A 72,089-nucleotide genomic window follows, 5' to 3' on the forward strand; every position below is an offset into this window, starting at 1 on the left:
TAGAAATCAGCTGAACTTAGTGGCACCTGATTTTTCTGGTATTATCACTAAAATATTTAAGGGAGACGAATCATATGAAGTAGGTTGGTATAATATTTTATCAAACCCACCAATGTCTGCTGAGAGAAGTTGAGGGAATATAAAGAAGAGATCAGTCAAGGGGCTGGAGGAAATTGTACAATGGTGGGGTCACTCTGTGGTCTACTTCTCTACCCCTTCAACTTTCATTGTGATTCACAGAGGCATTTGCAGATGTTAGTTTCAGTTCATAATTTTGACTTAGGCTTTTCCACACAATACATCAGAATTAAGGAGTGAGAAGCATCAGGTTCATGCTTAAATTGTGGTCAGGTCCAAGTTAGTACTGTCTACCTGAATGCAAATTCCATCTCTACAAAAAGATGCTTAGTAAAATTCATCTGGCATATAACCCTGACCCATCAAATGGCTACTGTGTAATAACATCAAGAAAAATTGATCTGGCTGTTTTCTGTACCCTTGCATTGTGGGCAACAACCATTTAAATGAGGAAGACAATAGGGAGGGTTTAAATTATGCACACAAGGATACATTGTGTGATCATTAGGGTAAGATACTCAAAGGCATATCAAGTCTACACTCTTAACTGACATGATATCTTGGATTAGGAAGGCCCCAATACATGCGCGCACGCACACGCACGTGCACACACACACACACACACACACACACACACACACACACACACACACCCCTTATTTCTATCCCTGGAATGCTATCCAAAATTCCAAATCAGAGCCTCCTTCCTTCAGAAGAAGGTTTTGATTCTGGTGATGCCTATAGAGGGAAAGCCCACTAAATGGCACTCAGGAGTCCATGATTGCTCTCACACTTCATGTGAATGTGAGAGGCAATAAACAAAAGACCTTACGCTTTAGAAATTGGCAGGTTGCAGCATGGAAGGGACATCATAGTAGAAGGATTCAGAACAGGGATACTGTTAAATTTCATTACATTAACAGCCATGTTGGGTAACCTTACAACAACTTATTTTCCCAGGGCATATACCCAGACCCCCATTATTCTCTCCTCTTACAAAGCTAGGTATGGACCATGTGGTACTTCTTTTGAATTCAAATTGCTTCCCCATTTCACTATCTATCAAGGATTAAACCACAGATCCCCCTCTGGAAGAAGATTGTAGGTAATTCTTCATTCCATTTCATCCCTCCTCCTAGATAGCATTATACTTATCTTTTAAAATCTATAAAGTGGATTTATGGGGGAAATGTAAAGGGTAGGGGATAAGGAGCACAGAATAAAAGGTTTAATAAGTGGTTCGTTGATGGCTCTTTCCAAACTATGGGTTATTTGCCACATTCACAGAGTATAAAATTTAAGAGTTACAAAAACCATCAGAGACCTTCAGACCAACCCACTGCAAAAGAGAATCTTTTCAATAACACACCTAATATCGGGCCATTCAGGCTTTTTGCAATTATCTCCAGTGCCAGGATCCTGCTAGCTCCTGAGCTCATGCTATTTTCTGGATTTCCCCCTTTGCATTAAGCTCTTACCTTCAATGACCAAACATAAAATGTCTAACATATAATCTTTGAACCATGCGACAGGAGGTTTTTTTCACTGATGCACAGATTCAGACAGCAGACTGGTGCAGGAAGGTACATAAAGAATTACCTAAAAACGTTCTGATATTCCTTGTTGAAAAAAGAGACCATATCTGGGAATGGGGACATGGTTCCCTTTAATATTCTAGGCCTTTCTCTGCAAACAGTGATAACATAGGACTTTCTTAGTCGTACCTTTCAGAGGACTTTTTCCTGCAGTCCTCCTCCTCTGCTGTGAGAGAGGAAAGTCTCTCAGAAGCTATCTGAGAGAAAGGGGAAACTGAATGTGGGACTTTAATAGGAGAATAAAGGTTTTAAAATAACCAGTAGAAAATGAAATTAATTGAAAAATCAGAAACAGAACTAAATCGTAACAACGTTTAAGTGGATCTCTAATGGTGGAATTTCAGACCTATTTTCTAGGCTAATGAAGGGGATGTCTAGGAAAGAGGGTAGCTTGACAATTGTCTCCTATACAACATTACAGAGGCATTTATGTACTTGTTATGTAGGTAAAAGAAAGACTAAACTACTTTAGTTACACACCCTTTTCCCTATCCCATGGGCCAGCTATTTCCACTCTCAGGCTGCCAAAAATCACTGGGGACTCACCTTCATTCAAGACTCAGTGGTCCTGCAAGACAGGTGAGATCTGGAGAGCTCAGATGTAGGGAGCACATTTGAGTCCAGATATTATATTGGCCCTTTACTGTTGGAGGTGGAGCTTTAGATAATTATCGGGCAGGGACCTGGACTCTTAGAATCCCATGGGAAAATTCTTGGAGGATTTTCCCTTCTCTGGACACACTAACTGCTTCCACCACTTCCTCTTGAGTCTTGAGAATAGGGTTTTCAATGTGAGGAATGTGACATCGATTATCTAAGGGAATTGTTTGCTGCCCTCTTAATTTCAGTGAAAGATTAATACTTTTCCTAATCTCCCCCAAGTCCAGCTCTACTGAATCTAGCTCCATTGAGCAAATCCTTAACCAACCAACCAAACAAAAAGGTCTTAAAATATATGTGTGTATTTATTCTTACAAGTGTTAATAACTTCTCCCATCCATATCCCCCTCCAAATTGAACTAAGAAAAAGGAAAAACCGTATATCTCATTCTGCAGTTTAAGTCATCACCTCTTGGACAGCAGTTAGTTGATGGGTTTCATTATCAACGGCTACAATTCATGTTTTGATCATTGTTTGCTACAGTTCAGAGTTTTAAAGTTATTTTTCTTCAGTGTTGCTATTATTGTATAAATTGTTTTTCTCATTCTGCTTGCTTCTCCATGCATCAAAAACTATTGATGGCATAAAAATATTGAAGCTACATTTATATACAATAATTTGTCCAGCAATGACTCAGTAGGTGGGCTCACTTAGTTTCTAATTTGGGACTATAGTATAAGGAAAAAAGAAAAAAAAGAGAGAATGAAGGAAAGAAAGAAAAAAAGGAAAGAAAGAAAGTAAAGACCTATAGCAAGCATTTTTGTTTGTTTTTCAGTCATGTCAGGTTATTTGTGACCCCACTTGGGTTTTTTTTTTTGACAAAGATAATGGCATGGTTTGCAATTTCCTCCTCTAACTCATTTTACTAATGAGAAACTGAGGCAAGCAGTGTTAAGTGATTTGCCCAGTATTACACAGCTAGTAAATATCTGAGTCCAGATTTAAACTCAGGAAAATGAGTCTTTCTGGTGCCAGGCCCAGCATTCTATCAAGTGTGTCACCAAGTATTTTTATACGTTTATATTTCTCCCCTTCCTTTTATTTCTTTGGATGTATAATCCCCATAGTAATATACCTAGGTCAAAAGGTATGCACAGTTTTCTAACTTTTGGGACCATGGTTCCAGAATGCTTCTCTGAATACTTGCTTTTTTTAAAGCCCTTGCATAATTTGTCTTTTTCCATTTGTCATCATTGCTGACTAAAAATCTGTCTGGTTCATGAAGAATTCCCAGAAATCTTTAGGTTCACATGACCTCCCCCTTAAATTTTTTCTAACATTTTGCCTAGATGACTCTTTATACCTTAGCTTATTTCATTTCTGTAAGTATTTGCATACAATCTCTCTATTAGGTAAAATTTTATGTTCCTTGAGAGCAGAATAAATGAATAGACACTTATTGAGTTCTGCTGTGTGCCAGGAAGCATGCTAAGCACTGCAAATACAAATATAGTAGCGATTAATATCAGCTAGTACTACACATATTCTATATTTGATTGTCTATGCAGTATACTTCATTAGCCAACAAGCCCATAAACCTCACCTCTGTCTCCTACTTGACTTATTTTGCTACCATGTCTCATAACAAATCTTAGGATAATTAAGGAATCTATCTATCTATCCACCCTTCCATCTATCTATCTCTCTATCTCTATCTATCTATCTATCTATCTATCTATCTATCTATCTATCTATCTATCTATCTATCTATCATATTTCCTCATGCACTAATGAAATAGCAACATCTTTCCTTAACTGGTCAATTCTTTCTTATAATTGTGTCTTTTCCAATTTTGCTTGTATTTTTTTCTATAAGTGTATAAAATGTTAAAATAAAATCCAAATGATTATTTGTAGTATACTAGCTATGAATGCACAACCATAGTTACTTTTAACTGTCATTGTTATTGATAACTTCTTTTTAAATTCTGAAAAAAACCAGTCCTTCCACTTAGCTCTATCTAGATTACAGTCAAAAATTATTAAGAATTATCTTCATTGGTGGTAAAGTATAATACTTCAGGGAAAAAATGGAATTTCAGTGAAATAGAGAAGTTCCAAGCATTCTTGTTGAAAAAAATCAGAGCTGAATAGATAATTTGACTTTCAAATACAAGAATCAAGAAAAATGAGAAAAGGTAAGCAGGAAAGAGAAACCATAAGGAACTCATTAAAGTTGAACTGTTTGCATCGGAAAGATACATGGAAAGATAATATTTGTAACTGAGACCTTTTTCAGTTTTAGGGTAGTTAGATGGAACATATATATATATATATGTATATGTATATATATATAATATATATATATATGTAGGGATGTATGCGTATGTATGTATGAGTGTATTATATATGTACATTTATATGTGTAGGTGTGTATATGGGTTTGTGTGTGTATATATGCATATATTATGCATAAATATACATATACACATACATACAAAGAGAAAGGGTGCAGGGTGAGCTTAATATGAAGGGAGAATACCTAAAAATAAAATTTACTGTTTAGAGGAATGTAGTAGGAGTAAGAGTAAGGAAGAGGTAGAAGGTAGGAAATTATCTCACAGAAAAGAGGCAAGAAAGAGCTTTTAAATGGGGTGGAAGAGGGGAGAGATGAAAGGGAATAAGTGAGCCTTACTCTCATTGGATTTAGCTTAAGGAGGGAATAACACATACTCAGTTGGGTATGGAATCTTTTAGCCTGCTGGAAGGCAGGGAGGAAGGGGATAGGAAAGGAAAGGACAGCAAATTGGGGAAAGGAATAATCAGAAACAAACACTATTTTGAGGGGGACATGTCAAGGGAGAGAATGGAATAAATGGAGGGCAGGACATGACAGAGAGAAATATGATTAGTCTTTCACAACATAACTGTTACGAAAGTGTTTTGCATGGCTACACATGTATGACCTATATTGAATTGCTTGCTTTCTCAGTGAGGGTTGGTGGGGAGAGAGGAAGGGAACCTAAGCTTTAAAACTGAATGCTGAAAATTGTTTTTTGCATGAAACTGGAAAATGAGATGTACAGGAAATGGGGTATAGAAATCTATTTTGCTCTATGGGAAAACAGAGGGGAGAGGGTGGGAGAAGGGGAGATGATAGAAGGGAGTATAGACTGGAGGAAGGGGTGAATGGGTTGCACATTTTCCTGGGGTGTGAGAGTGGGCAGAGATGGGGAGAAAATTTGGAATTCAAATTCTTGTGAAAATGAATTTTGAAAAGAGAAAAATAAATAAAATATGCATATATATGGAAAAGAATTATCTTCATGTTTCTCTTCAAAACTTAAATTCAATACTTTATCAAAAGAAGTTGTATGTATCCTTTATCTCTCTCTACCTCACTTCATCTCTTTACAGCAAGGGTCCTTAACTTTTACTGATCTGGAGAAGCCTATAGAACCCTTCTTGTATTTTTTTTCAAAGTTAGTGAAAATAAAAATGTAAGCTTTTTTGCCATCAATATGCAGAGACCTTCTGAAATATAACTTCACAATCTTTGGTAGTCCATTGACCATCTGGTCAGAAATCTGAGCTCCTGAGTCATGTAAATACCTCTCCAGTATGAGAGTTAAACCCTATCTCTTTTTCCTCCACTTGGTAATATTTTACTTTTTCCCAATTACATGTAAAGATAATTTTCAACATTCATTTTTATAAGATTGTGAGTTCCAAATTTTTCTCCCTCCCTACCTGTCCTCCTACCCCAAGAGAAGAAGCAGTCTGATATAAGCTATACATATACAATCCTGTTAAACACATTTCCATGTCATGTTGTGAAAGAAGAATCAGAACAAAAGCAAGAAACCATGAGAAAGAAAAAAACAAAACCAAATGAAGCAACAGCACAAAAAAGTGAAAATAGTATGATTTGGTCTGCATTCAGACTCCATATTTTTTTTTTCTGGATGTGGATAGCATTTTCCATCATGAATCTTTTGGAATTTTCTTGGTTCACTGTATTGCTGAAAAGAGCTAAGTCTATCATAGCTGATCATCCCACAATGTTGCTATTACTGTGTACAATGTTCCCGTAGTTCTGTTTACTTCTCTCAGCATCAGTTCATATAAGTCTTTCCGTATTTTTTTGCTGAAATCTGCCTGCTTATCCTTTCTATTTCTTGCTCTCCTAAATTTCTTAAAATATCGTCCTTTATGCCTAAATCACGTACCTTTTTTGACTTTATCTTGGTATAGGGTGTGAAATGTTGGTTTATGACTCGTTTCTGTCACACTATTTTCCAGATTTTCTAGCAGTTTTTGTCAAATAGTGTGTTCCAATTCCAGAAGATGGAATTCTTGTGTTCATCAAACAGTAAATTATTATAGTCATATGAAATGCACAATAGTACTCCATTATATTCATATAGGACAACTTATTCAGCCATTCCCCAGCTGATGGGCATCCTCTCAATTGCCAGTTTTTTGCCACCACAAAAAGAACTGCTATAAATATTTCTGTACATGTGGGATACTTTTCCATTATTTTATGATTTCTTTGTCATACAAACCTAGGAGTAAGCTGATGAATCAAAGGGAATGCAGAGTTTTATTGCTCTTTGGACATAGTTCCAAATTGTTTTCCAGAATGTTTGGATCAGTGCACAACTCTACCAACAATGCATTAGTGTACCAATTTTATCACATCTTCTCCAACATTTATCATTTTCCTCTTCTTTCATATTATCCAATCTCATAGATATGAAGCTTTAGAGTGATTTAGAACAATTTTACATATGACTATGGATAGCTTTAAGTTCTTCATCTGGAAACTGCTTGTTCATATCCTTTGACCATTTATCAACTGGGGAATTACTTATGTCCTTATAAATTTGATTTAATTCTCTACATATTTGAGAAATGAGGCCTTTATCAGAGACACTTCCTGTAAAAAATGTTTCCCAGCTTTTCGCTTTCCTTCTGATATTGGTTAAATTGATTTTTGTTTGTGGAAAATCCTTATAATTTAATGTAATCAAAATTATCCATTTTATATTTCAAAATGTTCTCTATCTTTTGTTTGGTTATTAATTCTTCCCTTCTCCATAGATCTGACAGATAAACTATTTCTTGCTTTCCTAATTTCCTTAAAATATCACCCTTTATGTCTCAATCATGTACCCATTTCAACTTTATCTTGGTATAAGGTGTGAAATGTTGGTTTATGTCTAGTTTCTGTCATGCCATTTTCCAGATTTACAAGCAGGTTTTGTCAAATAGTGTATTCTAATCCCAGAAGATGGAGGCCTTGGGTTCATCAAACAGTAAATTATTGTAGTCATTGACAATTGTGTCTTGTGTACCTAACCTATTCCACTAATACACCACTTTCATTCTTAACCAGTATCAAACAGTTTTAATGATAGCTGATATATAATACAGTGTTAGATCTGATATGGCTAGACTACCTTCCTTTGTATTTTTTTCCATTAATTCCCTTGCTATTATTGAACTTTTGTTCTTCCAGATGAATTATATTATTATTTTTCTAGATCTATAAAATAATTTGATATGACAAAAAGTAAATTAATTGAGGTAGAATTGTCATTTTTATTGTATTAACCTGGACTGCCTGTGAGCAATTTATATTTTTCCACTTGTTTACATCTGACTTTATTTGCTTGAAAAGTGTTTTGTAATTGTGTTCATATAGTTCCTGGGTTTGTCTTGGCATGTGGACTCCCAAATATTTTATATTTTCTACAGTTATTTCTTTTCTGTTTCATCCTAAGGAGCTTTGATGATAATATATAGAAATGCCAATGATTTATATGGATTTATTGCAGATCCTGCAACTTTGCTAAAGTTGTTAATTATTTTGAGTAGTTTTTAGTTGGTTTTCTAAGTTCATCTTATCATCTGTAAAGTGTTATAGTTTTATTTCCTCATTACCTATTCTAATTCCTAAACTCGAACTCTTCAGAAACTCATTAAGGTGCTAGTTAAACTAGTTGCTCAAGATTCCATTCCTTCTAAAAGGAAGTGAAACAATATGCATAGTCTCTTTCAGAAGAGGACAAAAATAGTTCCTGACTTCTATCAAGAGAAAGTAGATAGAGATTTAAGTCAGTCAAGCAACAGGAGATTCAGGTAAGATATCAGGTGAGGAGGAAATGCTTGAACTCAGTTTTCAAGGAATCTAGGGATACTTGTATTCCAGTTTGAGGAGACAGTTCATTCTTGACATGGGAGATAGTCTGTTCAAAGATAGAAAGATGGAAGACTGAATGTCAGATGTGAGGGGCAGAAAATTAATCGGTTTTGATGAAATGTGAATTACATGAAGGATAATGATATAAAATAAGATGGATATGAAAAGATAGAACCTGATAGTGAAGAAACTTAAATGACAGGTTTTTATTTTTCGTTTGAGTTGATTTATTTTTGTTTTTTGTTTTTTTACTTTTACCTATATTCCATAGATAACCATTGGAACTTCTTAAGAAGAGGAGTCATGGCTGGTCAAGAATATCGCTGTGTAAGTCATCATGTGGCATAGAGTAGAGTAGGGAAAGAATAGAAATAGTTACGCTGATTAGGAGGCTTTTCCAATAGTCCAAGCAAGATGTTGTGAAAATAGTTTTAATAAAAATTGACAACTGATCAGAAATGGAAGATAATTGAACGTCTTTTTATATCTATTTTTGACTTCATTGTATATAATATAGTGTCGTGCACATAGTGTCCATTATATCAATGTTTTCTAATTTGAAGTGAATTGAAAGTTTAAAAGATCTTCAGGAAATCATCCTGTTCCAAGTAGGTGATCATCCAGCTTCCATTTGAATGTCTTCAGATATAGGAAGCTCATAACCTTATGAACAGTTTCAGCTCTCAAGTCAATAAAAATTGATTGTGTCTACTTTATTTCATGTATTTTACTGTACTGTGAATTCAAAGAAAAGTCAAAATGTCCCCTGCCCTAAAGGAGCTCACAATTAAAATGGGGAGATAACATGAAAACAACTATGTACAAACAGGTATTATACAGTACAAATGGAAGCTAAATGAAAATGGGAAGATATCAGCATTAAAGTCACCTGGGAAAGGCCAACCTACTGCAAAATGATGGGGTTTTGATTAAAATCTGAAGGAAGCCAGGAAGAGAAGACAAGAAGGGCAACTTATAAAAATATTTTACCTCAATAATCTGTTATATAATCTTTGTGATGGTTTCCTCTGCTCATCTGTGTACATAACATCTAGGCACTGATTTACTATTTTCGTCTTCAAGAAATACTATGACTTTCCATGGCAAATCTATTGATGACATTTCATGTACATCTATATTGTTTTTTGGAAAACAGGAATCTCTGTGATTCAGGTAGCTTAAATTTTAGTTTAATTTTAATAGGTAGAGAATAAAGTGATTTGATTGCTGGAAAGAAAGATAAAAGTTGGAAACTCCATAGTACAGTGATTTATTTATTGTAAAAGGAAAAAAATATATAGTCATTTGGTGGCACAGGACTGGAACTCAGGTGTTCTGAGTTCAAATCCATCCTCAAACACTTATTAGTTACATGTGAGCCTCAGTTTTCTCATCTGTAAAATGGGGATAATATGGCTTATATGACATGTTTCCTACCCATCTGCTCTTCTATATTTTATGATAACCGGAAACTCATCAAACTTCAAAATGACATTAATTCTGAAATGGATGTCACCTAGCCCTTCAGGTCCTCCTTTCTTTTGATTGGAAAGTGTTAATAGTCAACATCATAGAGATCCTCCATGATCCTCCATCATATGAAGAGGAGGCTTAGTGCAGTCACTTCATAATTCCTCACCCTGGATATAACACTTACCACAGTATTTTACTTTTAGTAAGTGCTTAATAAATGCCAATTTACCATTAATATAACTTCCAGCTATTGTTATTACACTCATGTTTCCAAAGTGATTTGCATATCTAGAATAATTTTGAGGGTTGAATGGGATTTTCTCAGTGCAATTCCACCAAGTTCAAAAGTGGCACTTCAGAAATGCCTTTCAGGGATCTAGGCTATCAAGCAGAGGCATAATAAGAGTAAAAGCAAATTTTCTAACTACAAATAGAATATGTTTCTGAAAAAATTCTACCAGTAGCAAGGGAGCTGAACTCTGAAAAACAGATTTAAATTCACCACTTAGCTGCTTAGGGTTTTATATGACATGGTGACTGAAATAACCCTAGGGAATATGAGCTCCATGAACTTCCACCATGAAAGAAGAGGTTACATGGTAGAGGAAGACCGATAGATGGCAGCAGAGTGTAGTCAGTGGAGACAACATTATGGAGCAGGAGGGCAGAAAGAAAAGAGCAACAGAATTTCAGCTCATTGGAGAAAGTAGTTCATAGTCTGATCTTACAAAAATACACTTCATATTTTGTGTTTCAAATCAGTTAATTTCAATTTACATTTATTAACCACTTCCCAAGTGCTTGCTAAGATAAGAAATTTTGCAAGGGATAGACTCCCTGTTTGAAAAGTGTTTGCATTCTACTTGCGGTAGTGGAGAGGAGAGATATATGCATGAATAACTGTTTTAAAATGATATGAAAAATATATTAGATACATGAAAAGCAAAGAATTATATCAAGTTCCATAGGATTTCCTAGCCTATTTCCTAGGATTTCCTAGTTTAATGAAGCAAAGTCACAGAGAAAGGGTTTTGAAAATGTGGGAAAACAGAGACTCATTTAGTTTGTCTGGTACATGAAACATATGGGGAGTAGTAACTTGAGATACAGCAAAGGAGTTTGAACCTTACTTGGCAACAAACAGCCAAATGAAGGAGTCCAGGTGAAGGCTGAAGCATACATTTTTCTTTATTTTTCTCTATTTTTTTTTTGTCTTTGTTCTCTTTTACAGTATGGTTAATATCGAAATACGCCTTGCATGACTTCACCTGTATAATTTATATCAAAGTGATTGCCTTTCTAAGGAGGGTTGAGGTAAATGACAAAGGGAGGGAATTTGGAACTCAAAAATGATAGAAAAAAAGGATGTTAAAATTGTTTTACATGTAATTAAGGAAAATAAATAAAAACATTATTTTTAAAAATTATATTTTGACTCCTACAGAAAACTGTGTACCTTTAATATTTCCCAAGTGCATACTATACATGAAACATTGTACAAATCGTCTATTTTGGCTGGCATGTAGAATTTTCTACATGGAAAAATTTGAAATAAAGTAGAAAGTGAATTGGAACCAAAGTATTTATGACCTTGAATAAAAAGCCAAGGAATTTGGACTTGATCTCATGGACAATGAAGAGCCATTTAGAACGTGTGAGTGAAGAAAGTGAACTCATAACTATTCTTTAAAGAATATTATGACAAAGCACAAACTACATCTACAGATTCCTTGACAAGTAATTATCCATTCCATTTGATAACCTAAAGTTATGAGGGAACTAACTAACCACCAAGGAGCCTACTTCCACTTCTGGACAAATTTAATCCTTAGGAATTTCATACTTATATGTGGCCTAAAGCACATATGTTTAACTTGCAAACATTGGTTCTAATTCTTTCCTTGATAGTCTACACATGGCAAACCTGCTTCTTCTTCTTCATAGAACCTTTCAAATCTTTGAAGTCAAATATTGCATCCCTGCCTATTCTTCTCTTCTCAAAGCAAAACATTCCTACATCTTCCAATTAATACTCATATGGCCTAGTTCCAAATCCTTCAACATTGTTATCAGAATATGATTTAGCTACTATGTACTGGGAGTTGCACCCATTGCTAGTTCTTAACTCCAATATTCATGAATTTCTTGTTTTTTCCTGTTTATCTGGATTCTGACTTCCTGTTTGCCCAGAACCTTGTCTTTTGTATATGAACTGATTTCTATAAAATGAAACAAAACCAAAACAAAACTCTTGATCCTAGAAACAACCTCACTTTGTCCTTCTGCTGTATTTGTAGACACCACCTATGATTTGCCTACAGGCTTCAGGGATCTCTCCTATTCTTATGCTTAATGAGCTAGAAACCTGTTTTTTGCTCTGCTGGTCTTAAATCCTGCTTTCTTATTTATGAACCGAAGTCACTAAAGTACCTATGTTGAAAGTACCGAAAGTACTCTGTCATTATGTTGCTATTTTAGATTCTGAGGTTGTAAATGGACTTTTAACATAAAGGCTGTTGGTGTCCTCAAGAGAATTAAGAATGTTTGGAAGAGGGGAGATTTAAAGGGAAAATGACAAGATCCATATTTAGTTGTATGTCCAAAAGATCATCCAGATCAGTAGTGGGAAACCTGTGAACCACCAACTACCCAGATACTGAAAGAAATTTCAAGAGTTACAAATATTGTCTTTCCCTGTAGGAATGTGAACAGTTCAACTTTAGTAAATCCCTTATGACTTCTCTTTGCTCTTTACCTTTTCATTCTTCTCTTCATTCTTGTGTTTGAAAATCAAATTTTCTTTTCAGCTCTGGTCTTTTCATCAAGAATGCTTGAAAGCCCTCTATTTCATTGAAAGACCATTTTTTCCCCTGAAGTATTATACTCAGTTTTTCTGGGTAGATGATTCTTGGTTTTAGTCCTAGTTCCTTTGACTTCTGGAATATCATATTCCATGCCCTTTGATCCCTTAATGTAGAAGCTGCTAGATTTTGTATTATCCTGATTATATTTTCACAATACTTGAATTGTTTCTTTCTAGCTGCTTGCAATATTTTCTCCTTGACCAAGGAACTCTGGAATTTGGCCACAACGTTCCTAGGAGTTTCTCTTTTTGGATCTCTTTCAGGCGGTGTTCTGTGCACTCCTTGAATATTTATTTTGCCTTCTGGTTCTAGAATATCAGGGCAGTTTTCCTTGATAATTTCATGAAAGATGATGTCTAAGCTCTTTTTTGCTCATGTCTTTCAGGTAGTCCCACAATTTTTAAATTGTCTCTCCTGGATCTATTTTCTAGGTCAGTTGTTTTTCCAAGGAGATATTTCACATTATCTTCCATTTTTTCATTCTTTTGGTTTTGTTTTGTGATTTCTTGGTTTCTCATAAAGTCATTAGCCTGCATCTGTTCCATTCTAATTTTGAAAGATCTATTTTCTTCAGTGAGCTTTTGAACCTCCTTTTCCATTTGGCTAATTCTGCTTTTGAAAGCATTCTTCTCCTTATTGGCTTTTTGAACCTTTTTTGCCAATTGAGTTAGCCTATTTTTAAAGGTATTATTTTCTTCAGTATTTTTTTGGGTCTCCTTTAGCAAAGGTGTTGACCCACTTTTCATGCTTTTCTTGCATCTCTCTCATTTCTCTTCTCAATTTTTCCTCCACCTCTCTTACTTGATTTTCAAAATCCTTTTTGAGCTCTTCCATGGTCTGAGCCAATTGACTATTTATTTTGGATGTTTGGGATACAGAAGCCTTGACTTTTATGTCTTTTCCTGATGGTAAGAATTATTCTTCCTCATCCAAAAGGATGGGAGAAGATATCTGTTCACCAAGAAAGTAACCTTCTATGGTCTTATTTTTTTCCCCTTTTTTGGGCATTTTGCCAACCAGTTACTTGACTTTTGGATCCTTTATCAAGAGTAGGGTATACTCTGGGAATCTGTAAGATCTCAGTTCCTCCAACGTGGCACAATCAAGCATGTACTGGTCTGCCAAGCCTAGAGGCCTGTATTGGGCTACCCGAGTCTTTCTTACCTGTCCCAGGTCTTCGGTTGGCCAAACCGGATAAACGTATGAGAGAAAGGTCGTTCCAGAGTCAAACAGGGGTTGAGCTTTATTTCAGGGTCCGGGTTACAAATGCAGGGGGGTCTTCCTTAGGAGGAAGAGGGGGAGATTTCCTAAGGAGGCTAAGCTTAAGGGATTGGAAGTAGAAGTACAAGCGGGGAGAGAGGGGGAGGGGAGAGAGGAAAGAAAAGAAGCGGAGCCCTACTTTTCTCTTTGGCTCCACACGTGCTAAGAGAGAGCTTTCTGGCTTCCTCAATCCTACTTAATCTTCAGCCACACAGTTTGCATCTCAATACCATGCTGTTAGGTAACTAGGTGTGCTCCAATCCGGGACGACCTCGAGGGCAGGGAGACTCCACCCATCAGGTATCTCCCGGGGAGAGGCGGAAATACCCGAGCTAGCTGAGCTAGCTCAGTCTGACCTTCTCGAACCCCCGCTGTTCATGGAGGGCCTCGTAAGACTCTAAGATTTAGAAGTCCCACTTTTACCCACCCGAGACCGTCCACACGGAATTGAGCTTCCAGTCCCAACACTGGTCTGGTCACAGGAAGGGATTTTTTTGCCCAGAATGTTAGCAGTTACCTCTCCACAGCCACCTGGCCTCCAATTCCACCAAGTCAGCACTGGGTGCTGATTTTCAGATAAGTTGGATGGACAGGGCAGTCATTCAGTGTGAGACAAAGACCAGTTCCCCCAGGGTCTCCTCACAGTGGAGAGGCAAGGATCAGTTTCTCAGTGTCCCCAGGGTTTTTACACTCCAACAATGGATTGGCTGCTGCACTGGCCAATGTGGCCTCTGTGGCAGCTACCTAAGGCTGGAGCTATGGGAAGGCTCTTCTCCCTTTCTGGCGAGCTGAAAAAACCCTGTCACTGACCTTCAGCACCTGTGGGTTGAGGGACCTGCGAACCTGCTGCTGCTGGGATTGGGGATTCCGTGACTGGAGATTCTGCCCCTGAGGGCAGTTCATGAGCCATGCTTCATGGTCAAGACTGGTCTGGTCTGAGCTCTGCATCCAGTGCAACAGACGTTTCCCGTGGGCCTTTCAGGTCACCCTGAACTGGAAATCTCCTCCACTCTGTTGTTTTGCACTTCTGCTGCTCCAGAATTTGAGAGTCCCTCTCTACAGGTATTTTATGGGTTGTGTGGGGAGAGCCTCCATATGTGTGCCTTTCTACTCTGCCATCTTGGCTCCGCCCAGGATTTTATGCTTTTAAATTAGTTAATTAATATTGATTTCAATAGTTTGATGCAATAGTCAAATATATTTTATACAAAATTAGAGTAATGTTGTTGATAATGAGAGAAATAAAGGGGCTGCACTATATCACATCTAAGGTCTTTTTAGCTCAAGACATTTTTTTTCTCTTTTTAAATCTTATTACACTCAAACTGTACATGGCTATGCTTACACTATATCTGAAATACCCTAGGCAGATTTGACTTAATGTCAAGAGACTGACAACCTTAAACCTGGAGAATAGAATTTTAATACATATAATTATGAACTTGACAGCATTTCCTAGAAGGACAGGCTGAGGAAAATAAGTATATTTTCATCATAGAAACTGAAATTCAGAAGAGATATGATGACTCTCTTCTATTATTTAAAGGATTTCCATCATGATTGGGGATTAGACTTGCTTTGCTTTTCTACAGAAGGCATAATTAGGAGTAAGGTATAGAATTTGCAGGAAATCACATTTGGAGTGATGCAACATAATACTATCTAACGAGCACAAAAATTTAAAAAGTAGATTGGGTATTTTTAGAGGAAGTTGTTGCCCATCACTGGAAATCTTCCATAACAGGCGGGGCTAGTGACTAGACTCACTTTAGAACACATGGTGGGAGATTTTTTGGGGAATGATTCCTGCAACCTAAATCCAAAGATATGGTCCTTTGAAGCCATTTCCATTTAAGGAATATGTTAAAATGGAAACAGAGCTCGAAGACACAATATTAACTGTCAATTGAAAAAGGAGTAGGAGGCAATAGGCAGGAGAGAAGTATTGGGTCTAGGAAGAGGAGTTAATCCCCACTGGAAACCAGATCTAAAAACTGCTAAGCAAAGTGGGATTTATTCTTTGACCAAGAAATGGGAGTGTGGAGAGTCCTTAGTAAAAAGATAATTCCTATTGCATTGTAAAGTTTTCCATTCCTTCATTCTGCATTGAAAATACAACTCACTGTCACTTTATAATCTTCCTAAATAAATGTGCTGAAAAGAAAATGTAATAGTTTAAGTAACTAGAACCATAGACCCTATGCCAAAAAGGGGCCAAACTTTTACTGAGTGACTCTTAGCCCCCTTTACCAGACTTCAGAACAGGCATAAAGAGGCTGACCATAGAATCAATTATATTGAACTAGTCAGAGGTGTAAGAGAAGTCCCTTATTTATAGTTTCATAAGTTTTAGAATTAGAATAATCTTATTTCCTAAAAGAATCTACCCATTTTGTCCATGAGGAAATTGAGGTCTAGATATAGTAAATTTCTTGCCCAAAGTCATACAGGTGGTAAATGTTAGAATTGGAATTGAAATCCAATTCTTTCAATTCAAAATAGAGGAGTCATTTTATAACATTACCCTTTCCAGTTTCACTAAATACTGAAAATCTTATAGAACATGTCATGGAAAGAAAACTCACTGCTGACAACTGAAGGCAGAAGTCAACAAAAGGCTATGTTTTAGCCATTGCCACTAACACGGAGAAGAATAAATCAAACCATAAAGAATGAATGTCCATATGGAGCAAGTAGAAATCTGAATGAGCCATTCTTCCCTCCCATCCCCACCGCTATAGTAACTATAGTACATAGAAGATATATCATCTTCATACATATCGGTTCACAGTGGGATAGTCACAGCCCTTGAGGAGAAGTTGTTCAGTTTTAGAGGAGAGGGCAGAGACATGTTAACTCACTAGTGTGACCTTACAAGACAGGACAGCATCTGTATGCCTTTTGAATATCCTTGTACAAGAACTGGGAATCATGCAAAGCACTTAGACATGACTGCCCATTTATGCTGAAGTAGAGGCTTATTTTAAAATCTCATAACTTATGGCAAGAAAGGGCAGATCTCTCTTTGCCACCAAATGTTAAATACATTGTTTTTACAATGTTTCACTAAAAACAAATTTGATCAAGAATAATTTAAAATAGAGAAAGATAAATTGGTCTTTAGGACTTATTGTGCCATGATGAAGCAAAAAGAGTTATTTTTGCCTGCTCAACTCTGAGTGTATATGTGGGTAAGTTGTTATGGTGTGGAACAGTATCCAAATACATAGGGAAGTCTTCATTCTATCCTTTAATGTGTATTTAATTGTCTTTAAGGGGATGGGTTTGTGACCCTGTGGAGTAATTCCATGGCAGACTTCAATGCCAGTAGTACCTCTTCCTCCACATTCTACCTTACTGGAATTCCTGATTATGAGGTGATACACCAATGAATCTCTATCCCTTTCTGCATCTTCTACTTTATTGGAATAGTGGGTAACTTCACCATCTTTCATATTATCCAGACTGACCCAAACCTTCATGAACCCATGTACTATTTCTTGGCCATATTGTTCTTTGTGGACATGGACATGTCCATTCCCATTCTTTTATCTGTCCTCTGAGTGTTGTGGTCCTTATCCAGGGAGATTGAATTCAATCCCTGTGTGATACATATGTTTTTTATCCATTCCTTCTTCATGGCATAATCAGTGCTCTTAGTAATAACCTTTGATTGCTGCATAGATATCTGCCATCCATTAAGATACGCCACTATCCTCACCACACAGTGCGTTGCTAGAATTGGAATATTTGTTGTTTTGAGAATCTCTCTACCTGTCATTCCATTAACGATCGGCCTGACATACTTCTCATTCTACCATTTCAATGTCCTCCTTCAATTTTATTGCCTGCATCAAGATATAATATGGCTGGTTTGTGCAGATAAAAAATTCAATTCTGTCTATGAGTTGGCTATGCTCATTTCTATACTGGGGATGTGATTCATTGGGCATTTTGGTGTCTTACACCTTCATTCTTCACTCTGTGTTGAACCTTGCATCTTGGGAGGAGAGGCTTAAGGCCTTGAACACATGTGCCTCCCACATCTGTGCTGTCCTCATCCTTTACATGCCCATGATTGGTCTTTCCATTGTTCATTGTTTTGCCAAGCGTGCCTCTCCCCTTGTGCATGTCCTTATGGCTCATATCTGCCTGCTAGTAACCCCTGTTCTCAGTCCCATCATTTACAGTTTGAAAAATAAGAAAATTTGTAGGGGAATCATACACCTGATTACCTCCAAGAGAATACACTTAGTAAGCGTTACTAAGAGACAATTGCACAAAGCTTATAATTGTGCTGATCTGAGAAGAATATCAAAAGATATAGCAGTTTCATGAATCCTGGTCATCGCTATTTCATACACGTGCACACACACATATCTGGGCAGACAGAAATACATACACACACACACATTCTCTCTCTCTTAGCGATTTTCCAAATTCAGTCATTTCCTATAAATGTGACGATGCGTATCCTGGGATAATTACATACATACACACACAGATATATATCCATATATATCCATATACCTATACACACACACACACACACACACACACACACACACACACACACACACACACACATATATATATATATGCTTAAATTTACTACTGAGCTCCTTCTATGTGCTACTACTCTCCTAAAGAAATATATCTACTTTTACTACATTGGAGAATCTGTGGCTTTAATCCCAGTTTTCCCCATTTACCTTGGGCTGTGTTGTCCTTTGACCCTGCCATGTGAATATGTGGTTTATCATTCCAGTGTTCTTGAGTAAGAACCAGAATCATCAGTAACGACACTCATTGCATTTGAGGACTTGTAATATCTTAAAAAATTCCTTGTACCAGGAATCAAAAAAACTCAGCTTCCAAAATACATTTTCCTAAGTCATAAAAAAATGGAATACATAAATGAATCCATAACTCTACATTCCTTTGAAAGTTCCTTTGGAAAAGTTCATTGTTTTATGTGGTTGGAATGCAGGGCTTTAACAGGCAAAGGTATTGACTCAAAATCCAACTCACGCAAGACTAATACTTGAGGAAAGACAGGAATCATTTGTAGAAGTAATTAAATTAAAACTTAGAATTCTTCTGTTTATTTCCAGGGAATATAACCAGGGGCAATGGGTAGAAGAGAGGAAAAATAAATAAATTCAGTTTTGACATCTGGAAATATTAAAAACACACAAAAAAAGCCTTTTCTCAAACAGAATTATATGACAGTAGTGTGGTGATTTCAGGGATGGGAGGAGGAGCAAGGGAGTAGATTCATTTTTCCATAGCTTGGATGATCATTTATTGTTATGTCATAATGTGTTTCATTGTCAGGCATAGGTTAAATCCAATGGCTACCAAGTTTTCTTTTAACCATAAAGTTCTGTGATTCTGGCACTAGGAGATCTTTCTCATGCTACTTTTTTTTTCTCTTCACAAACTTTTGATATTTAATTCAAGTCTAAATTCCTCTGCTTTCTGTGGTGGATAGATTGCTGGGCTTGAAGTCAGGAGAGCTTGAGTTCAAACTCACCTTAGAAATTCACTTTTTGTCACACCTGGGCAAATCAGTTAACTTTTTTCAGCCTCACATTTTTAATCTCTTAAATGTGACTATTAATTGAACTTACTTCACAAGGTTGTTGTGACCATCCAATGGGCTAACATATATAAAGCTTAAATCTAAATAAAAATGTGAGATATTATTTCATTACATGTTGTTCTTTCACTGTCTGATTGACTGCCCAAAAGTCATATTGTCTATGTACGTCTGTGTAATAATATTCTGACTCTATTGTATTATTTCATAGGTGTATCAATAAGCACCTCGATATACACAGGGGGACTTGCAGTTTCTTAGACCTGCATTCATAAAAGGTAAGGCAACTTTTGAGGGCTTAACAATCACTTTAATCAAGCACATGTATCATTCACCTAGTTCAGGGGAGTCAGTACACTGAACTTCAAAGGAAATACAGAGAAATGAAAAAGCCAACTGACATGGCTTCCTCTGCCTGACCATAATTCAACAGACAGGTCCAGCTATCTGACCATAGTTATCAGAAATGGAAGCACTGATATCTGTGTTTTCAAAGCCAGGGGACTCCTTAAAGCAGCTTCCCAGAGTCCTCCTCTGGCACTCAAGCCTTCTTATAAAAACTAAGCCCCAAAGTAAAACCTCACCCTCAGACTATTTATATACTTTTTAGAGTCAGAGGGCATAACCCTCTGACCCAATGCCTCAATGATAAAAAAAAACGAACCCGAAAGGTACTTGGGACTCGCCTACAAAATAACTCCCCTAATCAAGCTTCCCATAGTGGACAGGCCCATCAATGGATGGGAAAGATCTTCTTTAATTACACTAAACAATCAGAGGCACTTTTAGTAAAACAAAAACAGCAAAAGATTCTATTTTGATTGCCATCACAATAGTTCATCTCTAGTAAGACTGTAAATTCTGTGGTTATAGGGATCCTTCTGCATACAGTCCAGGGTTCATCCTGTTCAAACCCTTGGTTTTAGAAATTATACAAAATAGAGGAGATGATAACTTGCTAAGGTCACTCTGTAAGTTCATGGGGTAACTGTACCTGACACTATGCTAATTGTGGTGTATACAAAGATAAAAGACATTCTGTCTTCACTCTCAAGACATTTCTTTTCTACTAGAGGAATACAAAATTCACACAACTAATTAAATGGGAAATATATATGTGCAAAAATTGTATGTGACAGTGGCCTGACTGATTAGGGTTCAGTCCTGAAAGAAAGCATGAATGTTTGATGGACTTAGAAATTCCTGAACTTCTTGGAACTGAGAGACTTTCCACTTCAGAGGCTGCTCTTCACTTGAGAGAATGTGCAAGTATTCTTTGAGTGTCTTCCATCTGCTAATCCACATAATGCAGAAATGGCCTTTAGACTGGCTTCTGAAAGAGAATTGAGAGTTCACACTAAAAACAATGACTAAATCGGATTCTCTTCCCTCCCTTGTGACATTTCAGTGGGAAAGCAAGAATTTCTTTAAACTACTGGTTGGAGGTTTGAAGAGAGAAAAAAGAGAGACAAAGATAGAGAGAGATACAAAGAGGAAGAGAGACAGAGACAGAGAGACCAACAGAGAGAGAGAGAGAGAGAGAGAGAGAGAGAGAGAGAGAGAGAGAGAGAGAGAGAGAGAAACAAAGAGAGTGAAGAAGAAGAAGGAAAGGAAGAAAAGAGAGAGAACTAGTAACAGTAATCTACTCTCCACTTAGTTTAATTTAGGTTTAACATGATTAATCTAGATTACTATGAAGCCATGAGCACTTGGTCCAGCCTTTGCTTCTACCCTTATTATGTCTATGCTTTCCTCGATTGAGTGAAGGTGTACTGGGGATGTACTAGACTGTGACACTGTGAGCTTTGAAAGGTCGAAAGATCAAACTGCCAGTCTAGTGATAGATTCCATACTAGAATGTTCAGACAGCTGAGTCCACTGAAGATCAAAGCTTCTAATGACAGGCTTGCTTTAGAATAACTATTACTGGCATTATCAAAGGCAGTCAATAGGGACTTACTTAGGTATGGGATGCCTCTTTCAGAAGTAAAATTAGTTAGGGTAAATTAACCCTAAAAAGGCAGCTACTTTAAGTTTGAAAGTGTCACCCTTAGAGATCAAACTAACAAAGGAGATATTGAGCCCCTAAATATTGAAGGTAAATTTTGTATTTATGTTGCTTTTATATCTTCTCAGGAAACACACCTTTGAAAGTTAATTGGTATTGATTGGCTAACTGATGCTACTGTTCTAATCACTGGCAATTGCTATTGGGGAAAATACACCAGAACAGGCGTTTAAAAGAAATATACCATTAGAAAGTGTTAACATGGACTGTGTAATGACTTTACCAACCTGTCAGAGTTACACAATAACTAGCCAGTCAGAAAGTCTTCTGAAGCCCCAAACTACTTGACATTCTAAGATCCTTTGTGAGTGAACTCCAATGAAATTTGGAGAGGCCCATAGCATCCAGAATCCACAGAGCCAGCCTTGACCAGCGCAAGGGTAACCTTGAACAGCAGCTATAGCCTTAAGACCTTCGTTGGAACTTTCTAAATATTCTGCTGTCTGACTTATTTTGTCTATAGATACCTTTTCCCTTAACCCTCTGCTCCCTCCCTGAAAGCCTCTAGGCACTACATTCTCTCACCACTTTCCCACTCCCCTTTGAGCACCTGAGAACTATCTCCTTCTCTGCTGTCTTGCAAGTTCTTCTTTTCCTGGCAAGTTCTGCTTCTAAGGTAAAAAACACTTTTGCAATCTGTTCTCAGACTCTTCGTTGCCAATCTCTCTTTTTGGGTCCAGGGAACTTTTGTTAACAAGATATAAAATCTTTGACAGCAGGAATTATTTCATTATTTGTATTTATAGCATTAGCACCTAGCAAATTGCCTTATGTACTGTAGGCCTTAAATATTTTTTTTTTCATGACTGACTGGTTGATTGTTATGTTGTCTGGCCCCAGAAAATAAAGAAAGATGTCAGTATATGATCCATGTCCCAGTCTAAATAATAACAAATCTGAGAGCATAGAGCCTACTCTGACCAGAATTTGGTAACTCTTTCTTTGTAATCCCTTCCCAAGTTTTCTGCACCATTTAACATTGTGTTCAGGCTGGTGAAAAAATGAAATTAATCATTTTGTTTGGCCCTGCGGTTGGAGTTTATCTTCATCCATCATACATTTATAAATCACATTTCTCCATAAAACGCACAGGCTCTCCCACAAGTGTTTAGAATGTAACAAATCACTCTTTTCCAAAATATTTACCTATCTGATACAGCTGAACAGACTATGTTTTGTTTATACTGAGTTTTTCATGAACCATGTTAATGTCCAGAATACATTCTCCTAATATGTGACCATACTCTGATTTCATCTTTCCAACTGAGTTTTTCAGATACTTTCATTATTCAGAGGGCCATGGCATGGAGAAAAACTACCATATCTTCTTCCCTTCCTACTTTAATTCAAAGAAATATCCTGAAATAATAGGGAGCTCAACTGCATTGAGCCCTGGATTCAAATTGTGCTGAAAATATTTGCTAGTTTTATAACCATTAGCAAGTCATTCATCCTCAATCAGGTTCACTTTTCTCATTTGTAAAATGGTACAAGTAATATTGTACTAATAACTCCATAGGGGTCTCCCATGGAGAGAATTTTGCAAATGTCAACTTACAATAGGCATATAAAGTATAATTACTCATAGGAGGAAAAGCTATTGGCATCTTGCTGGTTGACTGAATATTTTCTTCATAATAAATGACAACAATGGTCCAATCTGTTCCCTGAAAGTTACATGCCTTTTTGCCTGATGGTTCCAAGTTCAAGTAGGTACATATGAGGTTGCCGCTCAATTTTTAAGTATTTCTTTGGTTCTTTTCTTTCTGTGCCCTTTCCCTTAAATGCTATCATCATGCTCAGTTTGTCCACTGAGAAAAACGCTACCATGCTTGCAGAATATTATTAACAGCAATAGCTACCATTAATGTAGGCCTTTAATGTTGCAAAGCATTTTACATGCATTAATCTTCATTTGATGCACAGAAGAAATCTTACGAGGTAGGTACAATTTTTATTCTAACATTAAGTGATTGAGGAAACATGGGAACTCAAATCTTCCTTATGTCACATCCATTGCTCTATCCACCTAATAGCTACATCTTCCTGATCTTCCAGTCACTAGCTATGGGAATATCATGAAAATAATAGAGATCACTTCCAATCTTCAGTAATGGAGAATAGGATAACATAGCAGCCAGCAAACTTCTTTTCTGTAAAGAACCAGAGAGTAAATATTTTAGACTTTTTTTTTGTAGGTACTTACATAACAGGAATTAAAAAAAACATATTTCCATAATTTTTGGTTGAAGAAAGATAAAAAGTAAATAAGAATTGAGTATAATTTTTGTAATACAGGTCTACTAATGAGAAAAAAATGGAATTGTGGGTGGATAACATTTTATTTAATGGGGTATTCCTTAAATTTAGTGTTCCCTTTCATCAAAGTTTATTGCAAATGTTCATCTGTTAATGCTGATATGTAATGAAATTTTATGTATTTCACATTTGAAAATGAACTGTTAAATATATATGTACTGACAAATACTTATATCAATTCACAATCCATATGATTTTAATGGAAATGAAAGACTAATTGTCTTAAATTAGTTTTTTTTCTCTGGACACATTTTTTTCATCTCCTGTAATCAAATGTGATTTAATTAACTCAACATAGGTGAATTACTTTCCTTGCTTGACTAACAAAGGAGCCCTTCAACAAGTAACTTTACCTGTATGCCTAATTTTCATTTTTTGTTTTGGTCAAGAAATTCTGCTTAGGTGAGATATGGAATTTTAAATTTCCTAATTTTTTCTGATTATTGATTTCCTGCGAGTTGAGAATATTGTAATGAGTGGTCCTTAGTCTGGTATTGTCAATGCATGTTTTGTTATTTTGGTATAGTTACAACAAAACAGTGCTCCCTACTTCTGAATTGATGGTGCTTAGGATGACTAAGTGATTGTTCATTTTTTCCAAGTCTTTCAAAGATTAGTAGCTTTAATGTTATTAAATAATACAATACTTTTCCATCTAATTTTACAATAAAATAATGCACACTATTAAAGTGTGAAGATTCAAAGTCCACTCTTCTTCTTTTATAATGATATGCACTGGTAATAAAAAATATATAACTGGATGGCCATATATATGGATTACATGATTGCAATTTGTAGCTCATTACAGAACAGTGAATCAATGAGAGTACTACACAGGATTTCTGTCATAACTGCTCTGCTCTGCCACTAGCAGAGAAAAAAACCATAGACAAGTGAATATTGATAAGTTGCAGTTAAATGGAAAGCTAATATTATAAAGGAAATATGCTATCAAAATATTGATATACATTTGTGTGTCAATCTGTATGTCTGGCAGTCTCTCATATATGCACGTATATACATCTATACACACACACAAGTATATACATATATGTAATGTGCACACATGTATGTAAACATATAATATACACATATGCATATATACATACATGTACATGCATACGTACACATGCATGTTCACATGAATTATGTGAACAAACTTCCTGGGGTGTTTTGATAGGATTTGAGATTTGGGCAATTTCTGAGAGGAAAAGGATATACAATATGATGGGAGAGATGGGCAGATATGTCCTCAGAGTACTAGGTGTGCTTTCTTTAAGGGAATGGATGAATGAATAAAGCATTTTAAGTGTTTACTATGTGCAAAAGTGGCTAGAAAATTGGTAAAAAAATGGAGCAACTAGGTGGTACAGTGGATAGAGCACCAGTACAGGAGCCAGGAGGACCTGAGTTCAAATCTCACCTCAGACACTTGATACTCACTAGCTGTGTAACCTTGGGCAAGTCACTTAACACCAACTGCCTCTTCCTGGGTTATCTCCAGTCATTCTAATGAATATCTGGTCACTGGATTCAGAAGCTCTGGGAGACAAGTGAGGCTAGTGACCTGCACAGTCCTCCCTCACTCAAAACAAAATCAAGTGCAAGTCATGTCATTATTTCTCTCATGTCATGGTCTTCTTTGGCAATGAAGGATAAATACACATGTGCAAAACTATAGCGGGCAGCTAGGTGGTGTAGTGTTTAGGGTGTGGCACTTGAAGTCAGGAAGACAAATTAAAATCCAGCATGATTTTTACCACCAGTGTGGCCCTGGGCAAATCACTTATACCTAATTGCCTCGGTTTCCCCCTGTGAAATGAGTTGGAGAAGGAAACAGCTAACCACTCCAATCTCTGTCAAGAAAACCCAAAATAAGATCATGAAGAGTCAGACCCAACTGAAAAAATTTTGGATGTCATTAGCTTCAGAGGCCTATAACCATATGATCTTCAAGCTAAAGGTCTAGGGGGAATACATAGATAAGATACCAGCTACGTGCATATCCCTTTCTCACTCTCCCACAACAGAGTCTGGCAATGGTAGTAATTAAGATACAAGCTCTTCATCATTCTCTTCTGGCTTCAAAGTTAGTCTGATAATCTCAGGAGATGGAGGTTCCCCTTGGGACTTATTTCCATTTTCTTTCCTGGATAAATATTATCAAATCTGTCCCTCCCTACCGCAGAGGCCAAGGAAAAGCTATCTATGTCCCTTAGGTTCCGTTGACTAGAGAACATTAAGGAGTAGTATTAGCTACGTTAGGTGACTGATCCCAGTTTTTTTCTTATTATCAATGAGAGTTAATTGGAAAACTGAAAAATGCTGGGGAAATGAGTTAGACTAACTCAGAGTAGCAGAGAAATAATTCCTCTAAGGTGCTGATCGATTCAACAACCAGATTCAGATTAGCAGGTGCTTTTTTGCTTGGTTTATGGACAGCAAAGTGAACTGCCAATATTGTGAGCTTTTCATGTCTAGGCAATAAGACTAATGATTCTCAGACTTGTCATAAAATAGTATTTCTATGACAAGGCAGTGGTACCTACTTCGTACTGATGATGCTTAAGATGTCTCAGTGCTTGTTCATTTTTTTTTTTCAAAACTTTTTAAAGATTAGTATATAAGTAAGGCTTCTGACTTTACCCAAGAAATTCCTCCTTTCACTCATGTCAACTCTTCCTAGTCACAACCTCAGTACCTCCACATTCCTCCTCACTGGCTTTCCAGGATTAGAACAATTTTATTCATGGATTGCCATCCCTTTCTCATCTATCTATGCTATTGTCCTTTTGGGAAATTGCACGATTCTCCGTGTGCTCTGGACTGAGTCAAGTCTACATGAACCCATGTTTTACTTCCTGGCTATGCTGGCTTTCACTGACCTATGCATGGGGCTGTCTACCATTCAGACAGTATTAGGGATCTTATGGGGGTTCAGCAATGATATCAGCCTGGATGCCTGCATTGCCCAGACTTACTTCATTCACAGTCTGTCATGTACAGAGTCTGGTGTTCTTCTTGCCATGTCATTTGATCGATTCATTGCAATCTGTAATCCTCTTAGATATACAACTATCTTGACAAATACCAGAGTCATTCAAGCTGGGATGATTATTTTGTTGAGGAGTTCTTTGTCAATTCTTCCTGCCATCATCCGCCGGAAATTCTTCCATTATTGCCGCCACCACATCCTCTCCCACTCTTTCTGTCTACACCAGGACCTTCTCCAGCTGGCTTGCTCTGACATCCGCTTCAATAGTTTCTATGCTCTGGCTCTGGTGATCTGCACCTTGCTATTAGACTCCCTCCTCATCCTCCTCTCTTACATCCAGATCCTACATACAGTCTTAGCTATTGCATCCCAGGAGGAGAGACTCAAGTCCTTCGAGACCTGTATTACCCATATCTGTGCTGTCCTGGTCTTCTACATCCCCATTATTGGTCTTACAATGGTGCATAGGTTTGGAAAACACCTCTCACCCCTCGTCCATGTCCTGATGGGGAACATCTATATCCTTTTTCCACCTCTCATGAATCCCATCATTTACAGCATCAAGACCAAGCAAATTCGCATCAGGATTCAAAGATTCTTCCTGTTGAAAAGCGTTTGAATGTCTTTGAGATTTTAATGATCTGATATTTTGTCTACCAAGATAATAACTCTCAGGCGTACTCAAAGGATTGAAAGTGAAAAGGTTGTGTGTTTTTAATCAAAGATAGAAAGTTTTTTAAACAGTTAATTTTGATGGATATCTTGGAGCACTGTCTAAGGTATGATGCTTGACTTAGGAGGAGGAACTTTTTTTTAAGTTTTAGGTTATTCTTTATTCCTTCATTTTTCTAATTATGACCTTCCTCCCTTTATCTCTTACTCGATCTTTCTCATATGCACTCTCTCTCCATCTCTCAAAATCTACTCTAAAGAAATAATTTAGTATCAGTCATTCTGATTGTGTGAATTGTCTCCACTTTTTCTTATCCAGAGATATTTTTCTTTTTCATAGTAATCTCTACTTATGAATGTAAACCTGCCTCTTCTATTAAAAACAAATTACAAAAAAAAGAGATTCATACTGGGACCCCTGATATTCTATGACATAGGAAGGCATCTATCTAGCTCTATAGTCTCTTTCCACTTTGATCAATACTCTCTACTTCCCAGGTATTGTTTTGTTTTTATTTAATTAACAGATGACCATGTATTATTTACCATTGATAAGGTTTCTCAAAAGATTGTTTACGACAATCCTTGCAACTAAGGAATGATATGACCAATCATTCTTTGACGTTGTCCCATTGTTGTAAATGTTTGTCTCAATCTCTTGCTAAACAGACACATATTCATAGACATGAATATATATAGAAGCACTTCTATAAGGACTGAAATGAGATCACATTGAATCTCAAGTACAGGGTTCCAAAACTGACTGTTGTCCTACCCATTGGTAGGACATTTCCATGGCTTCCATAAAGTACATCATTGCCAAACTGAAAAATTGTCCTAGGAACTTCCCTGGGCATATCCTGAGAGAATGACAAGGACTTAATCTTTGACCTCTAGGAGTTTATACTCCGAGGCCAGAAGAGCAAAAAATAAATGTACAGGGGAAAAACAGAAGAATAGGTGTGGCATCATTTGGCAAAATTTCAGGTAAATGAGTCCTGGTGATTAAGATTGTCCAAAATCTGAATGTTAGTAATTGCTTCTAAAAAGTAAAGTAGAGCGTTAAGTTCGAAACAGAAGTCTAGTGTTCCCAAAGAGGAAGATGCTAGCCTTTCTGTATTCTGTGTTTACAAGACCAGATAAGGCATACTTAGTTTAGTTCTAGGTTCATTTACCAAATACTGATTCTCTGAAGTCCTTTAACAGACATGCAAATATCTGTTCCATATCCATACATAGAAGGCAACCACCCTTGAGAGAGGGAACACAGATGAATTCACAATTAGTGTTAATGCATGATATGACATCCTTTCTTCAGAGAAGATTTAAGAATACAGAGGACACTGGCAACCTGAACAAAAATAGAGAGATGAAGAGAGCATTATGGGAGAAGGAAATGATAAGAAGGGAAAGAGCATGAGATAAGTGAACAGGTTCAAACCCAACTCTTTTCTTCAGGTGGTAACTTTTCAGTCTAACAAAGACTGACCTCTACATAAACTTTCTAACTTTAGGAGGTAACCATTTTTACTTTAGTAATTCTTGTCTTTCAGGGAGTTCTGCTCTTTCTACTCCTGGGAAGCTTTTCAATAACGCTAAGTTTTCTCAGTCTCAAACAGGAGCACCAGCAAATTAGAATAGATCTAGACGGTGATAAAGTTAACTCAACAGTTTCAAAATGATGGAATATGAGACAAAGTTGAGTTAGATATGTTGAGTATAGTGAAGAGAGGATTTAGTATTTTCCTGATTTGTGGTACAGGGTGCACAGTGAAGCATAATGTATTTGCCTTCTCCAATCAGTCCCTTTCCACTGCTCCAGTTGGCTGACATCCAGTAGTTGGAAATAAGTCTGTTATCTTAGTCATTTCAACATGATATATTTAGAATAACAGTCCCTCCCAATTATATGCATTTTAAAAAATTGGTGGTTAATGATGATCTAAAAATAAGACTAGATTGTGAATTGATCCAACCATTTTTAGAGCAATTTATGCCCAAAGGGCTATAAAATCTTGCATCTCCTTTGACCTAGCAGAGGCACTACTAGGTCTGTGTCCAATAAGAGATTTGTATGCAGATATTTATATCATCTCTTTTCTGGGAGGAAGCGAGTTGGAAATTAGGGGGATGTTCATCAATTGCTTAACAAATTGTGCTATGTGACTGTGATGGAATACTATTGAGCTATAAGAAATGATGAGTACAATGATCTCAGAAAAATCTGGAAGACGCATGAACGGAGGGAAAGTGAATACTGTGTACAGTATAACAGCAATATTATAAAATGATCAGTTGTGAATGACAACTATTATCCCAGACAACTCTAAAGAACTTGTAACAAAAAATGCTATCCATCCTCAGACAAAGAACTGATGGTATCAGAATACAGAATGAAGCGTGCTTTCTTTTACTTTATTTTTCTTGAGAATATTTTTATCTATGTTTTCTTTCACAACATGACTAATATGGAAATATGTTTTTCATGGGTATATATGTATAATCTATAAAGAATTTTTTTCCTTCATAGTGAAGGAGGGGAAGAGTAAGGAAGGGAGAAAATTTGGAACTCAAAGTTTTAAAAATGTGTGTTAAAATGTGTTTTAAAATGTAATTGGGGAAAAATAAAATAGTAATAATTGAAAAATAACTAAAAAAATAAATAGAGTGAGCAGCTAAGTTTCACAGTGAAGAGAGCACTGCCTCTGTAATCGGGAGTAACAGAGTTCAAATCCAGCCTCAGACACTTGACACTTGCTAGTTGTGTATCCTTGGGCAAGTCACGTGGAAAACTCAAAAACATGTCTAGTCAGTCATTCTTAGCAGTAGCAAGTATCTTAGTAGTAGTATAAGGAAGTAGTAGTATAGGGGAGAAGTGCTTTGCAAACTTTAAGGTGCCATAAAAAGCCAACTTTTATTTATTATTTGAGAGGCAGAATAGTATGGTGAAGAGAACGTCAGACTTGGAGCCATGAAGACCTTTAAATCCTGTCTCTAAGGCAGAACATGAGTGACTGCAGGTAAAGCATTCAACTACTCAGGGTTTTAGGCAGATCTCTAATACTATAAATTAAAGAAAATGTGTCATCTTGCATTGGTAGAAATGAATTTTCATTTCTTTAATTTCGTTATACAAATGAAATCAAAGAGCTAGCCTCTGTTTCCAGTATATCATTATTATGTACCATTATTAATATTATTGTTATTATTGCTTATATACTCATAGATAGACTCTTAGATTGATTAGGAATTCTGTTAAGGGGTCTTTTCAAGTATAACAGAACAAATAATGGTGGTTAAATAGCAGCAGCAGCAGCAGCAGTAGTAGTAGTAGTGGTAGTAGTGGTAGTAGTAGTAGGGGTAGCAATAGTAGTGGTGGTGGTAGTAGTAGTAGTAGTAGTAGTAGTAAGGTGCAATAGGGGCAGGTTAACATAGTGTACAAATTACTGGGCTTGGAGTCAGAAAGACCTTGATTCAAATCCTGAATCAGACACTTACTAGCTGTTAGACCCTGAACAAGTTATTTAAGTTCTGTTTCCTTTGGACAATTTTCCAGCACTTATCTATTAAATTTTAAAGCATTGTAACTCACAGTGAGAAAATCAGAGATTCTTAATCTGATCACAGTTTCGTTTACTGATTTGGGTAATGTTGAGCTTCCCCTACCGGAACATGCACTTATACATTAGATTGTAAGGTCTTTGAAGGAAGAGATGCTGTTGCTTGGTGTTTGTTTGTTTTTAAATTTCCAATCCAGGAATAAATTGAAACAAAGTTTTTAATGTAGTGAGATTATTATTATTTCTCATATGCTTGTCCCCTAATCTCCATTTCCACTGCTAGTATTATAATCCCTGATTACTACTGACAAATAGAAAATGTTCTAATTCCTCTCTGCCTCCACTTTCTCTCTCATTAAACATATTCATTATCCTCGCTAACAGTTTAATCATCTTTATTTATTGATCTCACCAACCCAGTTTTCTGCATGTTAAATCTTCAAACTATTGCTTTTGCCCATAAATTAATTCCAAGCTCAATTTTCTGCATTTAAGACATTCCACAGTCTTGTGCCATAAGACCTTTTCTGGCTATATCTATCCAAAACACCACATATTTTTTCCCATCTTTGTATGTGGTCACTCAGTTATTTATTTGAATATTTAATTCCTATGCATCCTTTCAAGAATGTTACCCTGATCATATGTTTGTGGGTTTTTTTTGTTAATAAGACTAACTCAAATTCTCCTCCTCCATAAAACCTCTCCCATAAATCCTTCTCCATAAAGTATTCCACTGCTGATAACAATCTTTCCTATTAAACTTCATATAGAGCCTTGTCTTTCCAATTCATTAAACAAACAATTTTTATCAAATATTATCTATGTATATTACTTACCCTTCTGATAAAATGCAAGCTTAATTGATCAAGATAGTGTGTCTAACCTAAATTCTGTGTCCCATGTAGCACCCAATCCCATACTTTGCACACAATAGGTACATAATAAATGTGTGTTGCCATTTAATGAATTGAATAGTTAAACAAATTGAATTTGTTGAATTATATTAGAAATTTTCCTTAGCACCACTTAAAAATTATAAAAGTAGAAAACAGTCATCTACTTCTGATGAGACTCAAAGGATAATAACAATGAACCTAAAAGGAAATTCACAATGATTATGAAGTTTGGGGCCAGAAATTAAATGTCACAGCAACATCCATTGTGTTTTTCTCACTATTGCCCTTGGAGGGTGAGGGATACCAAAAAACAAAACAAAACAAAACACAAAGTTGGGGACTGGGGATAGTGAAGAGGTACTCAAAATCTAATGATAGGATTTGGATTTGTAGACCCTTGTTTGAAATACAAGGATGACATATTCCTGGCCAGAGAGTGTGAACACTTACTGAAAACCAGTAAGATTTCCTAGGAGTCTTTGAAATATAATCAATAGTATTTAAATCAAAATGTATGGAAATAAAGAATATCATGTACATACCTACATGTATGTACAAATGTATGTGTATTCCATTATCATAGAGGAGAGTTATAGTGTAAGAAGAATAATATTTCATAGCAAACAAAATATAAAATAAGGCACAGAAATAAATCTCAGTTGTCACACTCCTAACACCATAGCATAGATATTCAAGAAGAGGTGTCAATACAAAACCATAAATGTATCCTAATGAGTATCAATGAGAGTTGATAAGAAGAGATTCATGACTATGTCATCATTCTAGATGTAAAGATTTGACACACTTACTTAAAAGTAGCATGATGGAGGGATGGAACCATTCCTACCCTGTCTAGGCTCTATGCCTTTCCCAGTCTTAATCCCATAGTAAACCAGTTCAACTCTACACTTTCCTGTTCTGTAGAATCCCTTATCTATTCTATTGATGATCTTACTCTTCTAAGCCTCAGCCAGGAATTACTCCAGACATCTGCTGCCTTCACTGCTACTTCTGATAAATGTTTGTTGATTAACTGATTGTTTTACAAATATCTCATCCTCACAACAATGACACAGTTCAAAGGTTCTGTTTACCCCAAAATATTAGGGTACAAGGCAGTGTCACCTACAATGAATTCTCATGCTTAAACCATCTCCTAGTAAAGTGGCAAAGTTTATTGTGATGCTTATAGAAGTGGGGTTATAGAAGTTCTTAGGGAACCTGCAACTTAATGGGGCTGATGCTAAAGTTCCTATAGAAAAGGGACAGTGAAAAGAATGTATGAGAAAATCAGGGAGTCAACAGAGACATCTGTGTTACTACCAGATATTGGGGGAGAAGGGGCAAGGTAGTTCTGTTCCAGGTGCCAGAGACAGAGTCCTTGGCAGGCACCCTATGCCTGTAATGATGGCTTCTCTCTGAGGAATTACAGGATCAAATCTGTATGTGCCTGCAACAAGATTTTCTCACAGTGGTCTGCTGAGATTCTGTATTTCCAGAGACATGGTCTTTGTCTTTTGAAGTTCAAGTCCCATCACTCCATCAATATTGTCTCCATTTTATAGGTGAGGAAACTGAGGCAGACAAGTTAAGCTACTTTCCTAGGGTGTCACAGCTAATAAGTGCCTGAGGCTAGATTTGAAGTCAGGTCGTCCTGACCCTAGGTCTAGTGTTATAACCACAGCACAATGTAGCTGTCTTAGATATAGTAGTAATATATAATGATAATGATGAGGATATTTGGAGGGCATTTTGAAATTTACAAATCAGTTTCCTCATATCACTTTTCAAAAAAGGTAATGATAATATAATTTCTATTATATATAGGAAAAAACTGAGGCTCAGAAAGTTTACAATTAAGGCAATGTCACATAGATAAGTGTCAGCATGAGTGGAATAGGAAGCTGTGGAAAGACTGGCTTAGTATTATGAGGACATGGGTTGGGCTCCTAGCCCCATCCACTGTAGCTTCCAAACAACAAAGGCAACCAACTGGACTTTTCTGGTCTTTAGTTTTCTAATATGTAAAATGAGGGAGTCTGGTTCAATTCAACAATTATTTATTTACTGTTTCAGTGCCTATTTTATGCAAGGTACTATACTGGATACAAGGGAAAGAAAGACCCAAGAGAAAATAAAACTAAAAAATCCTGGTTTATTATTTATATTATTATATAATATATAATCCCATATTATTATATATCTAGTTCGTAGTTTGATAAATGCAAGTAAAAGAAAGTTATGCATACCCTAACACCTGGGAGGGGGAATCAAGGAAAGCCATCTGTAGATACCAGACATTGAGCTAAACCTTGAAGGAAAAGAAAGATTCTCAAAGTCAGAGATGAGGAAAGAGAGAATTCCAAATTTGATGATCTCTAAGTTCTCTGATTTTTAAATCTTATAACTAGAAACTTGTTTCCATTTTCAAAACTGAATTTCAATCATAAAACAATGATAACAACAACAGTAAGAATGTCTACTCTACCTAGTACACAGGGTTACAAGAACCAAATCAGATAAAAAGGTGAACATGATTTTTAATAATTTTATAAAATGAGTTACATTCATGATTATTTAATTAAAGAACAACAAGACTTCTTGCTCAAGTAATTGGGTCCTGAGAGGTAGACTCCAAGGTAGGTCATGTCTTGGTCCTTTCTTTGCCTGGTTGTCCCTTGATTCTAAAGATATCACTCTGGGGACCCTGAGTCCTAAATCCTGAGAGCGCTGATCTGAGAACCATCCCCATGGTACCTATTGTACTTGGGTGTCTCTATTTCATCCTATCCTCCTGAAAGCCTATGGGAATCCAGAGTGCTTGGAAAAATGAATATAAATTAGTTTAGTTTCAGGAACCACAGACTATCCCAGGGACAGAACCAGAGTCTCCTTCATCTCAGGCAGTAATTCTTCTCAGCTCTTTGGGGCCCCAGAACAGGTAAAGTTCATGGCTTAGTAACAAACCCATTCCATTCTACGAGTGTTCTGAATGATTAAGCTGGGGATAGAGAATGGGAGCCTGATCATTGGATCAAGATAGGAGAAGCAGTAGGTCAACACTGGCATAGACATCACGTGATTTTGAGACTGTCTTCCAGGAAGACATGGGGTATACATGACTCCCTCTGCTCTCCTTGGTTCACTTTCCTGTATCATTAGAAAATTCCTTGGCATTGATTTCTGCTAAAAAAAAATGATTCTTATGGAATATTTACTGGATATTCACTGTCCAGAAAGCAAAGATGAAGTGACTGAAGCAAAAGAGAGGTTGGACTCAGAAAAGCACTTCTTCCTTAAAGGTAGAGTTACATTTTCTCACATATTTACTTTCCAGTCCTCTTCCTTATTTTCACAACTTACAACTCTGTGATTCACTTAGGGAAAGGATTGTTGACTTTTGTACCCAATCATAAGAATGAAACAGAACAAAAACAAAATAGATGAGGAAATAGACTCAGAGATGTTTCAGTAACTAGCACAAGTTGACAGCAAGAAAATGACAGTTATATCTAAAACAATATTTTTTATTTTATTTTTTATTTTTTTAAATTAATTAATTTATTTATTTCACTTTTAACATTCATTTTCACAGAATTTTTGGGCAACAAATTTTCTCCCCCCTTGTCCCCTCCCCCCACCCCAAAACACCGAGCATTCCAATTGCCCCCATCACCACTCCACTCTCTCCTCCATCATTCCCCTCTGCCCTTGTCTCCATCCTCTCCTCTGTCCTGTTGTGCCAAATAACTTTCTATACCCCTTTACCTGTATTTCTTACTTCCTAGCGGCAAGAACAGTACTTGACAGTTATTCCTAAAACTTTGAGTTCCAACTTCTTTTCCTCCCTCCCTCCCCTCCCCCTCCCTTTGGAAGGCAAGCAATTCAATATAGGCCAAATCTGTGTAGTTTTTCAAATGACTTCCATAATAGTCGTGTTGTATAAGACTAACTATATTTCCCTCCATCCTATCCTGCTTCCAATTACTTCTATTCTCTCTTTTGATCCTGTCCTTCCCTGTGAGTGTCGATCTCAAATTGTACCCTCCTCCCCAAGCCCTCCCTTCCATCGTCCCCCCCACCCTGTTTATCCCCTTGTCCCCCACCTTCCTGTATTGTAAGATAGGTTTTCATACCAAAATGAGTGTGCATTTTATTCCTTCCTTTAGTGGAATGTGGTGATAGTAAACTTCATGTTTTTCTCTCACCTCCCCTCTTTTTCCCCAAACTAAAAAAATGTTTTGCTTGCCTCTTTTATGAGAGATAATTTGCCCCATTCCATTTCTCCCCTTCTCCTCCCATATATTTCTCTCTCACTGCTTGATTTCATTTTTTTTTAAGATATGATCCCCATCCTATTCAATTCACTCTGCGCACTCTGTCTCTATGCGTGTGTGCGTGTGCATGTGTGTGTGTGTAATCCCACCAAGTACCCAGATACTGAATAGTTTCCAGAGTTACTAATATTGTCTTTCCATGTAGGGATGTAAACAAGTTCAACTTTTATAAGTCCCTTATGACTTCTCTTTGCTGTTACCTTTTCATGCTTCTCTTCATTCTTGTGTTTGAAAGTCCAATTTTCTTTTTAGCTCTGGTGTTTTCATCAAGAATGCTTGAAAGTCCTCTATTTCATTGAAAGACCAATTTTTCCCCTGAAGTATTATACTCAGTTTTGCTGGGTAGGTGATTCTTGGTTTTAGTTCTAGTTCCTTTGACTTCTGGAATATCCTATTCCATGCCCTTTGATCCCTTAATGTAGAAGCTGTTAGATCTTGTGTTATCCTGATTGTATTTCCACAGTACTTGAATTGTTTCTTTCTAGATGCTTGCAATATTTTCTCCTTGACCTGGGAATTCTGGAATTTGGCCACAATATTCCTAGGAGTTTCTCTTTTTGTATCTTTTTCAGGTAGTGATTGGCGGATTCTTTCAATATTTATTTTGCCCTCTGGTTCTAGAACATCAAGGCAGTTTTATTTGACAATTTCATGAAAGATGATGTGTAGGCTCTTTTTTTGATCATGGCTTTCAGGTAGGCCCATAATTTTTAAATTGTCTCTCCTGGATCTAATTTCCAGGTCAGTTGTTTTTCCAATGAGATATTTCACATTATCTTCCATTTTTTGATTCTTTTGGTTTTGTTTTGTGATTTTTTGGTTTCTCATAAAGTCATTAGCCTCCATCTGTTCCATTCTAATTTTGAAAGAACTATTTTCTTCAGTGAGCTTTTGAATCTCCTCTTCCATTTGGCTAATTCTGCTTTTAAAAGCATTCTTCTCCTCATTGGCTTCTTGAACCTCCTTTGCCAATTGAGTTAGCCTATTTTTCAAGGTGTTATTTTCTTCAGCATTTTTTTGGGTCTCCTTTAGCAGGGTGGTGATCTGTTGTTCATACTTTGCTTGCAAGTCTTTTATTGCTCTTCCTAGTTTGTCCTCCACCTCTCTAACATAATTTTGAAAATTTTTTGAGCTCTTTATGACCTTTTCCCAGAACTGATCCCATTGAGTGGGCTGGGATGTAGAAGCACTGACTTCCATGTCTTCCCCGATGGTGAGCACCGCTCTTCCTCATCAGAAGGGAGGGGAGGAGAAACCTGCTCACCAAGAAAGTAACCCTCAATAGTCTTGGTTTTTTCCCTTTTCTGGGCATTTTCCCAGCCAGTGACTTGAGCTCTGAATATTCTCCTCACACCCACCTCGCCTTCTGATCCTCCCAGCCAGCGCTTGGGGTCTGAGACTCAAATGCTGCTTCCCAGCCTCAGGGCTTTGGGTGGGGGCAGGGCTGCTATTCAGTGTGAGATTATGTTCAGGTGCTCAGGTGGGTGCAGGGCTGCCTCACGGGCTCAATTCCTTCAGGGGGTTTATGCAGACACCTTCAACAATGGATCTGGGCTCCTGCCTGCTTGGGGAGCCCCGGTCTGCTTCCGCCTCCTCTGTTGCCTCCTGAGGGGGCCTGAGTATGGGGGCACCCCACTCCCCTGTCGATCCACCAAAGAGACCTTCTCACCAACCCCCGTTACCTGTGGGTGGAGGGACCCACACAGCTGCTGGAGATCCCGTCCCTGAAGTCTGCTGGGATCTGCTCCTCTTGGTGCCCCGGCCGTGGCAGGGCTGGGCTGGGCTCTGCGTCCGCAGTGCAAAGGACCTTTTGCGAGAGGTTTGCAGGTCCCTCTGGAACAGAAATCTTATCCGCTCCACTGTTATGTGGCTTCTCCTGCTCCCGAAATTTTTGGCAGCTCTTTACTACAGATATTTCATGGGCTGTGGGTTTGGAGCTAGAGCATTTGTTTGTTTCTACTCCCTAAAACAATATTTTTGATGCACTTGAGGGGTTTATAATTGATTAGTAGAGAAAAGACACATATACATGTGACCAATGGGCACATCACTTAATTAAATTTTAATTGTACTAACTCATATTTTGAAAATGATTTAGTATTACAAAGCCCTTTCTTCACAACAATCCTCATAATGAAAAAATAAATATCTTAATCTCCATTTTACTGAGGAATAAACTGTGATACTGAGAGATCAAATGCTTTGCCCAGAGCCATGCAGCTAGTTAGCACTGGAGATATGGGCTTACTTCTCCTGATTTTCAAGTCCAGGGTTCTTACGGTACAATTTTTTTTCCCTGGAAGTGTTATAACTCCTTATTTCATCAATTCATATAAAATGTTTTCTTCCTTTACTCTGTATTTCAGGACCCTCCAATGGATGTTAACCAATAGGTCTACCTATGTAAGAGAATGTGTGAGTCAATTAAATTTAGTAAAGAAACCAAAAGTTGAGTGGTTTGAACAAAAGCCTTGCTGTCTAAGATTCTATGACCATTTTTATCTAAAAGAATATTTTAAAATATTTTATTGATATTTTTGTTTTTTTATATCACTTACATTTTCTCTTCTTTTCCCAGTTTAGAGAATCATCCCTTATATTAAAGAGTGAAAAGGAAAAAAAAATGACAAAACTAAGAAACGTTGAAAAAATCTGATATTATATCCAGTGTTCTGCATCCTTAGTCCTCCTTTATAAATAAGGGTAGGAGGTAGCTTCTCATATTTCTTCTTTGGTGCTGTGACTTGATTAAATTTGTCTGTTGGTCTCCACCTCACCATTTGTAAAGAAAATAATATAAAAGAACAGCAGAATACCTACCTATCATGCTTATCAGAGAAGGAGAAGCATGATATAGATCAGTGTTTTTCAAAACAGAATTAGAATCATTAACGAATGTATAAGGATACTTGCTGACCTCACAACACATTGACTTAGTTTTCAAATGTAATGTGTTCTATGATTTTAAAAAAATATTTTTTTCCATTAAATATTTCCCCATTTTTTAAATGTGGTTCAGAAGCATTTGGTAGTGTTGACATCATGTCATAGGTCCATTGATTGTCAACTCTCACTTAAATAACTATTCCTAATTCCATTAAATTATATTGACAGAATTTTCACTGGAGTAACATTCAATGTAAATCAGCAATCATTTTATAAATTTGTTTATTTCAAACAGGGTACTGCATTGGTTGTGGCATAGAACATCTGTCAATGACTGACACCTTCTCACTCCTTGCTGGAGAGGGTGGAGGAAAGAAGAAGAAAGAAAAATGGATCAATGTAGGTCACTTCAGTTATTTTACATAAACTTGTCAAGTAAAGGCATAAGTAGACTGTAAGTTGCTACCAGAATCAAAGGTAAAGGTCTTGTTAGGCTATCAATATTAAGATTAACTGACTAGCTAGAAGCATCTTTCTGAATCATTTATTATCTCTGAACCACAGGTTGAAAATCATCAGCCTCTATTGCCTCTATGACCCTGACTGGTCTGGGCCTCAGCAAAATGGGGAAATGTATGAGCTTTCTCTTTGGTTGTTTATCATCATCCTGTTCAGTGTCACTCTCCCAATTAGTAGTAGGCACCCTCCCTAATATAGAATGTGAAGAACTATGGAATATTAAAATAATAATTTGTTAACTTATTTTTTAGGAAACATTATATTCTGTCTGGTGAAGAAGATGGAATACAGGTGAAATTTAACTGACATAAACATGAGTTTATCTATTTTAAAATGGTTTCTAAGTGAAAGAGACATAAATTTGAGATTGATTTTTGCTCCATCTTGAACAGGTCATGCCAGAGTAATCCAAATTCTTTCTTTTCTTCCCCTCTCCCTCCCTTCCTCCTTCCTTCTCTCCCTTCCTCATTATTTCTCTCCTTCCCTCCCTTCCTTCTTCCCTTCCTTTCTTTGTTTCTTTCTTTTTAATTCTGTTAATTAGCCTGACAGATGAAGCAAATTCCAAAGACATGTTATGACTCTAGATTTAGTAAAATATTTAATAATATTCTGGTGGAGATCATTGTATGATTATGCCTGTTTAATTCACAGTTGATCAAATGTTTTTTTTCCATCTTCACTACTCTCAGAAAAGATATTTCTGTTAAGGCATCAAAAGCTTTAAAAAGTAATCACTTGCCACCACTACCCATCACCAGCTGCACCATTCCTATCATTTCTACTTAATCAGCCAGTCAATTATTACTGATAAGGAATAGATCCAGCTATTCACACTGCTTCTTTCTTTTTTTGGAAGCACAATATCAATAAAGTAAATTGAGAATTTTCCAGCTTTCTTCTATTTGGAAAAGAAAGACATCTAACCATTGTGCATGTAAGTTGGACCTTATCGATGATATAGTCTCTTTCTTGTGTCAGCTTTGTAAATTACTTTTAAAATTTATCGTACTTCTCCTTCTCATCTGTCAGTGCTGAATTTCCACCACCATATTATTTTCATTTCTCCCTGCATTGATTCTCACCCAGATATTTTCTCTCAATAACTCTCCTCTGTGATTCATGACTTTAAATACAGGAGTCTCATATTTTTATATGCAATATTATCAGGTCTTCATTTATCTGTACATCCATACCCTTTAACAAATCCATTCTTTGAAATAAAGTATATATTTCCACTGTTATATTTCAGTTATGTACAAATCTATGCTAAATTTGGCTTCTTATGCCATAATGCCTAGTTCATACGATTTATTACCTATACTTTTCACATTTTAATATAAATACCTGAGGCAGTTAATATTATTACTAGCTCTCTTCCTGGATATATTTGAATTTGAATTACTAGACTGCTCTTCAAAAGGTTATCAAAAGACATGGTTTCATGTTTCATGATTGCACTTATTAGCTTCCTGTAGACACACTACCATTTTTCTGTGTGTATCCCAAAAAGGGATAACCAAGGAAGAATAAAATAGCACAGCTCTGTTTAAAGCAGGATGGAATTTATTTGAACTTTCATTTTTATCATTCTGCAGGGCCACATTTCATTATTACACCTCATGAACTACCTTTTGTGGCTTCATAACAAACTAGTAAGTCATTTTGAGCTTCGTCATGTTTGTCCTTCATTGCCAAAGAAGACCATCCTGTCAGAGAAATGATGACATGACTTGCATTTGACTTTGTTTTGAATGAGGGAGGGCTGTACAGGTCACAAGGATCACTTCTCCAGAGCCATCTGGATCTAGTGACCTGATCTTCCTCAGGACAAGCGGAGATGGCCCAGAATGCACTGGGAGACTTTGGGCCCTAAAGTCCATTCAAACACCAAAACTTTCAAACATTTAAATGACTAGTGGTGGAAGATTAAATTTGTTCTGACTAGTTCAAAAATGAAGAAATAGGGCTCTTGATTGAATGTTAAGGAGAGGCAGATTTCATATCCATAAAAGGAAAGACTAAATATCAGAGCTGCCTGGAAGCAGAATGAGATTCATTAGGAGAAAATGAGTGTTGGAGTCTCCCTGCAGAGTAATCTTACTTTGAACTATTTCACAATGTCCATATGAAAATTTCAATGCTCAAGAGGAATGTGGTGACTTCTAGTTGCCTCTGCTAGGGAATTGAATATGTTTTTGCACATACTTTTAAAATTGCCCAACATTTCCTTATCATATTGAAGAAAACAAAGAAAAGTTTATTATGGTTACACTCAATCTGATAATAGGACCTAAAGTGTCTGGTACAGGTGGCTGCAATATAATGTGGAAAGGAAATGGGACCTATTTTGACTTTGTCTAGATGTGCATCACTGCTACCAAAAACAAAACCAAACAAAACAAATAAATAAAACAAGGGAAATAAATTTCATAGTTTGATGAATTTATATTCTCCTTAGAAATAAAAGCATTCTTTCCTTTCTAGGGTGGTTTGAGATTTCTGATCATTACCACATGGGACAGTTCATGTAAATAGTCACTAGAAAGCCCAATCTAGGAGAAGGAAATTTTGTGGAAGTACTTTCAATGAATATACATTAGGATACAATCCCATTTTCCTGAAATCATTTCTCTAGAGCCTAGGAAAGAATTGTGAGGCAAATTAGACTTTTTTCATTTGTTAAATTTTGGTTTAGACTTTTTTCTTTTCTTTCTTCAAATTTATTATTGATTTATTTTGAACATATGCAAGTTTTAATTTCTTGGATCTTTTTGGAATGATAAAAGCCCCTTGGAAACGTGACCTACAGGAATAAATGGAACAACTTCATTTCTTGCCTTCCCACATTGCATGTTTCATACCATGTTCCCATCTCTAATCCCCAACAATTCCTTATTGTTCCAGACCACAAAGCATATATTTTGACTAATGTATTTCAGGAAAAGGGGCCATAGGAGAGAAACCCAGTGGTCTAAAATAAGGGTGAAATGAAAATAGGAACCATGATTCCCCCAATTATAGTTAATGTGTTGGGATCCTTAAGATTATCATAAGTGTGGATAGTATCCAGTATAAATAGGAAAGATGTGAAAGAGACAGGAATGAGGGAAAGGACTATCTCCTGTTTGCTTATAAGGGCAGCCTGCTTTCACTTGACTTTACCTTGGTTCCTTTAGTCTCCATAACTTTGTCCATCATTCCTTTATACACCAGGAGCTGCAGGGGCTTGATGGGTTTTATATTCTTCTCCAACTCTTATTCAGTGGAAGTGCCAGTGGGCAGATTCATTTGTGAGATGCCTTCTTTAGACAGGCCTTAACAAGTTTGATATTCACCTGAAGATTATTGCTCTCGGCAATATCTAGAACACATTTTCTCTGCTTGGTTTGAGGGGTCAGTTCCTCATTTCAGATGGATAAATCCTGGGCTATGATATCCATCAGACTCTTGATGGTGCATAACTGCCTTTCAGGTGCATTTATGCAGTGAAGGGTCCTCAGTGGTGTTGCTATGTCATGCATTGCTATCCTTGCCTCTGGATGTCATGAAATGCTGGGCAGTGTCACCAGATCCTTAAGAAAGTTTCACTATTCTTGGTGTCCATCTCTCCTTTGTTGAGCTGTATCAGACTTCTATAGTGCCACTACATGTAAGAAATCTGATGGTGATTATCTAGCACTATCCAAAGATAGGAATTGATCTTACCTGTAGTGAAGTCAATCAAATACCAAATCCTTTAGCAGCATCTCTTGGCACTTGGTTGTTGCACTTTGTCTCCTCATGTTTAGTGTTGCCAAGACCACATGATACTAGCCTCTGAATAATCAAAATTCTAAGCACTCTAGCTGTGCTGAAAAAACTTGATCCTGTAAATGGCCATGGAAAGTTTTGGAGCTGCACTTGGATCAGGCAAAATATTGTGGCTTGCAGGCACACAGTGAGATTCAAGAGAATTTTCTGGAACTTTTGAGATATTAAAGAAATCTCACTGGCCTATGAATTCTAGCTCTAGTTCTTTTTATTTTGAACTTTGATGATTTCAGAAGATGACTTTTGTTAACTTGACATCTTCTTGATTTTTTGACAGGTTCAGAAATACTCATCATCTTACATGCTGGCTGTGAAAAAAAATAAAGTCATTCTCCAACAAGACCAATCTCCATCCCTCCACTTTCATTCTCATTGGAATTCTAGGACTAGAGGATGCTCACATTTGGATTTCCATCCCCTTCTTCCTGGTGTACATGTTGGCTCTGCTGGGAAACTTTACCTTGTTGCTCATCATTAAGACTGACCCTAGCCTTCATGAGCCCATGTACCTGTTCCTGTGCATATTGGCTGTGGCAGACCTGATCGTGTGTACAACTCCAATACCCAAGCTTCTAAGCCTCTTCTGGTTCAAAGATAGGGAAATTCAACTTGAAGCTTGCTGACAAAATATTTTTGATCCATTCCTGCTCCACAATGGAATCTGGTTTCTTTCTGGCTATGGCCTTTGACCGCTATGTGGCCATATGCAAACCCCTTAGACACTCAGCAATCTTGACCCACACAGTCATTGGGAGCTTGGGATTGGCTATTGTTTTCCGAGGAGCTGTGTTACTCAGTCCTCATCCCTTTCTACTCAGATGGCTTCCCTACTGCAAGACTAACATCATTTCTCATACCTACTGTGAGTTCATGGCCTTGATCAAATTGGCCTGTGCTGAAACCAGAAGATGTAGAGCTTACAGCCTAGTTGTTGCATTCCTTACTGGAGGACTGGATTTTATATTAATCATTTGTTCCTACATTCTCATTCTCCACATTGTGTTCCAGCTCCTTTCTAAGGATGCATGTCTCAAAACCCTAGGAACCTGTGGATCTCATGTCTGTGTCATATTACTTTTCTACACCCCAACCTTCTTCTTATTCCTCACACATAGATTTGGACATCATATTGCTCCTCAAGTCCATATTTTTGTGGCTAATATCTACTTACTGATCCCACCTATGGTAAATCCTATCATCTATGGGGTAAGGACAAAGAGAATTCGGAGAGAGAATTCTCAAAGTCTTTAGCCCCCTAAAGGCCTGAAGAGCCATTTCATTTAGTAATGTATCAACATTGTGCCCTGTCACAACTCTGATTACATTTATTAGGGGGATTTGGGAAATATGGAATAGGGAGAAGAGAATACAACATAGATATCACCAAGAAAAATTGTAATCAATAATGGGAGGTATAATAGTGGCAAGAAAGAAACAAAAGATACCTCTACCTCCCCGTTATTGGGGAAAACCTAGTTTATCTTTTCCTGATATCCAAAAATGGATAAATCTAGTTATGTTACTGGCTTTTGGTGCCAGAGGTTGTAGATCCTCAGGTCAATCGAATTCTTAGTTATGACAGTAGAATCATTTTAAGAACAACCATTGTAAAAAACAATAGTCTAGTGTGAACAAACTATAAGAAACTGATTATTCAATTAAAATATTTGTGCATTTTACAGGAATAGAACTGGTAACTATGCTTTTGTCAACAACTATCTAGTCTAAATTATATTATAAAATCAAATATTAAAAAATTTGGTCTATTTTCCATGTTGCTAGATGCACAACTGGACAATTAGAGATATGGGGGGAAAGGGATATTCACTCAGAGAAAGAATTTTAGTCTGTTTAGGGGATATCTTTAAGTTCTTTAAACCCTGTCTTCACCTTCATCTCAAATTGGTGGTGATAATAGGGAGGTAAAAGTAGTGATGGTGTGAGAAATGATAATGATGATGATCATTTTGGTGTTCATGATAAAAGAGTTGATTATGTTGATATGCATAGAATCAGATATCCTAGGATCATAGATTTAGAGCTGGCAGAGACTTTAAGCTCTAAACAAATCTTCTTTGTTTATAAGTATTGACACTAAAGCCCAGATTTAGCCAGGATCATACATCTAGTAGTGTCTGATATAGAATTGCATTTCAAGGTTTCCAGATTCCAAGTCTATATGCTCTTCCATAAGGCCTTTTAATTCAATGAGTCATAAGTGTTATATTGATAATAATGTTGGTGATGCAAAAATAGAGATGACAATATTGATGCTGGTGTTGATACTATAGATCAATCATAATTATGATGGCAATAAATATGGCAATGATGAATCATTTGATACACTCACAAAACTAAGCACTGCTGTACGGTAATGGAACTATGTTCACATCAGTGAGCATTTTCTCTACATTGGGATATGCAATAGATACTATTGAACTTGTCTATATAATACCATAAGTTTGGTAAAAGACTTAAACCCAAAATGAAAAGATACCTTCTTTGAGTTTCTGGACATTTTGGAGATACCATTGAACATATGGACTGTCCTTTGTTTTTCTCACTCTAGCCACATAACCAAACCATTGCTTTTTATTCCTTTTACATTTCTTTGAAATCTGTCACTTGACTTCTCCAGCAAACTCCAAAGCTTGTAAACTTTGGTAGCCTGCTCATTTCTGTAATGCCCCCACATGACTCTCCATTGTCTTTTTGGTGACAGAAAATTTTATTTCTTCAAAACTCTAGTGTTACTTGACTTATTACCATGCAGAATCACTGAAAGAAAATTGATATTAAAAAGAGGAACTTTTGCTTAAGTCATTTATAAAATTAAAAAAAAATGTTTTCAATTCATAGAGGTCAATATAGGCCACTTTCTTCTTCCTGGTTAATTCTAAAAGTATTTCTTCATATCTATGATTTTTAATATACACTCATACACAGATATATTACAGATATATTGTATACACAGATGAATATCTATATATAGCATATATGCAAATATGTACATATATGTATATATACATGTATATTTATATGTATATACTATCTCTAAAATAGTCCACCTAGCTCCAAAGTGGTATTAATACTATTCATTCTTCATGCACCTGCATTAATTCTGCATTAATAATTAGCCCAAATTCTTTTGTGTGTTTATGAATCTCTTTTAGTTGAGATTTTAGTATTCGATGTCTTTTATGCAAGAACAAAAATGTCATACAGCAGCAGAAGTATGTGATATAAATCTCTTTGCTTGAGAGAGAATGAAAGAAAGAAATAAAGAGAGAAAGAAAGAAAGAAAGAAAGAAAGAAAGAAAGAAAGAAAGAAAGGAAGGAAGGAAGGAAGGAAGGAAGGAAGGAAGGAAGGAAGGAAGGAAGGAAGGAAGAAAGGAAGGAAGGAAGAAAGGAAGAAAGGAAGGAAATCTGGCTTGTGAACCCCAAGTTAACTGGGTGTCCTTTGGTCATACAAATGTACCTTCCTTTGAAGAGGAGAAGGAATGGGAGACAGAAGGGAACTGATGATCTGAGTCCTCATTCAGGCAGCTCGATCCACTCACATGTCTGCATTCATCCTTCACTTTCGATGAAGACCATGACATCAGAGAAACGATGACATGATTTGGATTTGACTTTGTTTTTATTGAGGGAGAAGTGTGCAAAGTCATCGGTCTCCCTTTAGATCTCTGCCCTAACTCCATTCAATGTCTCTTTTCTGGATCTTTCTGGCTTCATAGTGATTATCAATAGTAACTGTGGATCTTTCCCTCTGAGCTTCATTTACATGCTTTTTGCTTTGGCTCATTAAAGGGGCCATTCCCTAACTATTTCTTAAAGAGGTCTATTCACTGAATGGGCATTACTTCTCTCTAAGTGAGTACCTGAATAGGCCAAGGTCTCCCATTGCATCTTGGGTCTTTTCCAGTCATCCAGATGAATATCTGGTCACTGAATCCAGATGGCTCAGGAGGGGAAAGTGAGGCTGGTGATCTTGCATAGGCCTCCCTCACTCAAAACAAAGGCAAGTACAAGTCATGTCATCATTTCTCTGCCTTTATTTTCTTCTTCAAAAATGAAGGGCAAACACAGACAGACAGTACAAGAATTTATACAGAAAAACAATTGTATAAAATATGATAGAACAAAATACCACAGAATTTGGTTCTGCTTCTAGGAAATATTGCTTAATAGCTACAGGGAGGTGAGGGAAAGCACACATTTATTGCCTTCTTATCATATGCCAAGAGCTGTGGTAAGTACTAGGAATAAAAATACAAGCAAAATATATGAGAATCCTTGACCTCAGATAGCTTAGATTCTAAGGAAGGAAGATAACACATAAAAGAAATTTAAACATGCAGCAGGTCACAGTCAGGTAGAGAGAGGCCCAGAACATGATCTGAACCAGGTTCATTAGTACGGTGAAATGGATGCTTTCTCAAATGGAGTTTTGATAATAAACTCATTTTTCAGAGAAGGGGACAACAGAGGTGAACCACTACCTCTGTAGTGCAACCAAGAAAGATAAGTGATGGTTTTCTACTTTTCAAACAGGGAACACTTTAATTGTTCATAGGGTAGAAGAGAAACATACAAATATATTCTTCAATCTGCATACTTGATTCCACCCATCTACTGGACATAAGGCCAGTGTGTGACTGTTCTTAAGGAATGCGAGGTCATTCCTGAAAAAGGGGGTGTTGTGATTATGATGACTTACAGAGTGAGACCCCTGCACCCCAGGCTCTGATTGGTGATCTTTCACCTTTCCTTGCCTTGAAGCACATTTACCATTTCACATTCGCAGTCATTCCATATCATGGTGCTCCCCTTTCCCTTTGAAAATGTGGCTCTGAGATAATTGTAATAAAATTATAAAACCAACAATATTATTCCTGGAAATATGTCACTAACCTTACCCTCCCTTCTGATCACCACTTTCAATGTGTTGTCTTTCTTCAAGAGCATGTAATCTCTGTGAAATAAGGGAATGTCTTTCTTGCTCAGTGTCTGGACCTAGTAATTTTTGTGGTCATTCATTTGTTCCATATATCACAGTACAACCAAATGCAATACCTAGTTTGGAGCTGGACTACAAATGGTCCAAATCTGTAAAAGTCAGGGAAAAGCCAGTGTCAAGGACAGTAACAGGCACCAGTAAATACTGTTACACTGTAACTTTATAGTCAGTATGTGTTATCTATGATCCTCATTTTTCTTCACCATCATCAGTATGGGCCTAGACACTAAGAATCTCGATAGTATAACTCACAGATTCAAGTTTTTAGCATGCTCTTCTTAGAAGCCCTCCATCCCTTGGCACGTACATTGTACATGCAGGTCCTATCTACTCTCCACATGCCTGTCTCCCAATTGGTCTACTAGTTCAAAAGTGGTATTTTTCTTTCAAAAGATTAGAATTTGGGCATCTGGCATTCATTCATGCTGTCAAAATTTTTTTTGTATTTGGAAATAATGTATTGGACCTAGTTTTGGAGAACAAAAAGTCCATCATAAAAAGAACTGATGGAGCTGATAGTGGATAAGTTTTGAGGAATGCATCATTAGCCACCAGACCACAGAATTCAACCTCTGTTACTAGGATAAGGAAAGGTAAATCTGTATCTCAAGAGCTATGCATAGCATGGTATGAAAATAAGCGTATAATTGGGATCCCAGTTGAAAGTGATGTGAAAGGAAAAATCATACATCTGGGAAATTGCTGTCATGATCAGGGAAATAGCATTAACAACATTAGGAAATGGACCATCTTTGAAGACGTACTTACCACTCCTTAAATGGATCCTTTCTCCAGGAGTAGGGGTACATTTTTTGCTGTAATGCAGGAATACTACTGCCCAGTGTTGGAAGGGAGGTAGAAGTGATTGTAAAAGTCTACTGGTATAATGCATTAGTCTAGGCATATATATAATAAAACTGGAAACACTGATATACATTTGTATATATGCTCAATTTATGCTCCACATTGTGTGTAAGGTGTTTAATAAGACCATGTGATTTGAAGCCAGGATGTTATGGCAGAGAGGGAGAACTATGCTTTAAGCATTGTGAAAGACAATGTAGAGCTGTGTCTGTCTTAAACTGATTATAGGAGCTATATGAGTTTGGGGACCAATAAACTGGTCTGATGTTACAAACATCAGCAATGTTTCTTATCCTGACACATCAAAAGTAGTAGTTCTGGATGAAGCTCTATTATGGTAATTTCCTAGGGCCAGAGGATAAAACTTTAGAAACATTCCATGTAGAGTACTGGAAAAAATTATTTTTCTCCTCTAAATTTCCAGAGAACTCCATTGTGTTCTGATTATTTCTTTTTAATTCTTCTCTTAAAGTCATCAACAAATACAAAAATGTCTATATATATACATACAACCACAGTTTTTTTTTTTTATGTATTTCACTCATTTCTTTTTTCCAATATTTCCTGAATGGAATATTTTGTGTCAGTATTTCACATGCCCCACTAGCATGTAAACTATTTTTGGTAGGGACAATGTTTTAAATTTCTTGCATTCTTTTATGCTTTCATCACAGATATCTGTTTATTGTCCGTATTTATACAGCCTTAATCACATGAATCAATTATCTATTTCTTCAAGAAACAAAATTGATTAATTTTTGTGAGATGAACTTCAGTGGAGTACATAATATGTAAATAAGTTCTCATTGAAATTGTAGGAATTCTTAACTTATGGAATAGCTGCCTCTTCTTTAAAACCAAATTCAAAGGTCCTTTCCTCAGAATCACACAATTATATAATGTCAAAGAACATCTAGACAAACATTTACTCAAATAATCCTTTCTTTCAATATCTGATAAAATTATCCTTTGTCATCACTAAGATGAACTCTTCTACTTGTACCCTTGATCCCATACCATAGATCACCTCTAGAAGCTTACTTATGCAGCTTTTCTTCCTCTATCTTCCTTAAATATTTTTGCTGTTTTGAACTTGACAATACCAACAAACACAAGCATATTCATACACAAAAAAAGAGAAAAAGTATTGGATTAAAGATTCTATAGTTATGATGAAAAGATAAATTGATAAGTATATTACGCTTGAAGACATCATAAGTAATGCAACAATATGAATGACATTTATGTAAATATACAAACATACATAAATAATTGAAATGTAGAGACAAATTTGCAGTAAAAACATCATAGTCAGGAAACTCAGTGTATTCTTTTAGTAGTGAATAAATATAACAAAATATGAAGAATAAAACATTTAAGGACTTGATAAGAATTTTAGAAAAAAATAAAAAATCAGAGAAAATAGTTCTCAGCTAATTACTGAATGAGAATATAAGAAAATTAACATTTTTCCTGTGTATATGAAAGTTTTATAATATTTTATTAATTATTTGTGAATAAAGACCTCATTGAACATGCAGAAAAATACAAATGCTATGCTATATTTATCAGAGTGCAATAAAATTATGTCCAAAGAAACACCTTTGAAGAAAAAGAATAAAGGTATGCAACTGGTGAATTAAAAACATCATAAAGAAATTGAATTCTTATCAGAGAAATTTTAACAATGTGATAATTTACTAAATATATAGGCTCTAGTTAATGCAATATTTGGCAAAATTTATATTTATATGATTGCTTATTTATTAACAAAAACAATGAACTGCATATGTAATGTAAAAAAAAAAAAAACTAGAAAGAGCAATAAATTAATTCTCCACAGCAACAAATCCTGAAAACAAATCAAATTGAAAGCAGAAAAAGTCACTGAGTTGGTAAACAAATGCAAGAACTCCTATTCAAAGATAAATTTAATCTATTTTTTTCCAAAAGTTATGAAAATAAACTGTTCTTAAAAATACAAAACTAGGAGGCAGAGCCAAGATGGCAGAGAAAAGGCAACTACACCCTTGAGTTCTCCCCAAAACCTTTCTGAATACTTTTAAATAATGACAGAAAACAATTGTGAGATGCGACAGCTGAAAAAGAAAGCTATTACCCAGAATAGTCTTTATACTCATTGCCCTCAGGAATAAGGAATAAGATCTCAGAACCCTTTCTATTCTGCCCTGATCAGACCACTTCTTGGTAATGTATTGTTTTCAGGTACCACAGTTTACAATTGACTTTGACATATACTGGAGACCATGAATAAAAGGGCACCTATGATGGTGAAAGACCTTAAGCTTAAGTCATCTCAAGACAACTTGAAGGAGACGAACATGTTTAGCTTAGAAGAGAGAAGACTCATGATGTTTGTCTTCAAGTATCTGAAGGACTGTAACGTGGAAGGATGTATTAGACTTTTTAATTCACATCTAGAGGACAGAACTCAGTACAATGTGCAAAAGTTACAAATGGGGAAATTTAGGATTGTTGTAAAAATAATGTTAAAAAAGAATCCTAGTATTTAGAGTTGTACAAAATAGAATAAACCCCCCAAAAAGTGTTGTGGTCTCCCCCACTGGAGAGCTTCAAGTAGGGGCTGAATGACCACTTTCAGGTATTGTGTAGGGCAGCTTCCTTTTCAGTCATAGACTGGGCTAGATCAGAGATATTTACCTCTTGAATGCCACAGAATCAGATACTGGGAAAATATTTAACAAAATAAATTAAAACATCGTAGAACATAGATAATGTTAACATGTAGTTTTCTAAGTCACTATGAGGCCCGCAGGGATCCTTATGATCAGTTTATTGTCCCTGTTTCTATGTGAAATTGATACTACTCAGTTGGATAGGCACTGAGAACATTTCTAATTCAAAAGCTGTAATTCCTTAAGGTTTGACATGGATGATGGTTACCAATGGGAGGAACAAAATATAAGTTTCTTGATGTCTTTTGTTTTGCATTTGTATTTTAGCTTCTATGGCTAAATTCCAGAGAACCTTCCACAAAGCACATTTTTTTTTTTTTTACTTAAACATTGCTACCAGTCTATACTTGGCTGCTCTCTGAAAACTGTTTGGAGATTTTCCTTCACTCTAGATTCATCATAATATAATTGGAATCACTTCTTTCCAGCAGATCTCATCCCTGATCCTTTGGACCCCTCCTACCACTGGTGAATTCCTCCTAAAAGTTCCATTTTTGGAGAGGGTCCCACATTAGCGATCTGCCATTGTCTAGACTTAGTTAATATGCCTTGGAGAACTCCTGCCTTCCTTGAGACCTCCTTGACTGATTTTCATTTACTTTTCTACACCTTTTCTTCTCCATTAAAACATAAGTTCCTTCTTAAGGGCAGGAACTGTCTTTGTTTTGACTTGTAATTGTATCCTCAGTGCTTAGCACAGTATATCAGAGGCTAGCCCATAGCAAGCACTTAATAAATACTTGTTAACTGACTGCATGATGGGATTGAGACAAATGTAACAGGACAGAAAAAAAAATTTTTTTCATCAACCAAAATTTTGAAAATTTGGTCTTTCCACATCTTTCCTCCCTTCCCTTCTTATTTTAGGTGAGGGACTAAACAGAAGATGAGGAACAGAACCAAAGAGATGAAAAGATATTTCCTAGTCAGTGTTAGCACAACAGGGAATAGCAGCAAAGCACAAATGACTGGAGGCATTGTAGTAAGCCCTCAGAGAGTTTCCCAGACATTTTTCTTAGAACAGGGTCAATTTGAAAGCATACGTAAGTTAATGTGAGCGAATCACTTTGCTGTTGGTAAGCCTTTTATCACAAGGCTAGTTTTCCTAAGTCAACTTTTTTCACTAGAGTCAGCCCCTACTCTGGAAGGACACCTTCCAAGATGTGCTGGAGCCTACTTACTTCAGGCTCCAGAGTTTTGATTGTTAAATTTTCAGAAACTTGCAAATGCTGAAGATCAGAGTTTAATGTATTATTGTGTTGATTATCTAGACATAACAAAGTAATGGAGAAAATGTGAACAATTCAGGTGAAACTTTAAAATATATCCTGCAAGCACCTTTAAAAATGTCTGCAGAGATGCTTGTTAAACACTTACCAGTACACCACTATCAGTTATAGTACCCTGGATGTGTTAGGACCCTGGTTTTGCATGGTCAAAGAATTCTTCACTTGATTCTCCATTTGTATTCACGCTGTTTTCTCCCACAGGGAAAGCAACAACAACAACAACGACAACAGCAACAATAGCAACAGCAGCAATAACAATAATAAAAACGAGAACAGTAACAATGATGACAGCAACAACTAGAACAACAACAATAACAAGAAAAAACAACAATAGCAACAACAATAAAAACAACAATAACAGCAACAACCGTAACAACAGTAACAAAAATGCAACAATAACACTGACAATAACAACAACGATGACAACAACAATAACAGTGGCAATTACAACAACACTACCGGACGGTGGCTCCCAATTGTTCCTCCCAAGTAACTCCATACAAGTCTCTGTCCCATGTTAGTCAACCCTCAGGAAGAAGATGTCTGAAGGTATTGGCTGTGATGAATCTCTTTTGCTGGGTCAGAAACAGTGGTGAGTTTGACAACATTTTCCTAGCACCATCTTTCACTCTTGAGGGATTACAATACACTTCATCCAAGTGATGATCAAAGTTATCTTATTTTCCTTCTTACTACAATCATTTTTGAAATTTATTTCATTTTTAATTTATGAAATAAATACAATAAAAAGATGATTGTGTGTGAAACTGCAAATCTCCTATACACAACTTGTTATTCCATTCAAATATACAACAAAATTATCATATAAATTGATTTTTTTCTTTTGATTTTTCCTTTTTCTCCCTAGCTCTAGAAATGACTACCATTTGACAACAAATACACACACATATGTGTGTATGTATGTATGTGTGTGTGTGTGTGTGTGTATATATATATATATATATATATATATATATATATACACGTATGTCCATATGTATTTGTAAGATTGTTCTACACATACTTCTATGTATCCATTCTTTTTGTGGATTCAGATTAATGGAAGGATAACCAGGCCTCAGTTAGCTTCACCTTGGAGACTCAAAAAACTATCATGAAATTGAGCATGAGATGAGCATATATAAGAATTATGAAGTCTATTGAAGGATTTGAACAGAACAGGGCTTCAGGTGGAGAGATAGCATTGAGTAGGAAGTGATTTTTACATAATGAATATCTGTTAAGGCTAAATACAATAAAAATATGCCCATTTTGGGTTCACAGTAAGGTTTTCAATAATAATCCAGAAGTGGAAGGGAAAAACATCTATAAAATCTTCTGGGTAATGAAATATGCAGTTAAAAGAGATGTGAGGCAGAACAACCATCTCAGTCTTCTGGGGCTGTGTGAGGGGCCCAGAGAGAGTCAATGAGATAGAGTACAGGGATAATTTTGGCAACTTTACACACACACATTTCTCCATTTTAGGAAGAGATCAACTGATAAATTGGACAATTGACTAGATGAGATCGTTCTGGATGGTAAAAGACCTAAAGATCGTTGCGTAAGAAAATAGAATAATAATAATAATAATAATTGTGAATGAAAATATGTATTTCTCTATATAGATAGTATAAAATCCCAAGGGATACATATATATGTATAAGTGTGTATGTAATAAAATGAATCATTGTATAAATTGGCAAATGAGATAGATAGATAGATAGATCCATCTATTTATCTCCCTTGCCAATTAATACAATGCTTTGCTTTGAGTTCTCACTTTACAATGATCTTAGAGACTCATCTGCTATGATTCCCAGGTGACTCTCAGACACCAGAGGTGTTTTTCTAGTCTGTGTGTATAAAATATGCATAAGTACATACAAACAAAATGAATTCTCTCTCCCTAATAGTTATTTCACCATTAAAGATGACCCTTATACCATTGGAGTTGGAGTGCCTCAGATACTGGAAATAAGAAGAGATTTTGTGTCTCACCAAGTCCTTTACAAGTGTTTGGGAAAACAATGCAATTAAAAGGTACTTTCTTATTTTTAAATTGTACTTTGGAGGATAACTAGAAATAGGGATCACTTTTATCAGTACCCTACATTCTAGGCTACCTTCACCTGACCAGATCAATCATTTTCTCCCTTTTGCTTTTTTTCGATTCCTGGCTGGAGATTAAAATAAAAGAGTCATGCACATAGAAGTTGTTTAATAATTTTCATTATAGTATTCCTAATGCATTAATGATACTTCTGGAATGTGAGGGTAGGGCACTAAGGTAATAGAAACTAAGGGAATCTTCTTCTGTGGATACATTTATGCATATAAATTTTCCTTTACTAGAGGGAGCTTGGATGCAATGAATGGAGAAGCCAGGAAGATCTGGGTTTTTAAGGACTGCCTGACACATACTGCTTATGTAACAGAAAGCAAGTCACTGCATCTCTAAGTGCTCTTAAGTTAGAGGTCAAACACATTACCCACAGCTTTTGAGTGCAGCCTAAACTAGATAAATATGTATTTGGGAAATAAACAAAACAGAGATAATATTACATTTTAAAACACAGTCATTATGTGACCCATAGGGATCCATAAATAGAGATAAGTGGTCCCATTTCTATTTGAGTTTGACTTCACTGCCCTAAGCAATTCTGTAAAACCATAAGGTATAAAGAAGGTGCAGACTTACCTTAATAGAGCAAGTTCCTCAATGAGAGTTTACCCATCTATCCCTGATTGTTGAACAGTTTCAGTTATATATAGGAGGATGGATTGGAAAACTTTTAATGGTCATTAAAGCTGTATAGGCCAAAAATTTGTCTTTTCTGTGAACTCAATGATTATTAACTGTATCAATAGCCAATGACTGACAGATAAGAATGGAATAATATTGCTTTTAGGAAAAACATGCTTTTATAAATTATTCAGTTGAAATCTTCATAGACTTCATGAAAACAGGATGCTACAACCTTTCTGAGGCAATCCATTCAACTTTTGAATAGCTTCAATTTTTACAACGTATTTCCTAACAGAAACCTAAATTGTCTCTGCAACTTTTATCCTTCACTCTGAGAAAGTTCATTTTCTTTTATATATGACAAGCCTTCAAATACTTAAAGACTCCTATCATATCCCATACTCTTTTCTTTTCTCCTGACTATTCTCATTTCCTCTTAACCTCTGTCTGCCTCAGTTTTCTCATCTGTAAAATGGGAATTATAATAGCACATATTATTTAGTGTTGTTATAAAGATAACATGAGATAGTATTTATGAAGTTCTTTGTAAGTAATATACAAATGCCAGTTATTATTACTATTCTTTACTCTGATGGAATGATCTTAAGGCCCTTTACTATCCTACACACTCTCATCTGGTCAACCATTCAGTTTATCATTTGATGTCCTATGTAAACTGTAGTACCTAGAACAACTACAAGATTTCGCATGTAATCTTACCAGAACAGAATAGAGGAGAGTAAACATATTTTTAGTATTGAGTCTCTTAATAGGGCCTAAGATTTTTTTCAGATACCATTTTGTACTACTGCCTCTTTTTGAACTTGTAGATCAATAAAAGTCCAAGATCTTCTTAAACTGAACCTAGAGAAGGTACTTCTCTTAATTCGATATTTATGTTTAAAACTCAAGTGTGAGGTGTTATATTTATGTCTATCAAATACCATATGTAAGAACTGTTTCCTTGTGATTTCAGCAAAACTTTAAGGGTAGAAAGAAAATGAAAAAGAGGAAGTCTTCAGATTGAAAAAAAAAATATGTCCCCGTCACCTCCTTCCCACGTTATAAAGTGTCTGAGGCTTGAATAGTTCAATTGCTGATGAAAAGACCAGCAAGACAATGAACTTACCTCTAAACTAAAAACTGCATCTGTACCATTATCCTGGTCCCTTTTCTGATCTACATCCCCAAAAGAGAACAGGAAATGTTGTGCCTTAACTATGGAAATTGGATTTGAGCCAGCAAGGACTCTTGTGTGGGACAGGCTAGACCTCTCCAAACTCCTGCGTGGAGGAAACAAAGCTTGGAGTAATGTCTCAGAGTGTCAGAGACAGAGTTTTCTGCCTATTGGTAGATGAGGGTTGTGGCCCCAATTAAATGAATATCTCAGGTGTTCAGGAGAAAATAGAACTTTTAACACTCTAGCTGAAACAAACTCAATTTCGCTCAACTAAAGCCAGTGACTGAAGAAAGACTATGTTTTCATCCTTCATTGCTGAAGAAGACCATGCCATCAGAGAAATGATGACATGATTTGCACTTGACTTTGTTTTGAGTGAGGGAGGGCTGTACAGGTCACCAGCCTCATTTCTCCTCCAGGGCCATCTGAATCCAGTGACCAGATATTCACCAGGATGACTGGAGATGACCCAGGATGAGGCAATTGGGGTTAAGTGACTTGCTGAAGGTCACACAGCTAGTGAGTGTCAAGTGTCTGAGGTGAGATTTGAACTCAGGTGCTCTTAACTCCTGCACTGGTGCTCTATCCACTCCACCACCAAGCTGCCCCAAAGATCAAATGAAATAATGATTGTAAACCTCTGCAGAAACCTTAAGGTTAGCATGTGCATAAGCTTCAACCAATCTTCACGGATATGAACTATTGAGGAATGATATCTAATCCTCCCACAATTCTAACGACCATCCATTGAACTCATTACAGTTTATTAATGACCTTCCTAAAAGCTGGCACCTACACCTGAACACAAATAACTCCAAATTTGGTCTGATTAGGACATAGTACAGAGGTGAATATAAATGGTACTAATGTCTTAATTATGGATATGTCTCCCTTAGCTTGAGCACTGAAGAATGAATGAGTCCAGTAAGTCCAGTAGATCCACTCATCTAGCAGATAACTTTACCCTAAGAAAAGCCCATACAACCTGTCCTGTTCATCCAAAGTCCACATGAAAAGCATGAGAGACTGTTTAATGTTTTGTTAAAGTCTAGGTAAGTTACATGGATAGCATCCTTCAAATACTTTGATCTAGAAGTTCTGCCAAAAACAGAAATATACTTTTTTGGCATTACCTGCTTTAATCTTTGTCTTTTCCTTATGATCATTGCTTCTTTTTTCTACAATCCATTCATGAATCCTTTCATAAAACATTTCAGAACTATGGAGGGAAACAAAATCAAGCACCCTGGTCAACAGTTTGCTGACTACAGTAAGCTCTTTCTTTTTTTTTTAAAGCAAGGCATAAGCCCTTCTGCAAGAGGGCAGTAGTCCTCATATGCATCATCATCCTTCAAAGCTCACTAACAGTGGTTAGCAATTTATTTTGAATTTACCTTCTAAATATGTTATGTTTTGCTAATTGCATATACAATTTTTTAAATATTTTTTTTAATTTTGAGTTCCTAATACTCTTTATCCCTCCCTCTCTCCTTCATGAGACACCAGGCAATTTGATATCAGTCACACATGACCAGTCATGAAAAGTATTTCCATTCTTGTAATGTGAAAAAAATACAGACAAAAACAAAATAAAAAATAAAGAAAATAAAAAAAATAATACGCCTTGATTTATATTCAGACTCCTTAGTTCTTGTTCTGGAGGTAGATATCATTTTCATCAGAAGTACATTGGAATTGTCTTGGATCTTTGTGTTGCTGAGCATAACTAAGTCATTCACATGTGACCATCATATAATATCCCTATGATTATGTACAATGTTCACCTGCATCTGCTTACTTTACTTTGCATCAGTTCAAATAAGTCTTTCCAGGTTTTTTGAAAAGTATCTACTCATCATTTCTCATAGCACAATATTCTTTCACAATTAGATACCACAGCTCACTCGGCCATCCACTAATTGATGAAGATCCCCTTAATTTCTAATTTTTTGTCAATATGAAAGTGGTGCTAAAAATATTTTTGTCCATATAGGTCCTTTATCCTTTTGTAAAATCTCTTTGGGATCAAAACCTAGTAGGGCATTGCTGGATTAAAGGGCATGCACAATTTTATTGCCCTTTGGGAGTAATATCAAGTGGCTCTTCAAAATGATTGAATCAGTTCACAACTCCACCGTCAGTGTCCCAATTTTCCCACATCCATTTCAACATTTGCCATTTTCATTTTCTATCATATTAGCCAATTTAATAGGTGGAAGGTGGTACTTCAAAGTTGTTTTAATTTTAATTTCTCTAATCAATAGTGTTTTATGACATTAAGACTACAGAAGCCTTTGATTTCCTTTTCTGTTCATATTCTTTGACAATTTATCAATTGAGAAATGACACATATTGTTATAAATTGATATGTGCTCCATATATGTGTAAAATCAGTCCTTTGTCACAGAAATGTGTTATAATTTCCCCCTATTCTCTTCTTTCTTTTTTGACTTAAGTGTATATTTTGTGCAAAACAAAACATTTTAATTTAATATTTTCAAACTTATCTCTTTTACATCTAGTAATATACTGTATATCTTTTTTGCTCGTAAAGTCTTCCCTTCTCAGTAGATCTGAGAGATGAACTATGATATCCTGATTTGCTTATGGTATCATCCTCTATGTCTTAATTATGTACCCGTTTTGACCTCATCTTGGCATATAAATTCATGATGACAGCTCCATTAGGAGTATAGTTGTTATCTTACAATCGTCTTTATTACCTTGGACATCTTACTATTTTCTAACTTACTTTGGACACGTGGTGTTCAAATGTTGGAAGGATTAACGTATGAAAAAGTGACTAAACTTTGTCTCTTTGGGCCCAGGGCAAATCTAGGAACCATGGGTAGACGTTTAAGAGAGCCCATTTTAGGCTCAAAGCAAGTGGGGAAAAATCCTAAAATTGATTACTTCTTAAAGGTAAAACTGGCTCCCTAGGGAAGTAGTGGGATCCCAGGAGGCTTTCAAGTAAGTGACGATTTAAGCACTACTTTCTTCATATGTGATCAAGGGAATTCCAACTCATGTTAGAATCTCTACATGACCCATATGTTCTTTTTCTGCTTTGAAATACTGGTTGTTATTCCTCTCCTTACTCACCTGTTCTGTGTTTTCTCTATTCTGTATCACAGAATTTGGTTCTTTTACTCTTCTAGCACCCAACCACACCTCTACCTACCCTATGACCTTCATGCTGACTGGTATCCCAGGACTCGAGGCAGCACATGTATGGATCTCCATCCCCTTTGTCCTTATGTACCTTCTGGCTGTGGTGGGCAATGCCCTAGTGATAGTGGTGGTAGCTCGGGACCAGAACCTCCATGAGCCCATGTACCTCTTCTTAGCCATGTTGGCACTCAATGATATCATCCTCTGTACAGTCACTGTGCCCAAAATGCTTGTTGTCTTCTGGAGGGGCCCATCTCTTTCCACTTTTGGAGCCTGCCTCACTCAGATGTTCTTTGTTCATGCTTTGTTCCTCTCAGAATCAGCTGTGCTCCTTGCCATGGCCTATGATCGCTATGTTGCCATCTGTATACCACTCCACTATACTTCTCTACTGACTACATCTATCATTGGAAAGATGGGGCTGTCCCTGGTGGCCAGGAGTGTGATTGTGGTCATTCCTGGTGTCCTCCTCATCCTTCGTCTGCCTTTTTGCCGGACCAATGTCATCCCTCACACTTACTGTGAGAACATGGGCATAGCCAAGCTGGCTTGTGCCAGTATCAAACTCAACAGCATCTATGGACTCACAGCAGCCTTCCTCACCACAGGGATGGACTTCATCCTCATTGCTGTCTCCTATGGGCTAATCCTCCGAGCAGTGCTGGGACTGTCCTCACGTGAAGCCCGAGCAAAGGCCTTTGGGACATGTGGGACACATATTTGTGTTATCTTAGTTTTCTACACATTGGCCTTCTTTTCTTTCTTCACCCACCGCTTTGGTCCCCATGTTCCCCACCATGCCCATATTATCCTTGCCAACCTTTACCTGCTGGTGCCCCCTACAATGAATCCCATTGTCTATGGTGTGAAAACCACAGAGATACGAGTGCGTGTATTAGGGCTTTTTCACCAGCTGAAGTCTTCTGAAAAGAGATGTATGACAATTCAGGGAAACCCAGTGTAGATTCTCTGCATGGTACTTCTTACACAAATCTATTATGTGGGCTCATCCTCAAGATCTTAAGAAAACCCAGTGTCAAGAAATCTAGCTCTGGAAAAAAAGGATGAGGAACCTAGTCCAGTTAGTGCAAGAATTGTTTTTTTTTTTTCTTTTTTTATATCCTCAGAGCTTAGAATAGTGCCTGACATATTGTAGGTGCTTAGTAAGTACTTAGTGATAGATTGAGTGATCAAATGGCAAAACTTGGATAAAATCAATAGTCACCCAGGAGTTGATGGTCATTCCTTATTCATTAGACTGTGAAGTGAATTTTTGAATTAATCAATTTTTCAGAATAAATGTTAGTTTATATTAATTAAATAAATTATTCAGAAGCTGAATGTAACTGACCTTGTGCAAAAAATTCTGGGAAGAATCACTATTCCTGGGGAGGAATGTCAGGAGAAACAAACTCATAATTTGAGATCTTGATCTGATAATAATTGGAGGATGTTGAAAGTTATGAGTACCCAGACTCAGTTCAAACATATGTGCCTGTTTAGAAGTTGTAGAGCTTTATTATTATATATCCAGCATAGTTTTATGCTCGTTATGTGCGATAGTGTCCAGACTGCTGTCTTGGATTTAGAAAGTCTGACTGAATCATAACTCTAAAAATTATCAGCTATATTAACCTGGTAAACCCCTCTGTATCTCAGTTTGCCCATCTATAATATGGTGATGTAATTTATACTTGCTCTCTATTCAATTTTTTTTTTTAGGTTTCTTTTATTTTGTCTTGGGAGTTTTCTGGACATAGTTTTTTTCATGTAGATTGATGTCTATTTTTTAGATATTTGTTTGTTCTAGAAACTTCCAAACCCCACACTTGACCAACTATATATCCTTTGACTCTCATTTGGCTTCCTTCATCCTGTGGTCTCAAGGATGAAAAATTAGTGCAACTTGCCTCAGTACCTGATTCTTTTCCAACAACAACAACCAAAAACAAAACAAAACAAAACAAAACAGAACCCTTTCTTATGTCATTAAGCTCCCTAGCTATGAACCTTCCTTGGCTTTTGTGTGGAGGTGTCAATTTCTGCTTGACTTATATCCTTCCCATGTTGTTGCTGTTCCTGTGCTCCTAACCAAAGCTAACTCGTTAAGCCTTAAACCTTTAATGATATGGATGTACCACACTAAAAATACACTGTTTTGAGCATTTACTGACAGCCTATTTCTTTTATGAAACCTTCTTGAAGTCTCCTAATCACTTCAACAGACCACTATAATACTTTTGAAAAGTTAGATGCACCTCTAAATACAATTCATATTTTGAATAATATTTCCTTAAATTTTTATATTATTTGTAGATTAAATTCTGCCTGGTTTAAAAAAATGACAGCTATGTATAAGAAAAATGCCTAATTTCAACTGTGGAGGGACAAAAGAAGAGGGATCAACAATACACTAAGGAAATATGGAAATGGTGGCAGAAAAAGAATGAGTATAAAAGCATAGGGCTCACCAGTAAATCTTCAGACTAACTCAAATGGGGTAATGAAAGGGTAAAACATAACTACTCTCCAGAGACTAGGAATATGTATCTTTTAGACCTGGACAGCTGTCGGCAGTAACTATAGTTCTGTAGAAACCCAAGTTCCTTATAAATTCATATCATTCTAAGATTTCTCCAGACTGCATTTTATCCCTCCAAATTCCTTTCACCCCAGCCATCTGAGTTGCCTCTCTTCTATTATTTTAATAGCTTCTGATCTCCTATTCCCTCTTGCAAACCTTTCCCAACTAAGAGCTCATGACTTCTCCTGTTGGAATCATCTTTCTGAAAAATACAAAATACATGAACATATTCCTTATAGGTAATGTAAATAGTCTTACTGTATAGCTATTGAAATTTGTACTTTGAATTTCCATTCTTCTTTTTGAGTTCTCTCGACATTGAAATGTGAAGCTTGGTGCAGGACTCCATTTGTACATAGGAACAAAATATAATTGTTGATGATAGTGGTGGCAAGGGATTAGGATTTTTAAAGTTTCTTTCAGATACATTCTATTGATTAATGATGACAACTATGATGCAATGATTTAAAGAATTATGAGGAAGAAATAAAACAGGTAGAAAAAATGATATTCATATGGTTAATGAATTATCCTATATGGAAATCTTTCTGTGGAAGTTGGATTTTCCTTTTAGATTGTTATAGAAGTGTCCTCTGTTTAAATATGGATTGTACTTCTTTCATTAAGACATCTAACCTCTTAAAGACTTCTCTTCTTTTATCATGACTCTGATAATGTTTTTCTCCTACTCAGCAATGCCCAATGATTCCTGATTATTCAAATACAAACTCCTTCACAATCTGAATCCAAGCAATTTCCAACCCTATACACAGCTCTCCTTCATTCATTCTATGGTCGAGTCAAACACTTTCTTGCTCCAATCATCACCATCATCTTCATTTATGTAGTGTTTTAAGGTCTGCAAACACTTTCCAGGGTTTATCTCATCTTATTCTTATAACAATCCTGGGAGATAGGTGCTATTGTTATCATCATTTTACAGTTGTCAGCCAGCCAGGCAATCAAGATTTATTAAGAGTTCACTACGTGCCAGGCACTAGTCTAAGGATTAGGAATAAAAATATAAAAAAGAACCAATTACTGCTCTCAAGGAGCTTACAGTCTAATGGAGGAAGACGATCCAGAAAAGGAAGCTGAAAAATAGAAATAGGCGGTTGAAGAAACTGATATAGCCAGAGTTTAAGTGACTCCACTAGGGTCATAGAGCTAGTAAATGTAAGGGGCTTGATGTTAATTCATTTGTTTCTTTGTTTTTCCTGTGAGATCATGCAAATGATGGGTATGGAACTGGTATAGAAGCTACTATTGCTTTGGGAAAAAGTCATTCTATAAAAAAAGCATTTAAGAATCCTGAATTCTACTTCAGTCTTTGTTTTCATTGTTTCATTGTTTCAGGTACTTTTCACTTCTTTCAGTGTGCAATGAGCTTGTCTATTTACTGAGACTATGAGGGAGGAGTTTGGGTTATAAAGCTGACACATTATCCTTCTTGTCTGTGTGTGCGCATGTGTATTAGATTTAATAAGGCAGTAACAATATTATCTTGTTTATTTTTGTTAATTTTTAAATTACCAAACTTTACTTTAGAACAATTTATTTTACGTACAAAACAAGAAAAGCAAAAAAAAAAAATGTCATGTACACAGTGAATGGTTGTTTTCCATCTTTGAAGAGGACCAAAATGACATCACCATGATAAAGTGAAATTTCAGTGTTTCCAAAGTGGTTGATCAAACAAATTCGAGCTCGGAATGCTCTACTACAGATCGGACACACATAGTCTGTGGGAATATTTGGGGTGGATATTCCGAATTTGTGCACCCTACATTTAATTTGTGCTGTCTCAACTCTGCTTTGCTCCAAGAGCACAGCACCCTTTATGATGTGGGCATGTCATGCTGAGTGGTCCTGGGCCAGTGTCTCATATGCGGCACAGTCAAATCCAAAGTTCTTGAAAGAGACCTTGAGAGTATCCTTTTATTGCTTCTTCTGGCCACCATGTGATCACCTGACCAATGAGAGTTCTCCATAAAATAGTCTTTTTGGCAAGCATACATTTTGCATTTGAACAACGTGGCCAGCCCATCAGAGTTGCCCAACTTCTCTCATGTTATTTTCCGTCAATCTGTTTTCCAGATCAAGTATTTTGTGTTTTTTTTTTTCCTCATAAGACCTTCTCTTTTATTTTTCTTTTTTTGCTTTTCATTCTTTTTATTTCATTTTATTATATTGGTATCTTAGAATGATAATAATTTCTCTTTACCCAATTCTGGAGTTCAATGAATTATTTTCTTCCTTAATTTTTTGATTCTTTTTGAAATTGGTTGATTTTCTCTTCATAATTTTCTTAATATTCTTGTATAGCTTTTTTTGCCTAATTTTTACTCAATCTGTGATTTTTATTTTTTATTTGATTTATGTTTGGTTCTTGATTTATAAGGTCCTTTTTTATATTCATCTAATAACTTTTTTGTGATTGGGAACATTTGGTGTCTCTTATTGAAAAAGCAATGGCTTTTTAGCTCCCTTATTTTCCTCTAGAGATGAAACTAGATCTTCCCTATCCCCATAGTAGCTATCTATAGTTGAACTTTTTCTCCCTTGCTTAAACAATTTTTATTTATTTATTGTTTTATTTTATTTTTTAAAATTAATTAATTTTATTTATTTTCAGTGTTCTACAATCACTACCATGTAACTTGGATTATTATTTTTCCCTCCCTCTCCCCTACTTCCCTCCTCCTTCCTCGACACAGCATACAATTTTTTATAGGTTCTACACATACATTGCTATTAAATACATTTTCACTATAGTCATGCTGTGTTGAAGAATTAAAATGAGTGGGAGAAATCATCTAACAAACCAAAATGCAATACACACACACACACACACACACACACACACACACATACACACACACACACACACACACACAATGATCTGCCACATTCTGCGATTGAATTCTGCAGTTCTTTCTCTGGATGTGGAAGGCATTTTGACTTAGAAGACTATTGGAGATTTTTTTAAGTCCTTGCATGGCTATGAAGTTCCAAGTCTACCAGAAAAAATCTCTCACACTCTCTGGTCGTTGCTGCACCCAAAGTTCTCCTGGTTCTGTTCCTTTCACTCAGCATCAGGTAATATAAGTCCTTCCAGGCTTCCATGAAGTCTTCCTGTTCATCATTTCTTGTAGCACAATAGTATTCCATTACATTCGTATACCATAATTTATTCAGCAATTTACCAATTGATGGGCATCGCCTTGATTTCCATATTTTGGCCACCACAAAGAGTGCTGCTATAAATATTTTTGTACATGTAGGACCCTTTCCCATTTGTATGATCTCTTGGGGATACAGTCCTAGAAGCGCTATTGCTGGGTCAAAGGGTATACACATTTTTGTAGCCCTTTGGGCAGAGTTCCAAATTGCTCTCCAGAATGGTTGGATCAGCTCACAGCTCCACCAACAGTACATTAGTGTTCCAACTCTCTCACATCCTCTCCAACATTTATCATCTTCCTGTTCTGTCATGTTTGCCAGCCTCATAGATATGATGTGGTACCACAGAGTTGTTCTGATTTGCATCTCTTTAATAAAAAATGATTTAGAGCATTTTTTCATATGACTACAGATATCTTTAATTTCTTCCTCTGAAAATTGCCTGATCACATGTTTCGACCATTTATCAATTGGGGAATGACTTGTATTTTTGTATTTTCTTTATCTGTTTTGTCCTTTCCTAGTTTAGATAGCAAAACCATATTTGCATCATAAAAAAAGAATTTGGGAGGACTCCTTTTTCCCCAGTTTTCAAAAATAGTCTATATAGTATTAGAATTAACTGTTCTTTAAATATTTGACAGAATTCATTTGTAAATCCATCCGGCCCTGGTGATTTTTTCCGGGGGGGAGGGTTAATTGATGGCTTGTTAAATTTCTTTTTCTGAGATGGGATTGTTTAAGTATTCAGCTTCCTCTTCTGTTAATCCGGGCAATTTGTGTTTTTTAAAATACTCATCCATCTCATTTAGATTGTCGAATTTATGGGCATAAATTTGTGCAAAGTAATTTTTAATTATTCTTTTAATTTCCTCCCCATTGGAGGTGAGTTCACACCTTTCATTTTTGATATTAGTAATTTGGTTTTCTTCTTTCTTTTTTAAATCAGATTGACCAAAGGTTTATTAATTTTATTAGTTTTTTCATAAAACCAACTATTGGTTTTATTTATTAATTCAATAGTTTTCTTAATTTCAATTTTATTAATCTGTCCTTTGGTTTTCAGTATTTTTAATTTGGAATTTATTTGGGGATTTTCAGTTTTGTTTTTTTTTTATCTTTTTCAGCTGCATGCCCAAGTCATTGATCTCCTCTTTCTCTATTTCATTCATGTAAGCATTCAAAGATATGACTTCCCCTAAGAACTGCTTTTGCAGTATCCCATAAGATTTGGTAGGTTGTCTCATTATTTTCATTCTCCTGAATGAAGTTGTTGATTGATTCTATGATTTGTTGTTTAACCCAGTCCTTCTTTAGGATTAGGCTATTTAGTTTCTGATCAATTTTTGGTTTATCTTTCCATGACATTTTATTACATAAAATTATTATTGCATTAAGATCTGAGAAGGATGTATTCACTATCTCTGCCTTTCTGTACTGGATTGTGAGATTTTTATGACGTAGAACATGGTCACTTTTTGTATATGTGCCATGTACCACTGAGAAAAAGGTATATTGCTTTCTATCTCCCATTCAGTTTTCTCCAGAGATCTATCATATCTACCTTATCCAGAGTTTCATTTACCTCCTTAACCTCTTTCTTGTTTATTTTGAGGTTAGATTTATCAAGTTCAGAGAGGGGGAGGCTGAGGTCCCCCACTAGTATAATTTTGCTGTCTATTTCTTCCTTCAACTCCCCAACCTTTCCTCTAAAAGTCTGGATTCTATGCCACTTGGAGCACTTGTTTAGTAATGATATTGCTTCATTGTCTATTGTGCCTTTTAGCAGGATATATTTTCCTTCCTTATCTCTTTTGATGAGATCTATTTCTCCTTTTGCTTTGTCTGAGATTAGGATTGCTAGCCCTGCTTTTCTTCCATCACCTGAGGCACAATATATTCTGCTCCAACCTTTTACTTTTACCCTGTGTATATCCACCCTGTTTCCAATGTCTTTCTTGTAAACAACATATTGTTGGATTATGGTTTTTAATCCACTCTGCTATTCTTCTCCATTTTATGGGAGAGTTCATTCCATTCACATTCACATTTATGATTAAAATCTGTGTCTTTTCCTCCATCCTCTTTCTCACTTTTAGTTCTGCTGTCTCCCTTCCCCTCCTCAATAGAGGTTTTTTTTTGTTTTTTTTTTTTTTTTTTTGTCAGGAAGGTCTGAAAAGCCCTAATTTCTTTCAAGTCCATCTCCTTGCCTGAAATGTTATGCTGAACTTTGCTGGGTAATTGATCCATGGTTGTAATCCTAGCTCATTTGCTTTACAGAATATTATATTCCAATTCCTTTGATCTTTTAATGGAGAAGTTGCAAGGTCCTGAATGGTCCTGACTGTTACTCCTCAATATTTGAATGGTTTCTTTTTGGCTACCTGTAATATTTTCTCTGTCACTTGATAGTTCTGTAATTTGGCAACAATATGTCTTGAGGTTTTTCGTTTGGGATCCCTTTCAGGAGGTGAATGGTGGATTCTTTCAATGACTGTTTTGCCCTCTGGATCTAGCACTTCTGTGCAGTTTTCCTTGATGATTTCTTGGAAGATATTGTTCAGACTTTTTTTCATCGTGGCTTTCTGGTAGGCCAATAACTCTTAAATTTTCTCACTTGGTTCTATTTTCCATGTCAGTGGTTTTTTTTTCCATTCAATATTTTACATTTTCTTCTATCTTTTCATTCTTTAGATTTTGTTTGACTGATTCTTGATGTGTCATAGAGTCATTAGTTTCTACTTGTCCAATTCTAATTTTTATCAAATTATTTTCTTCTGTTAACTTTTGTATCTCTTTCTCCATCTGTCCAATTATTTCTTTTAAGGAATTATTTTCTCCAGTTAGTTTTTGTACTTCCTTTTCCATTTGTCCAATTTTCCTTTTTAAAGAGATGTTCTCATCAGTGAATTCTTTTTTCATACTTTTAAAATCATTGGCCAGTTTTTCTTCTATTTCCTTCTTCAGTTGTTCTGGTGGAGCTGTTTGTACATGTGAGCAGTTCATGGTCCCTTCTGAAGTTTCAGATGCGAGTACAGTCTCATTACTGACCTCTTTGGTGGTATTCTTTTTGTGCTTGTCCCCATAGAAAAATATTATGGGTTTTTCACCCTTGCTTTGCTTTTTCTTGCTCATGATGATGATTTTTGTTGTAGCTTCTGGCTCTTTCAGTTTTAAACTGCAGAACTTGGTGTTGATCTGACTGGTGTAAAAAAGGTAAGGGCAGATGCCTTTTTATCTTTTTGTTTTGTGTTTCCTGATCAGCCCTGAGGCTAGCTTGTTATATGTGGAGGAGAGGTGGTCTGGTCCTGGGAGATCTCCTCAGCTGAGCTGAGGCAAAGGCAAGCTCAGGTGTTGGTGATCCTGGCTTCCCTATTGTCTTCTCATTTCCCCTGGATGGCTGAGGCATGCCTGGGTCCTAGTGTGAGTTTCCACTGCCCTGGGGCCCCTCTCCTTCTAGTTTGCCTCTGACACAGTAAAAGAAATCCCCCTTAGCTATTTTCTTAGCCTCAAGTTTTATGAGACTGTTTGCCCCTTCACTGTGCCCATTGATCAGGGATTTTTCTGGGGAAATATTTTATGGTTCTTTCCTGGTCAACAATGGGGGAGGAGAGAACTTTTATGGATCATTCCTCCATTTTAGCTCCCAGAAGTCCTGTTCTGCTTTCTGCTGCCTCAGGCCTCCCTGGAGTCCTCCCACTTGCTGTGCTGGATGCCTGGCACTGTTTGCTGTGGACTCACCCTAGCAGACCAGATCCTTCCCATTGACCCTCCAGTCTGTCCTTAACTGTGAATCTGCCACAATCTGTATCCTATTGGATTTTGCACCTCCAAAATTTAGTCAGATTCTCTTTATAGAGGTATCTGAAGGCGTTTGTGTAAAAGCTTCAGTGAGTCATTGCCTCATTTCTAAAATATGTAGAGAACTGAGTCAAATGGAGAAGAATACGTCATTCCCCAATTGATAAATGGTTAAAAGATATGAAGAGGGAGGTTTCAGAGGAAGAAATTAAAGATATCTATAGTCATATGAAAAAATACTCTAAATCACTACTGATTAGAGAGGTGGAAATCAAAACAAGTCTGAGGTACCACATCACACCTATCAGATTGGCTAACATGACAAAACAGGAAGAGGATAAATGTTGGAGAAGATGTGGGAGAGTTGGAGCACTAATTCATTGTTGGTGGAGCAGCCAGCTGATCCAACCATTCAGGACAGCAATTTGGAACTGTGCCCAAAGGGCTACAAATTGGGCATGCCCTTTCATCCAGGAATAATGCTTCTTGGACTGTATCTCACAGAGATCACAAAAATGAGAAAGGGTCCCACATGTATAAAAATATTTATATCAGCTCTCTTTTTGGTGGTCAAAACTGGAAAGTGCCAGGCCTAGAGGCCTGTGTGGGCTACCCGAGTCTTCTTACCTCACCTCCGAGGTCTTCGGTTGGCCAAAACTGGATGCTCATATGAGAGAAAGGACGTTCCAGAGTCGAACAAGGGTTGAGCTTTATTTCAGGGTCTAGGTTTCAAGTGCAGGGGGTCTTCCTTAGGAGGAAGAGGGGGGGATTTCCTAAGGAGGCTAAGATCTTAAGGGATTGGAAGTAGAAGTACAAGTGGGGAGAGAGAGGGAGGGGAGAGAGGAAAGAGAAAAGCGGAGCCTACTGTCCTCTTGGCTCCTCACGTGCTAAGAGAGCTTTCAGGCTTCCTCAATCCTACTTAACCTTCAGCCACACAGTTTGCATCTCAATACCGTGCTGTTAGACAACAATAGTGTGCCCAGATCCGGGACGACCTCGAGGGCAGGGAGACTCCACCCATCACGTATCTCCCGGGGAGAGGCGGAAATACCCGAGCTAGCCGAGCTAGCTCAGTCTGACCTTCTCGAATCCCCGCTGTTCATGGAGGGCCTTGTAAGACTCTAAGATTTAGAAGTCCCACTTTTACCCGCCTGAGACTGTCCACACGGAATTGAGCTTCCAATCCCAACAGGAAAGCAAAGCAATGACCATCAGTTGGGAAATAGCTAAACAAGTTGTGGTACATGAATATAATGGGATACTATTTTTTTATAAGAAATGATGCACGGGAATACTTCAAAAAGGCCTAGAAAAACTTATGTGAACTGATGCTGAGTGAAAGAAGCAGAACCAGGAGAACTTTGGACATACCCACAACGACAGTGTACAAGGAATTTTTCTGGTAGACTTAGTACTTCATAGTAATGCAAGAACCTAAAATATTCCCAATGAACTTTTGAGATAAAACGCCTTCCACATCCAGAGAAAGAACTATAGAACTTTATCGCAGAATAAAGCAGACCATTTTCTTTTGAGTTATGTTTTGTTTTATTTTATTTCGTTTCATGGTTTCTCCCATCAGTTTTAATTCTTCTATTCAACATGACTATGGTGAAATTGTATTTAATAAAATATATATGTAGAACCTATGTAACATTGCATGTCATGTTGAGGAAGGAATGGGAAAGGTGGGGAAAATGTAAAATATATGGAAGTGATCATAGAACACTGAAAACAAATAAAATAATTCATAAAAAAATTAAGTGCTAAGTAATCTCAGTGTGT

General features: G+C 36.6%; 2 protein-coding genes and 2 pseudogenes across 2 annotated transcripts; all 4 read left to right on the forward strand.

Moving 5' to 3' along the window:
- The first annotated feature begins 17,387 nt into the window (after positions 1–17,387).
- On the forward strand, positions 17,388–18,417 carry LOC140507587 (olfactory receptor 51L1-like; annotated as a pseudogene).
- An 8,320-nt stretch (positions 18,418–26,737) lies between these two features.
- Positions 26,738–27,682, forward strand: LOC140507589 (olfactory receptor 51V1-like). The gene has a single exon (XM_072615615.1). It carries the CDS (start codon positions 26,738–26,740, stop codon positions 27,680–27,682), a length of 945 nt encoding a protein of 314 aa, XP_072471716.1.
- A 12,065-nt stretch (positions 27,683–39,747) lies between these two features.
- On the forward strand, positions 39,748–45,013 carry LOC140507590 (olfactory receptor 52K2-like; annotated as a pseudogene).
- A 9,042-nt stretch (positions 45,014–54,055) lies between these two features.
- On the forward strand, positions 54,056–61,700 carry LOC140507591 (olfactory receptor 52D1-like). The gene is made up of 2 exons (XM_072615616.1): positions 54,056–54,125; positions 60,700–61,700. The coding sequence occupies exons 1-2, from the start codon at positions 54,056–54,058 to the stop codon at positions 61,698–61,700; spliced, it is 1,071 nt and encodes a 356-aa protein (XP_072471717.1).
- The last annotated feature ends 10,389 nt before the right edge of the window (positions 61,701–72,089 follow it).

This window comes from Notamacropus eugenii, chromosome 5, assembly GCF_028372415.1.
Source record: "Notamacropus eugenii isolate mMacEug1 chromosome 5, mMacEug1.pri_v2, whole genome shotgun sequence".
NCBI classification, from domain to species: Eukaryota; Metazoa; Chordata; class Mammalia; order Diprotodontia; family Macropodidae; genus Notamacropus; species Notamacropus eugenii.

Excerpts from the sequence above, each read along its gene's own strand:
- LOC140507589 (XM_072615615.1), top strand. The coding sequence starts at position 26,738 with ATGTCAACTCTTCCTAGTCACAACCTCAGTACCTCCACATTCCTCCTC.
- LOC140507591 (XM_072615616.1), top strand. The coding sequence starts at position 54,056 with ATGACAACAACAATAACAGTGGCAATTACAACAACACTACCGGACGGT. Across the intron at positions 54,126-60,699 it reads CTCCCAATTGTTCCTCCCAA|AATTTGGTTCTTTTACTCTT; the intron begins GTAACTCCATAC and ends TCTGTATCACAG.